The sequence below is a fragment of the Martes martes genome, assembly GCF_963455335.1.
Source record: "Martes martes genome assembly, chromosome: 11".
NCBI classification, from domain to species: domain Eukaryota; kingdom Metazoa; phylum Chordata; class Mammalia; order Carnivora; family Mustelidae; genus Martes; species Martes martes.
Window position 1 is genome coordinate 97265725 of NC_137899.1, and position 72089 is coordinate 97337813.

General features: G+C 38.5%; 2 protein-coding genes across 2 annotated transcripts; both read left to right on the forward strand.

The window, feature by feature from the left end:
* Positions 1 to 21996: 21996 nt before the first annotated feature.
* On the forward strand, positions 21997 to 22938 carry LOC308352065 (olfactory receptor-like protein OLF3; the record flags this gene model as incomplete). The annotated part of the gene is made up of 1 exon (XM_080818114.1): positions 21997 to 22938. One exon carries the CDS (start codon positions 21997 to 21999, stop codon positions 22936 to 22938), a length of 942 nt encoding a protein of 313 aa, XP_080674240.1.
* A 23099-nt stretch (positions 22939 to 46037) lies between these two features.
* On the forward strand, positions 46038 to 46973 carry OR6B1 (olfactory receptor family 6 subfamily B member 1; the record flags this gene model as incomplete). The annotated part of the gene is made up of 1 exon (XM_080818116.1): positions 46038 to 46973. One exon carries the CDS (start codon positions 46038 to 46040, stop codon positions 46971 to 46973), a length of 936 nt encoding a protein of 311 aa, XP_080674242.1.
* Between the last annotated feature and the right edge of the window lie 25116 nt (positions 46974 to 72089).

A 72089-nucleotide genomic window follows, 5' to 3' on the forward strand; every position in this document is an offset into this window, starting at 1 on the left:
AAAAAAAAATTGAATTTGTTTGTAATATGCAAAATATCTGTGGCTTCACTATAGTCTTTTTTTATTGTAATAAAATATATATAAAACATAAAATTTGCTAATTTAGCCAAGATACAATTCAGTGACATTATTTTTTCAATGTTGTGCAAGCATCACCATTATTTCCAAAATTATTCATAACTATGGTTTTTTATTTAACTAATTTTCCAAGATGATTTTCCTATAAACTGTTTACAAAATCTCCATATTCTCTGCATTCTTATTTTATTAAAACTTAAATGAAAACGTGTATATTTAGCTCTGCTAATTTTTATTATTGATTTTCATGCATCACACCAACCCACCAAGAATATTTTGAATCTTGATTCTCAAATTTATTCCGTTAGTTTGCTTTCTCTTTCTTTCTCATAGACATAATAAACAGAAAAAGTAATAAAAAAATTACCATGTAGTACATGCCAATTTTATATCACTGTGAACCTACTTTCACATTGAAAACCAATAGAGCAGATTTTGTGAATGCTTTTAAATCTACTTTAAAATATATTATTCAAACATTTTAATCATTTTATCTAGAAGGATATAATAAGACTTTGCCAAATACCTTTATAACTATTATTTTCTGATCCTTGTCTGTTTGCATAAAAGTGTGCAAAATTCACATAATAACAATTCCTGCTGCTCTGAGCTCCATCTGATTATTATCTGGAAGTGGGGTCTATTCTTGTCTTCCTATGCCCAGATCTTGAGCATCCCCAGGGATGTTAATGTGTAACATGAAGGTCTTTATATGGCACTAATCTTTGGCTCTCTAGAACCCCTGCAAGGATAGGTATCACGTGAAGTAAAAACAGATTTCGCACATCAAAACCAATGCCTGTACCTCTGTAAAATTCCTCTAGACTCATCTTTTAGTAACAGATTTTCTTCAGCTTCTCAAGAGTATGTTCTTTGAAGTATAGCTATAGGACTAATGAATCTAGTTCTCTCTTTTATGCTAGAGCTCCATACAATTATTGAGGGTGGAATAAAGGGAGAGAGGGAAGGAGGGAGGGAAAGACTGGCAAGTGGTCAGCCATTACCTGAAATGGTTGAATGTGACATTAGTACAGACTAAGTCAACTATAGTGAAATTGTTTACCAAGAGAAAATCAAAGACTAAGTCTGGGTATTTGCATCTGTGTGCTGGACATTCCATAGCAGTAAAAAAGTCCCTCTGACATTCTTTGACGCTCAGAGACTGGTCTGTCCAGCCTTCCTTGAAGACATCTAGTGAGCAATAGATGCTGTATTAGTGTGTCAGGGCTGTCTTATTAAAATATCGCAGACTGAGTGGCTTAAATAACAAAAAATTATTTTCCCACAGTTTTAGAGGCTGGAAATCCAAGATCAAAGCATTGACAGCACTGTATCCTTGGAGGCCTCTCTCCTTGGCTTTAGATGGCTGCCTTCTTGCTGTGTCCTCAGATGGTCTTTCCTTTGTGTGTGCATATCTATGTCCTGATCTCATCTTCTTATAAGGACACCAGTCATATTGCATTAGGGCCTGCACATGTGACCTCATTTTACCTTAATTACATTTTTAAAGGACTTATCTCCAAATACAGTCATATTGTGAAATACTGGGGGTTAGGACTCTAACATATGAATTTTGGTGTGACACAGTTAAGGCCATAACAAGTAGTAATCCCACATTCTGAACTACCAGTCAATCCGCTCTGGTAACCAAAACTAACCTATACACTGTGTGGTTAAAAAATATATATATATTTTTGTATCAACCTACCAACCTAATGAGATAAAAATCATAGTTAGTATGCATTATTGGTTATAACAGAACTTCAACTTGTTTCTGATGAGTACTAACAATAGGCTGCTGAATGCTCACAAACACTGCTTGATAGTTAATCCTAGAATTTTGCCATGCCAATATGCCTGTGTTTTCAAATCCAGCTTCCTGATAATTTTGAAAACCTTAAGTAAAAATACTTTGCATTTGTTTGTCCTTAACTTCCTGGTACAGATCCTCTTCTCTGTGGTTCCTCACAGATCACAATAGGAGGCAGTGAAATAGTGTATACTCATCTTCTAGAATCCGGGGATAAAACTCAGAATCCTGATGAATGCAATTAATTTAAAATAGCTAGTTTGTTCTTTTGTGCATCTTGGGAGGAAATCATTTTCTTGTGCTGCTTTTTCTTTCCTTTATTATATAAAGGTCATTTCATTTGATGAAAAGATTAGCTTAGCCTTCTGTCTTAACCCTTTTATCTGTGCATTAACATCAGATCTTCTCTAAAGGGAGGCCTGGTTTTTGTTTTGTTTTGTTTTTCTAGGTCTTTTACTTAAAATATCACAAACTTCCTAAGTTCTTCACTTTGTTTCTAGCATTTTAAGTCACATCTCGCTTAGTTTTCCTATTATTAACCGTAATTACTGAAAACTTAATTTAAATAAAGGAGGAACTGATATAAAGAGTCTCACCATATTTTTAAAAAGTCTATAGATGCATTGGTGAAATAACTGAATGTCAGGGTAATAAAAGTTTACAAAGATCTAGAACATAAACAAAAGGGTCATTTAGAAAATATTTTTTCTATTGCTATGTAACAAATTTAGCAGCTGAAAGCCACACAAATCTCTGTTTCTATTGGCTGGAAGTCCAGGCACAGCCTAAACATGCTGTCTGCTGAGGATCTCACTCAGCTCAGGTCAAGATGTCAGCCAGAGCTATTACCTCATCTGAGATTTAGGGTCCATTTCCAAGTTCACTCACTGTTGGAAGAATTCATTTTCTTGCAGCTGACCGACTGAGATGTGCATCATTTTGTTTGTCATTAGTTGGTGAGCATTTATAAGCTCCTAAAGGTCACCTTCATGGCTTGGCTACTTATGTCTGTCCTCACAACATGGCAGTTTGCTTCTTCTAGAGCTGCAGGAGAATCTCTACCATTTTGAATCTGTGACTTCTAGGAAAGCCTGGATACCTTTAAAGGGTGCACCTGATTATTATAGGCTCACTGAAGATAATTTCTCTTTTGAATAAGTAAAATTCAACTGACTAGGGATCTTAATTAATCTTCAAAATCCCCTTTTCCATGTAGTGTAACATTATCACAGAGTGAAATCCCATCATATTCACAAGTCATCTTCATACTCAAGATGAGAGAACTCTATAGTGCATACACAGTAAGAGGTGTCAATCCCTGAGGGCCAAATTAGTAGTCTGCCTATGACAGCTGGAATCAGCCTTTGCAATTTTAGATGACAGAAGACAATGGAATAATACCTATTTACAGAATCCTGAGAGTAAATGTTAGTAAAGAAAAATTCTATACTAGATCAAGTCATTATTCACTATAAATAGGCTTTATTATTTAGAGCAGTTTTAGGTTCACAATAACTATGAGCAAAAGATACGGAGATTTCCCGTATTTTCCCTGTCCCCTCCCATTCATAGCCTGCCTCATTACCAACATTCTCCACCAGAATTGCGTGTTTGTTACAACTGATGAATTTATACTGACACATTATTATCCAAAATCCATCATTTACCTTAGGGTCCACTCTTGCTGTTGTACATTATGTGGGTTTGGACAAATTTATGATGACACAAATCCAGTATTATAGGATCATACAGAGTAGTTTCACTGCTCTGGAAATCCTCTGTACTCCATCTTTTCATCCCTCTCTCCCCCCAAGTCCCTGACAACCATTGATTTTTTTAAAAGATTTTATTTATTTATCAGAGAAAGAGAGATTGAGAGAGAGAGAGAGAGAGTGAGTGCACATAAGCAGGAGGAGCAGTAGGCAGAGGGAGAAGCATAATCTCCATTGAGCAAGGATCCTGATGCAGGACTTGATCCCAGGACCCTGGGATCATGACCTGAGCTGAAGGTAGACGCTTAACCAACTGAGCCACCCAGTGTCCCTGAAAACTGTTAATTTTTTATCGTCTCCATAGTTTTGCCTTTTCCAGAATATTGTTGAGTTGGAATCATACGGTTTGTAGCCTTTTCAGATAGGCTTCTTTCCCGTAGTAATATGCATTTATGTTTTTTCCATGTTTTTTCATGGCTTGATGTTTCATTTCTTTCTAGAACTGAATAATATTCCGAATATTTTGAATAATAATTTGGAACTGTATAATTGTCTGCATGTTCCACATTTTGTTTATCCATGCATCTACTGCTTTCAGTTTTGGGCAATTATGAATAAAATTACAATAAACATTTGTGTGCAGGACATAAGTTTTTGACTTCTTCAGGTAAATACCAAGAAGGATGATTGCTGGATTGTATGGTAAGAATATTTACTTTTGTAAGAAATCTCTCAACTGTCTTCCAAAGTGACTACACCATTTTGCATTCCCACCAGCAGTGAATGAGGATTTCTGTTGCTCCATATCCTCACCAGCATTTAGTGTTGTCAGGGTTCTGGATTTTAACCATTTTAACAGGTGTATAGTGGTATCTCATTGCTGTCTCAATTTACATTTCCCTTATGATATGTGTTGCAAAGTATCTTTTTATATGCTTATTTTCCATCTGGGTATCTGCTTTGGTGAGGTATCTGTTAGGGTCTTTTATCCATTTTTTAACTGACTTCTTTGTTTTCTGATTGTTGAATTTTAAGAGTTCCTTGTACATTTTGGATAATAGTTCTTCTTCAGATGTGTCATTTGCAAAAATTTTCTCTCAGTTTGTGACTTGTTCTCTAATTCTCTTGACATCATTCACTTTTCAATAATGAGAGAAATACATGTTTATGTATGCAAGAACTCAAAATTATTATCCATTCCTCCTGAACTAAAACTATAACAATTACCCAGAAAAATGTGAAAGCAACTTCAGGCAACAAAAGATGATTTAAAATAAAACCGGGGGCATGAAAGTGAAATTGTGATGAAACAGGCAACAAGCCAGAACCTTCTAAGTATAAAATTAAGTTTCAAAAGCTGTAATTTCCTTGTGTTGAGAGTGAAGAAATAAAGACCAGAGTGGTAAGCACGGAGTGAAGCCGCTGTGCCAATGCAGAGTGAGGAGAGGGATAGAGCCCAGTGTCTGGAAAGGAGTCTTAGGTAACTCTAATTAACCACTTTCTTTTAAGAGAGGATCCCAAGCAATTCCTTCATGTGTCACCACCCTGTTCATCTGAGGCTCTGCAGGAAGCCCATGCTTCACAGGCTGTCCATCACCTGGACTTTTGTCCCAATTTGATCTACACGTCTGACCAGAATATATCCAATACCACATCCATTCCCAAGCGTCCTCTGAAACTTCTGCTCCGTTATCAGCAAAATACTCTATATTCTGAGTGTCTTTTTTGACTGTGTTCATCTCTTGCTTGATTCCAACCTGACATTTCTCATGAACTCGGATTCCCCTCTGCTCTTTCAAATACAGAGTTGTTTTCTCCCATTTTTTCTCTAATACTGGTTTCTCTCGATCCTCTGCCACTTCCAGACCATTGTTCTTTACTCTTGCCCAAATAACTCGAGCTCCTTTGAAGCATGTGCTATCAGACCATAGCACTATCACCTCATCTTTTTTTTTTCTTCATTTACTACCCAGTCTCCTTGTTTTACACTGGTTTACCACTAATTCCATTGTGCATGTGAACATTTCAATATCTGTTAGGATCGTTCAGTGTCTTGGCCTCTCAGTTGACTTCCTGTCTTCTGCTAATGTTTGGTTTCCTTACTCATGTCCAGCCATCCTCTTTTGTGATTGTATTCAATCCTTTCCATTGTCAATAATCACACTCCCACTAATACCTCCATCTGAGCACTCCACTCTCTAACCACTCACTCCTATTTCTTTTTTCCTGTTCACACCACCTAATGTAATTCCAATAAATTTTGACCCCCACTATGACCTCTATTACATAACTCTAACACATTTTCCTCATCCATTACCAATTGCCTCCACCCAGTTTGTCTTATTACCTCTCTTTCTCGGCATAGGTTCCAAGCCCTCTTGTACGATCATCCCTCACATCATACCTCACGGTCATCTCAAGGACACTGTCCTTGCAGTTAACTCTCCCCTCCTACATCCAGAAGTGCATTTGCCGTGAAGCTAAAGACGTTAAAGCTTCAGAGTTCCTTATTTGCATGGGGTTCTCCAATACGCATGGCTGTGTGACCATTTTTTGTAAAATATACTTAACGAAGTCTTTCAAAATTAAGAATTTTAACAAATTGGTTGAGCTGATGTCACTTTCCATTCTTATTTTCCATCTCTCACACTTAACCTAGGGGGCAGGAACTCAAGCAGCTGTGAGCATTTTGGGGATCCAGATAAGGGAAAATTGAGGTGAGGGTACTGTAGTCACTTCCTAAGGCTTCTGTAACAAAGGACCCAAGCTAGGTGGCTTAAAACTACAGAAACTTATTCTCTTACAGTTCCCGAGTACAGAAGTTCAAAAGCACGATCTCAGTAGGACCATGCTCCCTCTGTAGATTCTAGGAAATAAAACTTCCTTATCTCTTCCAGGTTGTGGTGGTCCCAAGTGTTGCCTGGCTTTGTCAGCATAGCTCCTTTCTACTTACGTCTGTCATCACAAGGGCAACTTCACCATGTGTCTCTTTGTGTCTTCTCTTCTTATAGAAAGAGGATTGGATTTGAAACTCACTCTAAATTCAGGATGATGCCATCTCAAGGTCTTTAACTAATTAAGTACATCTGCAAAGATGTTATTTCCAAATAAGATCACATTTTTTAAGTTTATTTATTTATTTTAATAAACATATAATGTATTTTTATCCCCAGGGGTACAGGTCTGTGAATCACCAGGTTTACACATTTCACAGCACTCATCATAGCCCATACCCTCCCCAATGTCCATATCCCCACCACCCTCTCCCGTCCCCCCTCCCCCCAGCAACCCTCAGTCTGTTTTTTGAGATTGAGTCTTTTATGGTTTGTCACCCTCCCGATCCCATCTTCTTTCATTTTTTCTTTTCCTACCTCCCCCCAATGCCCCCACATTGCATCTCCACTTCCTCATATCAGAGATCACATGATAGTTGTCTTTCTCTGATTGACTTATTTCACTAAGCATAATACCCTCTAGTTCCATCCACGTCGTCGCAAATGACAAGATTTCATTTCTTTTGATGGCTGCATAGTATTCCATTGTGTATATATACCACTTCTTCTTTATCCATTCATCTGTTGATGGACATCTAGGCTCTTTCCACAGTTTGGCTATTGTGGACATTGCTGCTATAAACAGTCCGGTGCACATGCCTCTTCGGAGCACCACGTTTGTATCTTTAGGATATACACCCAGTAGTGCAATCGCTGGGTCATAGGGTAGCTCTATTTTCAGTTTTTTGAGGAACCTCCACACTGTTTTCCAGAGTGGTTGCACCAGCTTGCATTCCCACCAGCAGTGTAGGAGGGTTCCCCTCTCTCCGCATCCTCGCCAGCATCTGTCATTTCTTGACTTGTTCATTTTAGCCATTCTGACTGGTGTGAAGTGGTATCTCATTGTGGTTTTGATTTGTATTTCCCTGATGCCGAGTGATGTGGAGCATTTTTTCACGTGTCTGTTGGCCATCTGGATGTCTTCTTTGCAGAAATGTCTGTTCATGTCCTCTGCCCATTTCTTGATTGGATTATTTGTTCTCTGGGTGTTGAGTTTGCTAAGCTCTTTATAGATTTTGGATACTAGCCCTTTATTTGATATGTCGTTTGCAAATATCTTCTCCCATTCTGTCAGTTGTCTTTTGGTTTTGTTAACTGTTTCCTTTGCTGTGCAAAAGCTTTTGATCTCGATGAAATCCCAATAGTTCATTTTTGCCCTTGCTTCCATTGCCTTTGGCGATGTTCCTAGGAAGAAGTTGCTGTGGTTGAGGTCAAAGAGGTTGCTGCCTGCATTCTCCTCAAGGATTTTGATGGATTCCTTTCTCACATTGAGGTCCTTCATCCATTTTGAGTCTATTTTTGTTTGTGGTATAAGGAAATAGTCCAGTTTCATTTTTCTGCATGTGGCTGTCCAATTTTCCCAACACCATTTGTTGAAGAGGCTGTCTTTTTTCCATTGGACATTCCTTCCTGCTTTGTTGAAGATTAGTTGACCATAGAGTTGAGAGTCTATTTCTGGGCTCTCTATTCTCTTCCATTGATTTATATGTCTGTTTTTGTGCCAGTACCATACTGTCTTGATGATGACAGCTCTGTAATAGAGCTTGAAGTCTGGAATTGTGATGCCACCGACTTTGGCTTTCTTTTTCAATATTCCTTTGGCTATTCGAGGTCTTTTCTGGTTCCATATAAGTTTTAGGGTTATTTGTTCTATTTCTTTGAAAAAAATGGATGGGATTTTGATAGGGATTGCATTAAATGTGTAGATTGCTTTAGGTAGAATAGACATTTTCACAATATTTGTTCTTCCAATCCAGGAGCATGGAACATTTTTCCATTTCTTCATGTCTTCCTCAATTTCTTTCATGAGTACTTTATAGTTTTCTGAGTATGGATTCTTTGCCTCTTTGGTTAGGTTTATTCCTAGGTGTCTTATGGTTTTGGGTGCAATTGTAAATGGGACTGACTCCTCAATTTCTCTTTCTTCTGTCTTGTTGTTAGTGTAAAGAAATGCAACTGATTTCTGTGCATTGACTTTATATCCTGACACTTTACTGAATTCCTGTACAAGTTCTAGCAGTTTTGGAGTGGAGCCTTTTGGGTTTTCCACATAGAGTATCATACCATCCACAAAGAGTGATAGTTTGACTTCTTCTTTGCCAATTTGGATGCCTTTAATTTCTTTTTGTTGTCTGATTGCTGAGACTAGGACTTCTAGTACTATGTTGAACAGCAGTGGTGATAATGGACATCCTTGCTGTGGTCCTGACCTTAGCAGAAAAGCTTTCAGTTTTTCTCCATTGAGAATGATATTTGCAGTGGGTTTTTCATAGATGGCTTTGATAATATTGAGGTATGTGCCCGCTATCCCTACACTTTGAAGAGTTTTAATCAGGAAGGGATGCTGCACTTTGTCAAATGCTTTTCAGCATCTATTGAGAGTATCCTTTGGTTCTTACTCTTTCTTTTATTAATGTATTGTATCACATTGATGGATTTGTGGATGTTGAACCAACCTTGCAGCCCTGGAATAAATCCCACTTGGTCATGGTGAATAATCCTTTTAATGTACTGTTGGATCCTATTGGCCAGGATTTTGGTGAGAATTTTCGCATCTGTGTTCATCAAGGATATGGGTCTGTAATTCTCTTTTTTGATGGGATCCTTGTCTGGTTTTGGGATCAAGGTGATGCTGGCCTCATAAAATGAGTTTGGCAGTTTTCCTTCCATTTCTATTTTTTGGAACAGTTTCAGGAGAATAGGAATTACTTCTTCTTTAAATGTTTGGTAGGATTCCCCAGGGAAGCCGTCTGGTCCTGGACTTTTGTTTGTTTGGAGATTTTTGATGACTGTTTCAATCTCCTTACTGGTTATGGGTCTGTTCAGGTTATCTATTTCTTCCTGGTTCAGTTGTGGTAGTTTATATGTCTCTAGAAATGTATCCATTTCTTCCAGTTTGTCGAATTTGTTGGCATAGAGTTGCTCATAGAATGTTCTTATAATTGTTTGTATTTCTTTGGTGTTGGTTGTGATCTCTCTCCTCTTTCATTCATGATTTTATTTATTTGCATCCTTTCTCTTTTCTTTTTGATAAGTCTGGCCAGGGGTTTGTCAATCTTATTAATTCTTTCAAAGAACCAGCTCCTAGTTTCATTGATTTGTTCTATTGTATTTTTTAGTTTCTATTTCATTGATTTCTGCTCTGATCTTTATGATTTCTCTTCTCCTGCTGGGTTTAGGCTTTCTTTGTTGTTCTTTCTCCAGCTCCTTTAGGTGTAGGGTTAGGTTGTGTATTTGAGCCCTTTCTTGTTTCTTGAGAAAGGCTTGTACCGTTATATATTTTCCTCTCAGGACTGCCTTTGTTGTATCCCACAGATTTTGAACCGTTGTGTTTTCATTATCATTTGTTTCCATGAATTTTTTCAATTCTTCTTTAATTTCCTGGTTGACCCATTCATGTTTTAGAAGGATGCTGTTTAGTCTCCATGTATTTGGGTTCTTTCCACATTTCCTCTTATGATTGAGTTCTAGCTTCAGAGCATTGTGGTCTGAAAATATGCAGGGAATGATCCCAATCTTTTGATACCGGTTGAGACCTGATTTATGACCCAGGATGTGGTCTATTCTGGAGAAGGTTCCATGTGCACTAGAGAAGAATGTATATTCTGTTGCGTTGGGATGGAATGTTCTGAAGATATCTGTGATGTCCATCTGGTCCAGTGTGTCATTTAATGCCTTTATGTCCTTGTTGATCTTTTGCTTAGATGATCTGTCCATTTCAGTGAGGGGAGTGTTAAAGTCCCCTACCATTATTGTATTACTGTCGATGTATTTCTTTGATTTTGTTGTTAATTGGTTTATATAGTTGGCTGCTCCCATGTTAGGGGCATAGATATTTAAGATTGTTAGGTCTTCTTGTTGGACAGACCCTTTGAGTATGATATAGTGTCCTTCGTCATCTCTTATTATAGTCTTCGGCTTAAAATCTAATTGATCTGATATAAGGATTGCCACCCCACCTTTCTTCTGATGTCCATTAGCATGGTACATTGTTTTCCACCCCCTCACTTTAAATCTGGAGGTGTCTTCGGGTCTAAAATGAGTTTCTTGTAGGCAGCATATTGATGGGTTTTGTTTTTTTATCCATTCTGATACCCTGTGTCTTTTGATTGGGGTATTTAGCCCATTAACATTCAGGGTAACTATGGAGAGATATGAATTTAGTGCCATTGTGTTGCCTGTAAGGTGACTGGTACTGTATATTGTCTCTGTTTCTTTCTGATCTACTACTTTTAGGGTCTCTTTGCTTAGAGGACCCCTTTCAATATTTCCTGTAGAGCTGGTTTGGTGTTTGCAAATTCTTTCAGCTTTTGTTTGTCCTGGAAGCTCTTTATCTCTCTTTCTATTTTCAGTGATAGCCTAGCCGGATATAGTATTCTTGGCTGTATGTTTTTCTCGTTTAGTGCTCTGAATATATCATGCCAGTTCTTTCTGGCCTGCCAGGTCTCTGTGGATAGGTCCACTGCCAATGTAATGTTTTTACCCTTGAATGTTACAGACTTCTTTTCCCGGGCTGCTTTCAGGATTTTTTCTTTTTCACTAAGACTTGTAAATTTTAATATCAGGTGACGAGGTGTGGACCTATTTTTATTGATTTTGAGGGGTGTTCTTAGCATCTCCTGGATTTTGCTGTTTGTTTCCTTTGCCATATTAGGGAAATTCTCTCCAATAATTCTCTCCAATATACCTTCTGCTCCCCTCTCTCTTTCTTCTTCTTCTGGAATCCCAATTATTCTAATGTTGTGTCATCTTATGGTGTTGATTATCTCCCGAATTCTCCCCTCGTGGTCCAGTATTTGTTTGTCTCTCTTTTGCTCAGCTTCTTTATTCTCTGTCATTTGGTCTTCTATGTCACTAATTCTTTCTTCTGCCTCATTTATCCTAGCAGTAAGAGCTTCCATTTTTCATTGCACCTCATTAATAGCTTTTTTTATTTCAACTCAGTTAGATTTTAGTTCTTTTATTTCTCCAGAAAGGGCTTTTATCTCTCCGGAAATGGTTTCTCTAATATCTTCTATGCCTTTTTCGAGCCCGGCTAGAACCTTGAGAATCGTCATTCTGAACTCTAGATCTGTCATGTTACCAATGTCCGTATTGATTAGGTCCCCAGCCTTCGGTACTGCCTCTTGTTCTTTTTTTTGTGGTGAGTTTTTCTGCCTTGTCATTTTGTCCAAATAAGATTTGCTTTCTCCTCCTCTAGAATTCTGCTGTTCTTGGTGAGTGGAGTTGGTCTTGGCTGGGTTTCTTGTTGATCTTCTGGGGGAGGGGCCTGTTGTGGTGATTCTCAAGTGTCTTTGCCACAGGGTGAATTGCACCGCCCTTGCCAGCGGCCGGGCTAAGTAATCTGCTCGGGTTTGTTTTCGGGAGCTTTTGTTCCCTGAGCGCTTTCCGTAGAGTTCTCGAGGACGGGAATGAAGATGGTGGCCGCCCAGTCTCCGGCCCGGAGTAGCCGAGAGCTTGGGGTCCTGCTCCTCATGAGCCCTCAGAGAAAAGCGCCCAACTGCCCTGCCTCCTTGGCCTGCGGTCACGCCTGGAGGAAAGCAGTCAATTACTGGCACTTGGAGAAAAGCGCCCAGTCACTTCCATCTCCGTGGCCTCCGGCCACGCTCCAAGCCCACCCGGCCTGCGACTGGCACAAGGTAACCCCAGGCTTAGAGCTCACTCCTCAGCTTTGTCGCTGTAGCCGGCTTCCCAGCTCTAATACCTGCGAGCTCTGCGGCACCCAGACACCCCCGGTCCTTCTGTGACCCCACGGGACCTGGGGTTACGCTGACCCCGCCTGGGTTTCCCCCCGGTTTAGCCTCTGGAGCGGTGTCTCCCAGTGGAGCAGACTTTTAAAATTCCCGATTTTGTACTCCGTTGCTCCGCCGCTTGCCGGGAGCCGCGGTCTGTCTTCCCGTTGCTTTGGATTCACTTCTCCGCAGGTTCTAGCTTTGAGAAAGTGATCAACTTTCTGTTTCTAGAATTGTTGCTCTCTTCTCTTCGATTTCCCGTTGGATTTGTAGGTGTTCTCAATGGTTAGATAAGCTATCTAGATGATCTCCTGCTACCTGATGTCGTCTCAGCCTGCTACTTCTCCGCCATCTTGACTCCTCTCTCTCTCTATTATTCTATTTTTAAAAGTCATTTTCGTTTGTAATAAGTCTTCATTTGTCATGTGTAGTCTACCAAAGAAGATGGACAAACTCATCTTCTTTTTCAAAGTTATCAAATACAAAGTCAAAGTAGTCAGCTAGTCTATTTATATTTATTGACCTATTTTATTTATAGTCAATCTATACACAGTCAGCTATTTATAGAGTGATGTATCCCATATACATTTTTGAGTAATTTTATTAAGTTCCCCCAAAAGTTCATTCTAACATTTTGATTAGGTTTGCATTGATTATATAGATACATTTTGCGGTATTGGCATCTTTATAATAAATTGTCTCATCCAAAGAATGTCTTTGGAATTATTCAGATGATCTTTAATGTGCTATTTAAAGTTTTAATATTTTCTCCATATTCATTTAACAAATATTTGTTAAACGTATTATGTGGCAGACACTCTTCAAGGTATTCAAGGTATTATGGATCCAACAGTGAAAAGCAAGCAAAAGTCTCTGCCTTCATGGAGAGTACATTCTACTTAAGGGAAATAAACAATAAATATAAGAAACAATTAATATATGTAGTATATTATAGGTATTAATTGCTACAGAGGAAAATGGGGGAAAGTAGAGGAAGAATATTAGAAGGACTTAAAGTTTTGGAAAAGAGCTCTGTAGAAATCGTGTATTCTCTATGCTGAGGAATTCCTGAATACTTTATCATTTACATTACTGTTATAAATGGCATTTTATTTTATTTTTCTCTTTGGTTATTGCTGATGTAAAGAAAATATTGATTTCTGTGAGGTGGTCTCATATGTAGTTCTTTCTTATTAAATCTAATTGATTGTTGAAAATTTTTTTCTAGATATGTAATATCATCTGTAAATAATGATAGTTTTCCTTATAATCTTTATACATCTCAATCTATTTCTTTTCTCATATCATAGCTCAGGACCTCTAATGTCAGGTCAAATAGTAGCTATCATAACAAGTATCTTCCTGGTTCCTGATCCAAGGAAAGCATCTGCAGATCCTCCATTAAGTATAATGTTTGTTGTGGACTTAGGGCATTTAACTTTTATTTAATATAGTTTTTAAGAAAGAAGTGTAATAAAGTGAGGGAGTCCCTGCCCTGGTATACATAAAAGCAAATTATATGTCAGTACGATTAAAACTCTAACATTGGGGTAGAAAAAGGCATGAATCAAAATACAGTCCCAAAAGAAACTTTTGCATATGTGAATTTAGTATATCATAAATGTATAATTTCAAAGTAATATAGGAAAATATGTACTTCTAAAAAATATGTTGGGACACGTGGCTATATTAACAGGACAAAGAAATGTCATTTTTCCTATTAATATGCCATGAAAATTTACATATATCTAAGGTGAGGAAGTAAGTGATTTTATAAATGAGTTTATATTTGCTCCCTCCTAAAAATGTATTAAATGTGGTAAAAGAACAAGAAACAAGATAATAAATCCACAAAGCAAAGAAGACAGTAACTAAAAAAAAAAGAGAGAAATGGCAGCAATGTTTTGGGAAAGCAACTTTTTCCCCTTTTCTTGTCTTTCTAAGGTCCAGAGCTAACAGGCTCTACTACACTTGCCCTTCCAACTCCAGCACTCACATAGGAAGCACTCCGCAGGCAGATCGTTTTGTTTAGAAAGTGGTGGCTCAGTCGGTTGAGCATCTGGCTCTTGATTTTGGCTCAGGTCATGATCTCAGGGTCCTGGGATGGAGCCCCATGTTGGACTCTGCACTCAGTGGGGAGTCTCTTGAAGATTCTCTCCCTCTCTCCCCCTTGGCCCCTCCCCCTGCTTTCTGTTTATCTCTAATAAGTAAATAAATCTTAAAAAAAATAGAATTACAAACCTAGAGAACAGCCCCACTATAGGCTGCATCTGTTTAGTAATTGGCATAAAGATTCTCCCTGCCCACGCTCAGAGCAGAGAATGAAGCACGAAGCATCCCACCAGCCCCTTGAGCTTCCTGGCTAGGGGCTATTACTTAAAGGAATGTGTAGACGGGTGACCTGCAACGAGGAATTTGAGGTGTAATCACATCTTCATGCTCATAAAGCGGGATAAAAATTTCCACCATGCAAAGGTGGTATCACCGAAGACTCAGACGCACCCCATCCCCTTGAGAAATTAAAGTTTGAAGAGCTCCTTCCCGTGCTCTGGGGACAAGGAAACAAAACCTGGATTTGCAAAGTTGAAATGTAGGTTAGGCTGTTTGGTTCAGAAGTGACCAGACAGAGGGGGAGGGAAAATAAAAGAAATCTAACGAACAAAGCATAATTGGCCCCTTGAGATTTCATGACAAAAGTTGGAGAAAGTTACCTGTTCCATTTGCACTTGCTTCAAATTTCACAACTTGCCCACCTCTGCCATCACACGGGATGGCCTCCTCCACTCTGCAGAGGTGAGTCACCCATTGTCAGGCTCTTACTTAGCAACATAAATTATGTGACCAGCTTCCTGTTACCTGTAGTCCCTCCTGTATGCTTCAAGCCTAAGAGCATGGTGGCTTGATGTATTTGTCCTCTCCTGGAGATTTGTCTTAAGAATGTGTGTTCTGGCTATTCAAATCAGGAAACCAGAGTTTTCAAGTCATTGAAGGGTTCCCCCACCTGTGGTTGCCTGAGGCTGCTAGCAGGCTGGCAGCAGTCCTCATATCTGCTTTTCACCCACCTACTCCTGGTCTGTGCACCAGGCACCAGATGGGCCTTTTCTTTGCTGATGCCGGTAGAAAGAGGATGCCCTCAGAGACTAGCTCTTTCCCCTCCACACAAAATTTCTGTTTGGGGAACAAGTCTTTAGAGTAACATCCTTGTCTGAAATGCTTCCAACAACTGCCCATCTGGGGCTGGTCAGGAATCTAGTGTAGCTTTCCTAGGTCCCACTGTCCACACTCGCACACCAAATAGGCTGCTTAGTGGATATATGTAGTTGAAATAGTAACTTTCAGGGTAACTTTCAGAGCCTGGGTGGCTCAGTCGGTTAAGCGGCTGCCTCCGGCTCAGGTCATGATCCCAGCGTCCTGGGATCCAGTCCCGCACTGGGCTCCTTGCTCGGTGGGGAGCCTGCTTTACCCTCTGCCTCTGCTTGCCACTCTGTCTGCCTGTGCGCTCGCTCGCTCTCTCTCTCTCTGACTAATAAACAAATAAAAAATCTTAAAAAAAAATAAAAAAAAAGAAATAGTAACTTTCAAGTTTGTTTCCATTTGTTTATTAATTTAATGAAGCATTTTTGTTATTTTTTTATTGCTGGATAATTATGTGTATACCTCTCTAGGAAAATCACTGTTTATGCTACTATCTTCATTTTTCAGATATAAAAACTGATGTGCTAGGATTTCAGAGGAATATATGCTTTTCCACAACACTTCATTCCAGTGGAAGGGGTCTTTCAAAATAAAAATCAAATGTTCAAGATGCATGAAAATGATCCAAAGATGCAGAGCTGTCGGTGACGATAGACACAGCCTCTCTAGTTGAAATAAAAAAAATTTATGTGGGCTACTCACCATACCTAGTTGTAGCTTAAACCTCCTTTTCTAAGTACTCTGGGGCAAGGCAGAGAGAACAGTGTAGCACTGGAGCAGGGTGAGATGGCAGCTGAGCAGAGGGGAGGGGAGGGGAGGGGAGGGGAGAGGAAGGCTGGGGAGGGGAGAGGAGTCCTTACCTGTAGGAGGCAGCCTGACCCAGGAGTCCCACCTTCCCCTCTTCAGACCTGTGCTATGCCCCCTCTTCCTTTCAGTTCTCTGTGCATTTTACTTCTTTCCTTTGCCCCATGTCCCTCTCTTTTCAAAACTATTTTAAAAGCTCAGAAGAAAAGGATATGGGTTTCTGATCATCTCCAGTGTGCTTTGGCAATGCAGAGATGACTCTGGTGAGGTATTTGTTCCTCTTTGCAAAGCAGATTATGATAAAGCGACTGAAGAACAGAAATAATTCAATAACGCCAATTACATGTACCTTAGCTAAGTGTTTTTGAGTCTTCCATCTTTCGGTGAGGAATTTGGGGTTTTTCAGTAATGTAACTGATGAAAAATTTGTCCTGATGATATGTGTGTGTGTGGGGGGGGGGTGTGTCCTGAAAGATCTCACTGTTCCTATTTTCTGAGAATTCATCAATTTCTCTGGTAAATCTATTTTGAGCAGGATTTCTACCACGATAGCACGAAATTCTAGAAAATTTCACTGCAAAGTACTAAAAATAACACTCTGGGATTGAACACTAAGATAAATAAAATACGGGAAGCTCTGGTATGTAAAATATTGGATAACTCTAGCAATGTGTTAATTGATTAATGTCAAGAAAAGGGCATCGATAAATATTTTAATTTTCTCTTCTCCCATTTTCATTTGATTTCATTTCATTTCTTCCTCATTTGGTTTCATTTCAACTTTTTTGGCTTCTTCAGTGTACTCTTTTTAAAATTTTGTCTTCCGGGGCACCTGAGTGGCTCAGCGGGTTAAGCCTCTGCCTTCAGCTCAGGTCAGGGTCCCAGCGTCCTGGAATCAAGCCCCGCATCGGGCTCTCCGCTCAGCGGGGAGCCTGCTTCCTCCTCTCTCTCTGCCTGCTTCTGCCTACTTGTGATCTCTGTCAAATAAATAAATTAAAAATTAAAAAAAAAAATTTTGTCTTCCTTTCTGATTCCTTTTTTCCTTTCTGACCATTAATTCTCTCTTTGACTTTTTCCCTTTGTCCCTAGAGAGCTTGTCAATGACTATGCTCATTTACTTATTCTCATTTGCATCTCAATATCCTCTCTTCTTCTGCTTACCTTCTTCATATCTTTCTCTTTCAGATATTTATTTACTACTTGTTTATTTGAGTTTGGGCTAGTTTTAATTTTTTTTAAAGAAGGTATTTAATGAAATATAATTAATGAAGGTTTTTTAAATTGGGGTATAGTTCATATCACATAAAATTAAGCATTTTATAGTGCATAGTTCAGTGTCGGTACATCCCAGAGTTGTGATTTTATGTTGCGAGTGTACAGCTAAGTAGTTAGGAAAGAACTGTGAACAGCTTCGGCATGAGTGAGTGTGTTTGTGTGTGGAACCACAGGGGGGCGCCCTGGAAACAGTCCTCGGACAAGAAGGGCATCTCTTGTGTGTAATGATTTGGGCTTTACCTACATGGCCACTCAACATTTTACCTGTCTGCCTTGGGTGTGATTACCAAGTGCCCTGCAAATATAGCCCTCTTTTTCTGTTAGTGTGACGGTAACTACTTACACAAACAGAGGGGGGGTATGTTGGCACTATTTGTAAACCCTCACCACTAAGGAGAATGGAGTCCAAGTTCCTTCTGGGAGGCAGATCAGAAGGGACAAGCCTCCCAAGCAGACAAGACTCATCCCCATAGTCCAGGATCCTTGTCGTGACTCATCTTTTCTTTGTTAGGGATAGTCTTCTGGCTAGACAAAAGTATACTTAGGTTTATTCTTCTTTTGCAAGCTGATTTTTAAAAAATAGCACTTACCTTTATCCATTTCTGAAACTAGGTCATTTTTGTTTCCATTATTGTCCATAACCATAGCCCTTCATTTTTTCTTAAGGGAGAAAGAAAGGACCCCCTGCCATGGACCCTCTTGTCGTCATCACCATAGGAGACACAAAGTAGAAGCATGATCACCTTTCTGAGTTTGTAAAAGAAGCCAGTGAATCAGGATCTACAAGAAGAAGAGAGTTTCTAAATGAAAGAGAGATGCTTTGTTTCTCCTTGTCCTGTTGTTGGCAAGGCCTGAAAGCCAGACTTCAAATTCCCAGGTAAGCAGCAGGCACTTGCTCTGCTCCACCACAACTTGGAGGTGAATGGGATCAAAAGTAGGAACTCAGTCCTCTTGGTATGTCTCCTGATTTTTTTTAAGGCTTTCTTTATTTATCGGAAAGAGAGGGAGAGAGAAAGCACAAGCAGGGGGAGTGGCAGGCAGAGGGAGAAGCAGGCTCCGTGCTGAGCAAGGAGCCCGTTGTGGGGCTCCATCCTAGAACTCTGGGATCACGACCTGAGCTGTAGGCAGAGGCTTAACCAACTGAGACACCCGCGTGCCCCACTATGTCTCCTGATTTTACATCAGGTGAATCCACAGCCCTTAAACAGTGACTATTGCTGTATGGCACACGGGTCACGCTGTGTGTAGAAGCACTAGGGATGTCCCTAGGTTTCAGGTAACCCTGTTCACCTGCTGATTCCTCTGTCCAGACTCTTCATCTCCTTTACCTCCTGCAAATAATAGGCCAGACTTCAGAGTGTTGTTGTGAAGATTTATATTATATTTATTATATATTATTAGGTATATAAGATATTTAGTATAATTTGGTACAGAATAAGAAATTAACAAAATGTTTGTTTATATCAACTTGATACAGAAACAAATGCAGTTACAGTTTTTAATTCTTCTCATAACGTTTTTCCTACCCAGTGAATTTTTGTACTCTGGGTGAGCAAGAGTGTTTCAGGAGCTTGTTTTCTTCCCACCATCTGCCCCCCAAAAAGCAGATAACTTAAGATTTTCTAAAACTGAACTTACTATTCAGTGATTCACAGGGCAATTGGTTTGGGTAAGTCATTTGAAACAATTTTACAAAGAAACAGGGTTTACTTTGACTTTAACTCATCACTTTTTTTAACACATCACTTTTTAAAAAATATTAAATATATTTTACTAAAAACAGCAAAATCACTCACACAAATTATGTATCACTTAGAGATGCACTTGTCTGACTATGCCACTGAGCAAGCATGACATGACTATAATAAGAAGGGATGTTCTTACCCTTCTTTTGGATATGTTTTTGGAGACAGGTAGGAAAGCACTACTTGTTTTGTTACTGTTTGATTTGTTAAAGCTGACATTTGAGTCCTGGTTATAGAAGTGCAAGGAGGGTAAATGAATCTACCATGACCCATCACCTTTGCATTCCCGCCACCTGTGGGCATATACACCCCTTCTGACATCACGTGGAAAAGCGGCTGCCTCACCGTTATATCTGAGCCCTCGGCAGACAGGACTGAAGAGAGGTTATGTGGAGTAAGTCTTACGTACAATGTGACACAAGCCACTGGCATTGCTTTAAAGAACAGGTTAGAAACAATTCATCCCACTTTGGTATATTTCAGGTTTATTAGGTATATTTCAGGTGATTTATACAGTTGTTTGGTTTATTTCATGAAATCCTAACACGAAGCAGTGAACACAAAATAATTTTTTCAACATCTACCTTTTCAGCAATTCTTGAAATATATATGTGTATGTATATGCACGCACATGTAGAAAGAGAGAGATATAATTCTCTTCTAAAACTGTAGATTTGTGGATGTCAGAGAGAAACCTGTGTTTTCTAGTGTGGTCTCTTTAGTTATTGGTGAATCTATAAAAAGCATTAGAGTGTTAATAATACATTTATGTAAGGATAGGAAAGCACTGTAAATGTATCAGTCCATATTTTTATCAGGGTTTTCATGACTAGGAAATTTTCTAACCAGTATAATGACAATATTTTTTTATTTCAATGTCAAATAATGGCAAAATGAAAAGAAGCTGATGTACAAATAGATACAGTGCAACAGAAATTTCAAGCAAGGGAACACAAAAGAATTAAGCCTATGCTATTGGTTTCTAGCCATGACGTTAAACAACCTGTTAATTTTGAATATTCCAGAAAAATATAACTCTTGATTACGAACTACCTATTTGTCATGAATATTTTGAATCCTGTATCTTATTACACAGTGAAAAACTTTACTTATACTTTAAGCATTGTGAATCTCTTTGCCAAACTCGTTCCAGTTAATTCTGGTGTGCTTGACTGGAAGGTTCCACTGCAAGGCCTTGAATGGGTTTCTGATGTTGTTTGATCACTTCCACTACTTTATGTGTAGCACCCAGTTCTGAAAGCTCAGTTTTTAATAAATTCTTTGGCATTTTGGATATTATTCAAAACAATACTAAATCCTGAATATTTAGTGACTAATGTTCTGAAAATTGCTCTTTTCATGAGAATGAATTTCAATCTTAAGTCCCCCAAACACCTGTTAGAAGAAGCATGATCTCTTATAATTATTCTAAGTTTTTAGGCGGAAAGTGGAAGTTTTTGATAAATGCAGTTATAGTCTTGCTGCCCATCAATAATTATAGCATGAATAACATAGGAGCCAGTGAAGTAATAATTTTTTTAAGTTTTTATTTAAATTCCAGTTAGTTAACATACAGTGTAATAGTAATAATCTTTTACATAGACCTTTCCCATACCATCACTAAAATGGTCTCTAAGACTTTAGACTCCTATCTGTATACTTGAGTTATGGATCACTTTTTTCTTTTTGTAAGTGAGCAGAAGAAAAAAAACAAAGATTTGTTTTGGGGTCAAAGAATTACTGCTTATGTCATCATGTTCTATAATTAAGACCTGATCTTCTATCCTGTCTTCACTGGTGAGGACTGATCAATGTTGTATTGAGAAATGAATGAGCCGTTCCTTCCTTGAGAAAGCATCATTGTAAAGTGATAACCTCACATCATTAAACACTTTATTAAACTCCCCTTGAAGGGCACAGGAGATGAATTTTAGCAGCTATGTATACTTTCTCTTCATGCAACATCCAATTCTTGAAGTTGGCCATCTTGGGTTGATCTCGCCCAGTGTGGCCACTGGTGTGACATAGGTAGAGAGGACGCCTTCCACCTGACACTCTTGAGATGACAAGTTCTAGCAAATATAGTAAAAATCATTTGTTAATAAAAATATAAGAATATTATTTAAAACATCCAGTGGAATGCATCCATCCATTCATGGATGCATTCCACTGAGGACGGGTAAGTAGGGTTGTGTCTGAGATATCTAGAGGGGAAATCCAATAAACAAAATGAAATTAAATGGGACTGGGCATCATTCAGGATTCATAAAAATATATCTTTCATGTGACCCAAAAACTTTATTACCATGAAGAAGACATTAATTCTCTCTAATAACTACTAAATTGAGTAGGATTTTAAGTCTAAATACTTCTTTACTCCTTGATTTCCAGCTTCACATCTCAGTTGTATTGTGTTCCTCATCTATGGATGCATTCAAGCAGAATTTGGATGATGATTTGGCTGAGATGTTCTAGAAGAACTTTGGTTCAGATGGGTAGACTCGCTCTATATATTCTAAAAGCCACCCTTCTAATCCCGAGTTTTCATGATCTGTTTTTTCAACATCTTTAGAGTTTGGTTCTCAGAAGCTCATGGGCCAGGAAAATAAAACCCAGACATGGGTGAGTGAGTTCATTCTGCTGGGTTTGTCCAGTGACCCAAAGATTCAAGTCCTCCTCTTTGTTCTGGTCCTGACTATGTACTTTGTGATTCTTGTGGGAAATGCCCTCATTCTTCTTCTGATCAGACTGGACAGCAGACTTCATAACCCCATGTACTTCTTCCTTAGTGTTTTATCCTTTGTGGACCTTTGTTATGCAAACAGTTTTGCCCCACAAATGCTGGCCCACATGCTCTCGGCCCAGAAGTCCATCCCATTTTATAGCTGTGTGTTCCAGCTCTACATCTCCCTGGGATTGGGTGGATCTGAGTTCTTCCTGCTGGGAGCCATGGCCTATGACCGCTATGTGGCGGTGTGCCATCCGCTGCACTACACGGTCATCATGCATGAAGGGCTGTGCCTGGGGCTGGCTGCTGGTTGCTTGGTGGCTGGTTTCACAAATTCACTAATGGAAACAATCATTACCTTCCGGCTTCCCCTGTGTCACAATGTTATTAATCACTTTGCCTGTGAGATTCTCACAGTGGTAAGGTTAGCCTGTGTGGACATCTCCTTCAACATGGTCATGATGGCCATCTCAGGATTTCTGGTGATCATGCTTCCCTGTTTCCTTGTTCTGTTCTCCTATGGTCGTATAGTTACTGCCATTCTGCAAGTTCGTTCTGCTCAGGGACGTAGCAAAGCCTTCAGGACTTGTGCCTCCCACCTCACTGTGGTTTGCATGTGCTTTGGGGCTACCATGTTCACCTACCTGGTTCCACGGTCAGCCTCCTCCGTGGAAGTGGAGAAAATTGTTGCTCTATTCTATGCTGTGGTGGCACCTATGTTGAACCCCTTGATCTACAGCTTGAGGAATAAGGAAGTTATGGCTGCTTTTCGAAAGTTTCTAGAGAATTTCAGAGATAAAGAATAAAGACTGTTAGCTATAATCAAAACCAAAAAGGAGATGGGCTGAAGGTATACAGGACTCCGACATTACACTAAAGAAGACTAATATGGCCTTGCGTTTGGATAAAGCATCCCTCCACCTGATTAATGAATTTCCTCATATAGGCCAATGCAAGATAAATCACATGTCAGTGATCCATGAGAGGGCCTTTCTTAGATCATCTTCTCTTAGATATCCAGTGGTATTTAGACTTCATCTGCCCATTTTAAAAATTTTATTAGCCTATCAGTGCATAAAGAAATGATCTGAAGCTTTGTCCAACAGAGAATGAATAGATAAATTCCACCAATTAGGTCTGCTTTTACCCGGTGGAGCAGAATGGAGAATGTCTGTTCCTCTTTCCATATGACAATGCTCCTTCTAGTTGTAGAACAACCTTATTTCCTCCAGGATGATCACAATAGTTTCTTTAACTCTTTCTCAAATGATGACAGTTTTAGAACTTTCAACACCATTTGTGACTTAGTCTAGAGTATGATATGATATTCTGAAATAAATAATATATGATGCAATATTTGTTCACCCCAGTATGTTAGTTCTCATTTGCTTTTTAAGAAACAAATTTGCTTGTGATATGCAAAATATCTGTGGCTTCATTATAGTCTTTTTTTATTGTAGCAAAATATATGTAAAACCTAAAATTTGCCAGTTTAGCCAGGGTACAATTCAGTGACATTATTTTCTCAATGTTGTGCAAGCATCACCATTGTTTCCAAAATTATTCATAACTATAGTTTTTTATTTAACTAATTTTACAAGACCATTTTCCTATAAACTGATTACAAAATCTCCGCATTCTTATTTTGTTAAAACTTAAATGAAGACATATATATTTAGTTCCACTAATTTTTATTATTGGTTTTCATGCATCTCACCAACCTACCAAGAATATTTTGAATCTTGATTCTCAAATTTATTCCAGTAGTTCACTTTCTCTTTCTTTCTCACAGACGTAAAAAACAGAAAAAGTCATAAAAAAATTACCATGTAGTTCTTGCCAATTTTATATCACTGTGAACCTTTCACATTGAATACCTTTACTGAGCAGATTTTTTTAATGCTTTTAAATCTACTTTAAAATAGATTATTCAAACATTTTAATCATTTTATCTAGAAGGATATAAGACTTTGCCAAATACCTTTTTAACTGTTATTTTCTGATCCTTGCCTGCTCGCATATAAGTGTGCTAAATTTACATAATAACAATTCCTGATGCTCTGAGCTCCATCTGATTATTATCTGGAAGTGGAGTCTATTCTTATCTTCCTATGCCCAGATCTTGAGCATCCCCAGGGATGTTAATGCATAAATTATATTGCACTAATTGTTTGTTCTCTAGAACCCCTGCAAGAATAGGTGTCAGGTGAAGTAAAAACTGATCTCACATAGCAAAACTAATGCCTGTACCTCTGTAAAATTCCTCTAGACTCATTAACAGATTTTCTTCGCTTTCTCAAGAGCATGTTCTTTAAAGCATAGCTATAGGACTAATAAATTGATAGTTTTCTCTTTTATGCTAGAGCTTCATACATTTATTGAGGGTGGAATAAAAGGAGAGACGGAAGGAGGGAGGGAAAGACTGGCAAGTGATAAGCCATTACCTGAAATGCTTGAATGTGACGTTAGTACAGACTAAGTCAACTATAGTGAAATTGTTTACCAAGGGAAAATCAAAGACTAAGTCTGGGTATTTGCGTCTGTGTGCTGGACATTCCACAGCAGTAAAAAAGTCCCTCTGACATTCTTTGATGCTCAGAGACTGGTCTGTCCAGCCTTCCTTGAAGATATCTGTGAGCAATAGATGCTGTATTAGTTTTCCAGGGCTGTCTTATTAAAATATCACAGACTGAGTGGCTTAAACAACAGAAATTTATTTTCCCACAGTTTTAGAGGCTGGAAGTCCAAGATCAAGGCATTGACAGCACTGTATCCTTGGAGGCCTCTCTCCTTGGCTTTAGATGGCTGCCTTCTTGCTGTGTCCTCAGATGGCCTTTCCTTTGTGTGTGCATATCTATGTCCTGATCTCCTCTTCTTATAAGGACACAAGTCGTATTGTATTAGGGCCTCCACATGTGACCTCATTTTACCTTAATTACATTTTTAAAGGACTTATCTCCAAATACAGTCATATTCTGAGGTACTGGGGGTTAGGACTCTAACATATGAATTTTGGTGGGACAGTTAAGGCTGTAACAAATAGTAACCCCACATTCTGAACTATCAGTCAATCTGCTCTGGTAACCAAAACTAACCTATACACTGTGTGGTTAAAAAAAAATTTTTTTTGTATCAACCTACCAACCTAATGATATAAAAATCATAGTTAGTATGCATTATTGGTCATAACCGAACTTTAACTTATTCCTGGTGAGTACTAACAATGGGCTGCTGAATGCTCACAAGCACTGCTTGATGGTTAGTCCTAGAATTTTGCCAAGCCAATATACCTCTGTTTTCAAATCCAACCTCCTGATAATTTTGAAGACTTTAAGTAAAAATACTTTACATTTGTTTGTCCTTAACTTCCTGGTACAGATCCTATTCTCAATAGGGGGCAGTGAAATAGTGTATACTCATCTTCTAGAATCCTGAGATAAAACTCAGAATCTGGATGAATGCAATTAATTTAAAATAGCTAGTTTGTTCTTTTGTGCATCTTGGGAGGAAATCATTTTCTTGTGCTGTTTTTTCTTTTTTTTATTATATAAAGGTCATTTCATTTGATGAAAAGATTAGCTTAGCCTTCTGTCTTACCCCTTTTATCTGTGCATTAACATCGGATCTTCTCTAAAGGGGGGCCTGTTTTTTTTTTTCCCCCCAGGTCTTTTACATAAAATATCACAAACTTCTTAAGTTCTTCACTTTGTTTTTAGCATTTTTAAGTCACACCTTGCTTAATTTTCTGTTATTAACTGTAATTACTGAAAACTTCATTTAAATAAAGGAGGAACTGATAAAAAGAGTCTCACCATATTAAAAAAAAAAGTCTATAGATACATTGGTGAAATAACTGAATGTCAAGGGTAATGAAAGTTTACAAAGATCTAGAACATAAACAAAACAAAAGGGTCACTTAGAAAATGTTTTTTCTATTGCTGTGTAACAACTTACCACAAATCTAGCAGCTGAAAGCCGCACAAATCTGTTTCTGTTGGTTGGAAGTCCAGGCACAGCCTAAACATGTTGTCTGCTGAGGATCTCACTCAGCTCAGGTCAAGATGTCAGCCAGAGCTACGACCTCATCTGAAATTTAGGCTCAATTTCCAAGTTCACTCACTGTTGGAAGAATTCATTTTCTTGCAGCTGACCGACTGAGATGTGCATCATTCTGTTTGTCATTAGTTGGTGAGCATTTATAAGCTCCTAAAGGTCACCTTCATGGCTTGGCTACTTATGTCTGTCCTCACAACATGGCAGTTTGCTTCTTCTAGAGCTGCAGGAGTATCTCTACCATTCTGAATCTCTGACTTCTAGGAAAGCCTGGATACCTTTAAAGGGTGCACCTGATTATGATAGGCTCACTGAAGATAATTTCTCTTTTGAATAAATAAAATTCAACTGATTAGGGATCTTTTTTTTTTTAAAGATTTTTTATTTATTTATTTGACAGACAGAGATCACAAGTAGGCAGAGAGGCAGGCAGAGAGAGAAGAGGAAGCAGGCTCCCTGTCGAGCAGAGAGCCTGATGCGGGACTCGATCCCAGGACCCTGGGATCACGACCTGAGCCGAAAGCAGAGGCTTTAGCCCACTGAGCCACCCAGGTTCCCTAGGGATCTTAATTAATCTTCAAAATCCCCTTTTCCATGAAGTGTAACATTATCACAGAGTGAAATCCCATCATATTCACAAGTCATCTTCATACTCAAGATGAGAGAACTCTATAGTGCATGGACAGGAAGAGGTGGCAATCCCCAAGGACCAAATTAGAAGTCTGCCTATGATAACTGGAATCAGCCTTTGCAATCTTAGATGACAGAAGACAATGAAGACAATGGAATAATACCTATTTACAGAATCCTGAGAATAAATGTTAGTAAAGAAAAATTCTATACTAGATCAAGTCATTATTCACTATTTTAAAATAGGCTTTATTATTTAGAGCAGTTTTAGGTTCACAATAACTACAAGCAACAAATACAGAGATTTCCCATATTTTCCCTGTCCCCTCCCATTCATAGCCTGCCTCATTACCAACCTCCTCCACCAGAAGGGTGCATTTGTTACAACTGATGAACTTATGTTGACACATTATTATCCAAAATCCATCATTTACCTTAGGGTCCACTCTTGCTGTTGTACATTATGTGGGTTTGGACAAATTTATGATGACACAAATCTAGTATTATAGGATCATACAGATAGTTTCACTGCTCTGGAAATCCTCTGTACTCCGTCTTTTCATTCCTCTCTCCCCCCAAGTCCCTGACAACCACTGATTTTTTTTTAAAGATTTTATTTATTTATCAGAGAAAGAGAGATATGGGGGAGAGAGAGCACGCACACAAGCGCATAAGCAGGGGGAGCAGTAGGCAGAGGGAGAAGCATAATCTCCATTGAGCAAGGATCCTGATGCAGGACTTGATCCCAGGACTCTGGAATCATGACTTGAGCTGAAGGTAGACGCTTAACCAACTGAGCCACCCAGGTGTCCCTGAAAACCATTGATTTTTTATTGTCTCCATAGTTTTGCCTTTTCCAGAATATTATCGAGTTAGAATCATACAGTTTGTAGCCTTTTCAGATAGGCTTCTTTCATGTAGTAATACGCATTTATGTTTTTTCATGGCTTGATGTTTCATTTCTTTCTAGAACTGAATAATATTCCAAATATTTTTGAATAATAATTTGGAACTGTATAATTGTCTGCATGTTCCACATTTTGTTTATCCATGCATCTACTGCTTTCAGTTTTGGGCAATTATGAATAAAGTTACAATAAACATTTGTGTGCAGGACATAAGTTTTTGACTCCTTCAGGTAAATACCAAGAAGGATGATTGCTGGATTCTATGGTAAGAATATTTACTTTTGTAAGAAATCTCCCAACTGTATTCCAAAGTGACTACACCATTTTGCATTCCCACCAACAGTGAATGAGGATTTCTGTTGCTCCATATCCTCACCAGCATTTAGTGTTGTCAGGGTTCTGGATTTTAACCATCTTAATAGGTGTATAGTGGTATCTCATTGCTGTCTCAATTTACATTTCCCTTATGATATGTGTTGCAAAGTATCTTTTCATATGCTTATTTTCCATCTGGGTATCTGCTTTGGTGAGGTATCTGTTAGGGCCTTTTATCCATTTTTTAACTGACTTCTTTGTTTTCTGATTGTTGAATTTTAAGAGTTCCTTGTACATTTTGGATAATAGTTCTTCATCAGATGTGTCATTTGCAAAAATTTTCTCTCAGTTTGTGACTTGTTCTCTAATTCTCTTGACATCATTCACTTTTCAATAATGAGAGAAATACATGTTTATGTATGCAAGAACTCAAAATTTTTACCCATTCCTCCTGAATTAAAACTATAACAATTACCCAGAAAAATGTGAAAGCAACTTCAGGCAATAAAAGATGATTTAAAATAAAACCGGGGGCATGAAAGTGAAATTGTGATGAAACAGGCAACAAGCCAGAACCTTCTAAGTATAAAATTAAGTTTCAAAAGCTGTAATTTCCTTGTGTTGAGAGTGAAGAAATAAAGACCAGAGTGGTAAGCACGGAGTGAAGCCGCTGTGCCAATGCAGAGTGAGGAGAGGGATAGAGCCCAGTGTCTGGAAAGGAGTCTTAGGTAACTCTAATTAACCACTTTCCTTTAAGAGAGGATCCCAAGCAATTCCTTCATGTGTCACCACCCTGTTCATCTGAGGCTCTGCAGGAAGCCCATGCTTCACAGGCTGTCCATCACCTGGACTTTTGTCCCAATTTGATCTACACGTCTGACCAGAATATATCCAATACCACATCCATTCCCAAGTGTCCTCTGAAACTTCTGCTCCGTTATCAGCAAAATACTCTATATTCTGAGTGTCTTTTTTGACTGTGTTCATCTCTTGCTTGATTCCAACCTGACATTTCTCATGAACTCGGATTCCCCTCTGCTCTTTCAAATACAGAGTTGTTTTCTCCCATTTTTTCTCTAATACTGGTTTCTCTCGATCCTCTGCCACTTCCAGACCATTGTTCTTTACTCTTGCCCAAATAACTCGAGCTCCTTTGAAGCATGTGCTATCAGACCATAGCACTATCACCTCATCTTTTTTTTTTCTTCATTTACTACCCAGTCTCCTTGTTTTACACTGGTTTACCACTAATTCCATTGTGCATGTGAACATTTCAATATCTGTTAGGATCGTTCAGTGTCTTGGCCTCTCAGTTGACTTCCTGTCTTCTGCTAATGTTTGGTTTCCTTACTCATGTCCAGCCATCCTCTTTTGTGATTGTATTCAATCCTTTCCATTGTCAATAATCACACTCCCACTAATACCTCCATCTGAGCACTCCACTCTCTAACCACTCACTCCTATTTCTTTTTTCCTGTTCACACCACCTAATGTAATTCCAATAAATTTTGACCCCCACTATGACCTCTATTACATAACTCTAACACATTTTCCTCATCCATTACCAATTGCCTCCACCCAGTTTGTCTTATTACCTCTCTTTCTCGGCATAGGTTCCAAGTCCTCTTATACGATCATCCCTCACATCATACCTCACGGTCATCTCAAGGACACTGTCCTTGCAGTTAACTCTCCCCTCCTACATCCAGAAGTGCATTTGCCATGAAGCTAAAGATGTTTAAGCTTCAGAGTTCCTTATTTGCATGGGGTTCTCCAATACGCATGGCCGTGTGACCGTTTCTTGTAAAATATACTTAATGAAGTCTTTCAAAATTAAGAATTTTAACAAATTGGTTGAGCTGATGTCACTTTCCATTCTTATTTTCCATCTCTCACACTTAACCTAGGGGGCAGGAACTCAAGCAGCTGTGAGCATTTTGGGGATCCAGATAAGGGAAAATTGAGGTGAGGGTACTGTAGTCACTTCCTAAGGCTTCTGTAACAGAGGACCCAAACTAGGTGGTTTAAAACTACAGAAACTTATTCTCTTACAGTTCCCGAGTACAGAAGTTCAAAAGCACGATCTCAGTAGGACCATGCTCCCTCTGCAGATTCTAGGAAATAAAACTTCCTTATCTCTTCCAGGTTGTGGTGGTCCCAAGTGTTGCCTGGCTGTGTCAGCATAGCTCCTTTCTACTTATGTCTGTCATTGCAAGGGCAACTTCTCCATGTGTCTCTTTGTGTCTTCTCTTCTTATAGAAAGAGGATTGGATTTGAAACTCACTCTAAATTCAGGATGATGCCATCTCAAGATCTTTAACTCATTAATTACATCTGCAAAGATGTTATTTCCAAATAAGATCACATTTTGAGGCTCTGGGTGGACATGTATTTTGGGGGGAGGGTGTATACTAATCAAACCAGTATAGGTATATTTAGTGTGCATTCAGTGGAACACATTTTATTGTCATTCGTAGTCACTCCAATGTATAGTTTAGTTAATCCTAGTCACACTGGTTAGCTTTCAGGAGTGGCTTTCAAGAATACCCCTACTCTCCACTATGCTAACTCACCCAGAGTCATTTGTAGAAACAGGAATTAGTCTGTGGAAACTTCTTCTAAAACTTATTGCTCACTTGAAAGAGGTTTAACCAATAAGCCAATACATGTAAATAACTAAGATAATTAATATGAGAAAGCAGAGAGGCAGAAAAGAGAGACCAAAAAAATGAGACAAAAATAGAAAGCAAATAGAAAATCAATAGATCTAAATGTATGTTTACTCATAATAATATAAAATTAAAATGGCCTAAACACAGTTATTAAAAGACAAGGACATCATGTAGGATAACGTAGAAAGACCCAAGTATGTGCCTTCTAAAATCAATCCATTTTTAGTATAAAGACATAAATGGATTCAAAGTAAAAAGATGAAAAGTATATACCTTGCAACACTAAAATCAGAAAGCTAGAGTGACAATATTAATATCAAGTGAAGTAATCAACAATTAAATATTACCAGGGGAAAAGTATGATATTATTTAATGGTAAGAGTATTGATTCACCAAGAGCACATAAATATTCTAATAATCTAATAACAGAGCTACAGCTACATAAAAAATAGACAAATCCACCACTACTATTGGAAGTGTTAACATCATTCTTTCAGTATTTGATAGATCGGTTAGACAAAAACCAATAAATATATGCAGACTCGAACCAACCTGTCCTAAATGACATGTTTAGGATACTCCATCCAGAATACAAACGTCAACACATTTAAATAATTGAAATAATACAGAGTATTTTCTTTAAACATAATGGAATTAAATCAGGAACAAGTAACAGAAAGATCAGAGGAAAAACTCGAAATATGTGAAAATTAAACTCCTTTCTTCTAAATAACCCATAAGTCAAAGAAATCACAAAAAAATAGAAAAATATTTTGAACTGAATAAAAAGAAAATGCAATGTGTAAGAACTTTAATCTGGCAGCTGAAAAAGAGGAAAAGTTTAAACATTAAATCCTTGTTAGAAATGTCTCAAATCAATGACTCAAGCTATCACTTTAAGAAACTAGACGGAAAAGATCAAATTAAGCACATAGAATGCAGAGGGAAGAAAAACAAAAAAAAAAAAACTATTTAAGAAATTCTCAGAAAAAAACAACTGGTAAAGTCAATGAAACTAAATAAACATAGTTTCTTTGAAAAGTTTAATTACATTGAAAAACCTCAAGCCATATCAATCAAGAAACAAAGAGGAAAAACACAAATAACCATATTAAGAATTAAAGAGAGCATATTTCTAAAGACCCATTAGACATTGAAAAAATATTATGGCAATATTTTTAATAGATTTATATCAATCATTTGAAGAAGACTGTTTCTCACATGAAATAGATAAATTTCTGGAAAATAAAATAACTACCAAAACCCTCATAAGAAAAAAATATGTGACCTCCAAACTTTCTATCTATGAAAGAAATTGAACATAGAGTTAAAAAATCTTTCCACATTGAAAACTTCAAGCCAACTAACAAATTTTATGAAACATATAAGGAACACATAGTATTAGTGCTATACAAACTCTTCCAGAAAATAGAAAAGAAGGAAATACACTTTTGGCAAATGCCACCATTGAAGCCAGGGTTAACTTCACACCAAGACCAAACCAATACACTACAAGAAAAGAAACCTACAGAATGATAACCTTCATAAACAAACACACAAACATTCTAATAAAATATTATCAAATTCAGTAACTTTACAAAAATATAATAGATCATGACCTTGGGGGAGTTTAAGCAAGCAATGAAAGTTTGGTTCAACAATCAAAAATAAACCAGTGTCTTTCATTATATTAATAGACAAAAAGGAGACACCCAGTTAATCATCTTAAAAGAAGCAAAAAAAAATAGTATAATTACAAATTAATCATAGTAAAGTTCTTTAAAAACTAGGTATAGATGGGAGCTTTTAAAACCCTAATAAAGTTATTCAAATAACTTACAGCCAACATCCTACTTAATGGTGGAAGACTGAATGACTTCCCCCTCAGAGACTGAAAACAAGACCTGGCTGTCCATATTCTTCATTTTCCTTCAACTAGAGATACTAGTCAAAATGATAAGGTCAGAAAAAAAAAAAAAGATGCAAATTAGAAAGAAACAAATAGAATCATTTCTATTCTTAGGCAGCATTATCATCTACATAGAAAATCCCCAAGAATCTACAATAACTATATTAGTAAGGGAGCTTGGCAAGGTTGAAAAATGCATTCAATATATAAAGTATATGTATATCAATATACTTAAGTATAAATTTTTACTTTAAGGGGCGCCTGGGTGGCTCAGTGGTTTGGGCCTCTGCCTTCGGCTCAGGTCATGATCTCAGGGTCCTGGGATCGAGCCCCGCATCGGGCTCTCTGCTCGGCGGGAGCCTGCTTCCCCCTCTCTCTGTCTGCCTCTCTGCCTAGCTCTGATTTCTCTCTGTCAAAAAAAAAAAAAAATTTTACTTTAAGGTAGTGATGTTTCAGTAAACATCACTGAAAATGGTGGAGCAGGGAATCCCAGGACCCTATCCCTCTATAAAAATAGCTAATAAGTTGTCAAAAACTTTCAGAATTGCCTTTTGTAGGACTCTGGGATCTAGTATAAAAATCGCAATGATGGGAAAGTTTACGAAGTTGTTGCATTGTGGTGCCATGGGACTGGGACATTCAAATTGCCCATCTATCATCTCCCAACTGTCTGACCATGGACTGGTTACAGCCATGAAGGTGACAGCCCACACTCTTGGTGCAGGTTAGTAGGCAGAAACAGTAATATGGACCTCATTTTCAGAGAATTTTGGTTGAATAGTTCACCCCATATGGCAGCTAGCGGAAGGATTGACATAAAGGCTTACCTTTGCTTCACTGACTCAGCATTTTCAGGGCCGAGGTGCTTCCCAGGTAGCCTTTGCCAGAAGTATTTAAAGGCAGAAGAATTGGTTACAGCAGCTTGAGGCTAGGGATAACCGTTGAGATGAGCAAGAGGCTGACAGATTGGGAAAGAAGAGGTTGGGAAAGGACATACATGGCAGAGAAAGGGCTTTTAAAACCTTGGGTCTATACCAGGGAACTGAGAGGAACCATGCAGACCCAGGGCTGAACATATGCTTAGAAAAAGCCTGCAAAGACCCTAAGATTTTAACTCTGGGTGACCTTCAGTCTCTGTACACAAGGGAATGAAAGTTGACGCAGAGTTGTACATGGCCTGAGTAAGGGTTAAAGGAGTGTTCCAAACAGAAGAGTCTATCAGGAGGTGAATAGATAACATGCTGTGGAAATATCCATATATTGGGATGTTACTCAATAGTTTAAAAAAAATGAATAGCCTCTTACTGTTACAAAACCTGGATATAACACAACAGACAAGACTGACCAAAAAAAAAAAAAAAAAGGCAGCTAGCCAACCAGATCTGGGAACCTGAAGAACAACACAACAGTCAGTGTCTTGGATTTCCGTATTGCTTCCCAGCACATCCTAGACTGGAGTCTGCAGGATTCTCCAACCTAGACCTGCCAACGATACAAATGAAAAAAAAAAAAAAAAAAAAAAAAGAACCCACAAAACTCCAAAAAAAGCCTGTATAACTGAATTCTAGGATAAGATAGTGCCAGCATGTTGTAGAATATACCATTTGTATCAGCTGAACATCTCCAAACTATTTGGGGGATTATTTGTAGGAAATTCAGACCCAAAACTCTTGTATGAGGGATCACGGTCACAGTGGTTCATAGAACCTGCTCATTATAGATGTGCATTCCCTGTCTTTGAGGGAAAAGTATGCCTCCCCACCCCCATTCAGCCTGCCTAGCGCACAGACAGCACAACAGGTGACCAGAACAATTAATGCAACTGTTGTTTGGTGGGCACTCTGTCATTTCTATTTCTATCACAATATCTTTAAAATCCTATTGGAAAATTGTGGATAATATCAAATTATACATTTTAGGGGACATCAGGGTTTTTACAGAACTTAGAGTTAAATTGAGGCTAGTGATTTGAAAGGACTGGCTTAGTTTTATTAGTTTTATTTGCTCCAGCAATTTTGTTTTGCGCTTCAGTCCTATAGGAAAACTATACTAAACAGTGCTTATGAGTCTTTTAGCGGAGAGTTCTGAATTCTAAAATAAGAAAATTTATCATTTCCTTTTTAAAAAAAGTAATTACCATAACCTCATGTTGCGCAATGAATTGCTTTTTTTAACTGTATTTTAAAATTTTATTTTATTTTATTTTTATTTATTTATTTTAAATTAATTTATTTATTTATATTAATAAACATATAATGTATTTTTATCCCCAGGGGCCCAGGTCTGTGAATCACCAGGTTTACACATTTCACAGCACTCATCATAGCCCGTACCTTCCCCAGTGTCCATATCCCCACCACCCTCTCCCATCCCCCCTCCCCCCAAGCAACCCTCAGTCTGTTTTTTGAGATTGAATCTTTTATGGTTTGTCGCCCTCCCGATCCCATCTTCTTTCATTTTTTCTTTTCCTACCAACCCCCAACCCCCACACATCGCATCTCCACTTCCTCATATCAAAGAGATCATATGATAGTTGTCTTTCTCCGATTGACTTATTTCGCTAAGCATAATACCCTCTAGTTCCATCTACGTCATCGCAAATGGCAAGATTTCATTTCTTTTGATGGCTGCATAGTATTCCATTGTGTATATATACCACTTCTTCTTTATCCATTCATCTGTTGATGGACATCTAGGTTCTTTCCACAGTTTGGCTATTGTGGACATTGCTGCTATAAACATTCTGGTGCACGTGCCCCCTCAGAGCACCACGTTTGTATCTTTAGGATATATACCCAGGAGTGCAATTGATGGGTCATAGAGTAGCTCTATTTGCAGTTTTTTGAGGAACCTCCACACTGTTTTCCAGAGTGGATGCACCAGCTTGCATTCCCACCAGCAGTGTAGGAGGGTTCCCCTCTCTCCGCATCCTCACCAGCATTTGTCATTTCTTGACTTGTTAATTTTAGCCATTCTGACTGGTGTGAAGTGGTATCTCATTGTGGTTTTGATTTGTATTTCCCTGATGCCGAGTGATGTGGAGCATTTTTTCATGTGTCTGTTGGCCATCTGGATGTCTTCTTTGCAGAAATGTCTGTTCATGTCCTCTGCCCATTTCTTGATTGGATTATTTGTTCTCTGGGTGTTGAGTTTGCTAAGCTCTTTATAGATTTTGGATACTAGCCCTTTATCTGATATGTCGTTTGCAAATATCTTCTCCCATTCTGTCAGTTGTCTTTTGGTTTTGTTAACTGTTTCCTTTGCTGTGCAAAAGCTTTTGATCTTGATGAAATCCCAATAGTTCATTTTTGCCCTTGCTTCTGTTGCCTTTGGCGATGTTCCTAGGAAGAAGTTGCTGCGGTTGAGGTCAAAGAGGTTGCTGCCTGCATTCTCCTCAAGGATTTTGATGGATTCCTTTCTCACATTGAGGTCCTTCATCCATTTTGAGTCTATTTTTGTTTGTGGTATAAGGAAATAGTCCAGTTTCATTTTTCTGCATGTGGCTGTCCAATTTTCCCAACACCATTTGTTGAAGAGGCTGTCTTTTTTCCATTGGACATTCCTTCCTGCTTTGTTGAAGATTAGTTGACCATAGAGTTGAGAGTCTATTTCTGGGCTCTCTATTCTCTTCCATTGATTTATATGTCTGTTTTTGTGCCAGTACCATACTGTCTTGATGATGACAGCTCTGTAATAGAGCTTGAAGTCTGGAATTGTGATGCCACCGACTTTGGCTTTCTTTTTCAATATTCCTTTGGCTATTCGAGGTCTTTTCTGGTTCCATATAAGTTTTAGGATTATTTGTTCTATTTCTTTGAAAAAAATGGATGGGATTTTGATAGGGATTGCATTAAATGTGTAGATTGCTTTAGGTAGAATAGACATTTTCACAATATTTGTTCTTCCAATCCAGGAGCATGGAACATTTTTCCATTTCTTCATGTCTTCCTCAATTTCTTTCATGAGTACTTTATAGTTTTCTGAGTATGGATTCTTTGCCTCTTTGGTTAGGTTTATTCCTAGGTGTCTTATGGTTTTGGGTGCAATTGTAAATGGGACTGACTCCTCAATTTCTCTTTCTTCTGTCTTGTTGTTAGTGTAAAGAAATGCAACTGATTTCTGTGCATTGACTTTATATCCTGACACTTTACTGAATTCCTGTACAAGTTCTAGCAGTTTTGGAGTGGAGCCTTTTGGGTTTTCCACATATAGTATCATATCATCCACAAAGAGTGATAGTTGACTTCTTCTTTGCCAATTTGGATGCCTTTAATTTCTTTTTGTTGTCTGAATGCTGAGGGTAGGACTTCTAGTACTATGTTGAACAGCAGTGGTGATAACGGACATCCCTTCCATGTTCCTGACCTTAGTGGAAAATCTTTCAGTTTTTCTCCATTGAGAATGATATTTTCAGTGGGTTTTTCATAGATGGCTTTGATAATATTGAGGTATGTGCCTTCTATCCCTACACTTTGAAGAGTTTTAATCACGAAGGGATGCTGCACTTTGTCAAATGCTTTTTCAGCATCTATTGAGAGTATCCTTTGGTTCTTACTCTTTCTTTTATTAATGTATTGTATCACATTGATGGATTTGTGGATGTTGAACCAACCTTGCAGCCCTGGAATATATCCCACTTGGTCATGGTGAATAATCCTTTTAATGTACTGTTGGATCCTATTGGCCAGGATTTTGGTGAGAATTTTCGCATCTGTGTTCATCAAGGATATGGGCCTGTAATACTCTTTTTTGATGGGATCCTTGTCTGGTTTTGGGATCAAGGTGATGCTGGCCTCATAAAATGAGTTTGGCAGTTTTCCTTCCATTTCTATTTTTTGGAACAGTTTCAGGAGAATAGGAATTACTTCTTCTTTAAATGTTTGGTAGGATTCCCCAGGGAAGCCGTCTGGTCCTGGACTTTTGTTTGTTTGGAGATTTTTGATGACTGTTTCAATCTCCTTACTGGTTATGGGTCTGTTCAGGTTATCTATTTCTTCCTGGTTCAGTTGTGGTAGTTTATATGTCTCTAGAAATGTATCCATTTCTTCCAGATTGTCGAATTTGTTGGCATAGAGTTGCTCATAGAATGTTCTTATAATTGTTTGTATTTCTTTGGTGTTGGTTGTGATGTCTCCTCTTTCATTCATGATTTTATTTATTTGCGTCCTTTCTCTTTTCTTTTTGATAAGTCTGGCCAGGGGTTTGTCAATCTTATTAATTCTTTCAAAGAACCAGCTCCTAGTTTTGTTGGTTTGTTCTATTGTTTTTTTTAAGTTTCTATTTCATTGATTTCTGCTCTGATCTTTATGATTTCTCTTCTCCTGCTGGGTTTAGGCTTTCTTTGTTGTTCTTTCTCCAGCTCCTTTAGGTGTAGGGTAAAGTTGTGTATTTGAGCCCTTTCTTGTTTCTTGAGAAAGGCTTGTACCACTATATATTTTCTTCTCAGGACTGCCTTTGTTGTGTCCCACAGATTTTGAACCATTGTGTTTTCATTATCATTTGTTTCCATGAATTTTTTCAATTCTTCTTTAATTTCCTGGTTGACCCATTCATGTTTTAGAAGGATGCTGTTTAGTCTCCATGTATTTGGGTTCTTCCCACATTTCCTCTTATGATTGAGTTCTAGCTTCAGAGCATTGTGGTCTGAAAATATGCAGGGAATGATCCCAATCTTTTGATACCAGTTGAGACCTGATTTATGACCCAGGATGTGGTCTATTCTGGAGAATGTTCCATGTGCACTAGAGAAGAATGTATATTCTGTTGCTTTGGGATGGAGTGTTCTGAAGATATCTGTGATGTCTATCTGGTCCAGTGTGTCATTTAATGCCTTTATGTCCTTGTTGATCTTTTGCTTAGATGATCTGTCCATTTCAGTGAGGGGAGTGTTAAAGTCTCCTACCATTATTGTATTACTTGTCGATGTATTTCTTTGATTTTGTTATTAATTGGTTTATATAGTTGGCTGCTCCCATGTTAGGGGCATAGATATTTAAGATTGTTAGGTCTTCTTGTTGGACAGACCCTTTGAGTATGATATAGTGTCCTTCGTCATCTCTTATTATAGTCTTTGGCTTAAAATCTAATTGATCTGATATAAGGATTGCCACCCCACCTTTCTTCTGATGTCCATTAGCATGGTACATTGTTTTCCACCCCCTCACTTTAAATCTGGAGGTGTCTTCGGGTCTAAAATGAGTTTCTTGTAGGCAGCATATTGATGGGTTTTGTTTTTTTATCCATTCTGATACCCTGTGTCTTTTGATTGGGGCATTTAGCCCATTAACATTCAGGGTAACTATGGAGAGATATGAATTTAGTGCCATTGTGTTGCCTATAAGGTGACTGTTACTGTATATTGTCTCTGTTTCTTTCTGATCTACTACTTTTAGGGTCTCTCTTTGCTTAGAGGACCCCTTTCAATATTTCCTGTAGAGCTGGTTTGGTGTTTGCAAATTCTTTCAGCTTTTGTTTGTCCTGGAAGCTCTTTATCTCTCCTTCTATTTTCAATGATAGCCTAGCCGGATATAGTATTCTTGGCTGCATGTTTTTCTCGTTTAGTGCTCTGAATATATCATGCCAGTTCTTTCTGGCCTGCCAGGTCTCTGTGGATAGGTCCACTGCCAATGTAATGTTTTTACCCTTGTATGTTACAGACTTCTTTTCCCGGGCTGCTTTCAGGATTTTTTCTTTGTCGCTAAGACTTGTAAATTTTACTATCAGGTGACGAGGTGTGGACCTATTTTTATTGATTTTGAGGGGCGTTCTTAGCATCTCCTGGATTTTGCTGTTTGTTCCCTTTGCCATATTAGGGGAATTCTCTACAATAATTCTCTCTAATATACCTTCTGCTCCCCTCTCTCTTTCTTCTTCTTCTGGAATCCCAGTTATTCTAATGTTGTGTCGTCTGATGGTGTCGCTTATCTCTCGAATTCTCTCCTTGTGGTCCAGTATTTGTTTGTCTCTCTTTTGCTCAGCTTCTTTGTTCTCTCTCATTTGGTCTTCTATGTCACTAATTCTTTCTTCTGCCTCATTTATCCTAGTAGTAAGAGCTTCCATTTTTCATTGCACCTCATTAATAGCTTTTTTGATTTCAACTCGGTTAGATTTTAGTTCTTTTATTTCTCCAGAAAGGGCTTTTATCTCTCCAGAGATGGTTTCTCTAATATCTTCTATGCCTTTTCGAGCCCGGCTAGAACCTTGAGAATCGTCATTCTGAACTCTAGATCTGTCATATTACCATGTCCGTATTGATTAGGTCCCCAGCCTTCGGTACTGCCTCTTGTTCTTTTTTTTGTAGTGAGTTTTTCCGCCTTGTCATTTTGTCCAGATAAGATTTGCTTTCTCCTCCTCTAGAGTTCCGCTGTTCTTGGTGAGTGAAGTTGGTCTTGGCTGGGTTTCTTGTTGATCTTCTGGGGGAGGGGCCTGTTGTGGTGATTCTCAAGTGTCTTTGCCACAGGGTGAATTGTACCGCCCTTGCCAGCGGCCTGGCTAAGTAATCCGCTCAGGTTCACTTTTGGCAGCTTTTGTTCCCTGAGCACTTTCCGTAGAGTTCCGGAGGATGGGAATGAAGATGGCGGCCTCCCAATCTCTCCGCCCGGAGGAGCCGAGAGCTTGGGGTTCCGCTCCTCAGTGCGCCCTCAGAGAGAAGCGCCCAACCGCCCCGCCTCCCTGGCCTGCGGTTGCGCCTTGAGGAAAGCAGTCAATCGCTGGAACCTGGAAAAAAGCGCCCGGATGCTTCCGTCTCTGTGGCCTCCGGCCGTGCTCTGAGCCCACCCAGCCTGCGACTGGCACAAGGTAACCCCAGGCTGAGAGCTCACTCCTCGGCTTTGTAGCTGTGGCCAGCTTCCCCGCTCTAATACCTGCGAGCTCTGCGGCACTCAGACACCCGTGGTCCTTCTGTGACCCCGCGGGACCTGGGGTTATGCTGACCCCGCCTGGGTTTTCCCCAGTTTAGCCTCTGGAGCAATGTCTCCCAGTGGAGCCGACTTTTAAAAGTCCCGATTTTGTGCTCCGTTGCTCCGCCGCTTGCCGGGAGCCGTCCCCTCCCCCTGGGGTCTATCTTCCCGTCGCTTTGGATTCACTTCTCTGCAGGTCCTACCTTTCAGAAAGTGATCGATTTTCTGTTTCTAGAATTGTTGCTCTTCTTCTCTTCGATTTCCCGTTGGATTTGTAGGTGTTCACAATGGTTAGATAAGCTATCTAGCTGATCTCCTGCTACCCGATGTCGTCTCAGCCTGCTACTTCTCTGCCATCTTGACTCCTCCCCACTGAATTGCTTTTAACTGTCAATATCTTCATTTACCATTTCCTCAAGGCACAGTGAAATTGATAACTTTTCTTTATGTGAGAGCTACTTTAGAGTTCAGTAGACTGCAGAGAAGTGATGTTTAGTAAACAGTTTTGTTTCAGAAAGTGAAATATTGGTCAAGGAGTTCCCAAAGGCAGCTGACAAAGTAAGGATGATCACATCATGATAAACGTATTTGGCACACAATTATGGTATAAACACTTAAAACAAAAACTTTTATTTAAGATTTTCCTGAAGAGGAGGAACACCTGGATGGCTCAGTTGGTTAAGTGACCAGCTTGATTTCGGCTTAGGTCATGATCTAAGGGTTGTGAGATCAATCCCTTTGTTGAGCTCCATGCTCAGCCCACGGAGTCTGCTTAGGGGTCTCTCCTTCTCCCTTAGCCCCTCCCCCCACCACTCTCTAAAATAAACAAATAAAATCTTTTTTAAAAATTTTACTGAAGTGTAGTAATGTAAGTCTACTTTGGGTACTAATGTCTCCCTTGAAGCACTGATCAATCGTCTTGTTTCAAGTAACCTAAAGACTGAATAATAATTGAAAATCTGCAAAGAGATTTTAAAGTAGTAACTTTTTTCCTTCATGTTTCAGCAAAGAATAAACTCAAATCTGATTCTTTTCAAAGCATGTGACCATAAGTGGATATTTCCCCCTATGGAACTACTATTACATAAAACAAATAAGACTGCCACAATAGGCAAATAGGAATTTCTCATGGTTCCCACAAGAGACCCAAACTGGCATCATCAAGGTAGTTTTCTCCTGGGTCTTGGCAGAGATGTAGAGAAAGTCTTGATACCATTTAAAGCCCTCAGAATCCAAAGCTCTTCATAGGTTGGTGAGCCTAAGACTAAGACCACTGCAGCTTCCCCTGGACAGGCAATGGGTGCTGTGGCCCTGGGGTGCCAGGAGAGCCACCCTGGTCACGCATCAGGCACAGATGTGATCCTAGAGCCTGGGGTTCACCTCTCATTTAGTCCTGGCTCTCAGTCTGAAGACATTTGGGTAATCTGTGCCCATTTACCTGTAGGTTTGGAGAATGGGTTCCTCACATCTATTCAGTACCTGAATCTTTCTTTTGTACTTCTTCCTATTTTAGAATCGGTGAAGAATTTCTTTTCCTATTCCATCCCAGCAGAGGCTGCTGAGCCAAGGTAAGTTTCTCCTCTTGGAGCATCACTTTCTAACTATGCAGGCAGCTCCCTTTCAGATTCCCATGGCAGAGTAATGTTTAAATCCCAAATATTTAATATTACTGTTGTGTCCCTCTCCCAGTTCCCGTCAGTTGGTCAGGGTGATACTCACACATCTGTCACACTGTAAGTATATCCATGCGTGCAGTGAGCAGAGAACACACACACTCCCCCTGCTGCTTTTGAGGGACATCTCTTGGTGTTGGGTCAGAAATAGGCACCCCAGACTCTGACCCCAACCTGCAGATCCTGACCAGGGCTCCTGGGGCCCCTATGCTGCTGCCTCCCCGCAATAGTTCATTTATGAAGGAGGTTACAAAATCCCTGGACTCTTGGAGGGGACAGAGGTTATGTGTTGATCAAATTTTAATTACTGAAACCTATGGTTTTACAGAATCCAAACAAAATTAAGGGAAAGTGCATACACAGCAGGCACAAGAATGGAGAAAGAAGCTCAGATGTTTGATTCTAAATCTATGGTAAAAATCTATGAGGGATCATTCTCATGGAGTAGGAACTATTATGAATGGGAGCTCACAAATCTTATGGTGAAATAATACAGTGACAATAAATATGACCAGCTCCACCTACTAGTATGCAATAATGAGTGCCTATATATTCTTCCTTAGTTAATGAGAAATAGGGCAATCCTTTTTCTTCCTTTTTGGCAGTTTGGGTTTGGTTTGGCGGTTTCAAGCTTCCTCTAGGAAAACAAAATTACTTGTGTAATTTGTGAACAGGTATGTCTAAACGTTAACTTTGTTTCTATAACAAACACTGTAAGTAGTGTTACAAGTGTCTGTTATGCCGGTGTCTACTGAGTAGCCTCTTGATCTCTGGTTTACCAGTTCTGTCCCACGCAAATCCATCTCCCTGCATCAAAAGCCAGGGTGAAATATAAGAGTGTTAACAGCTACTGAAAACATTCAGCAATTATTTACTGTTTATACATCAGGACAACTTTTAAATGCCTTAGTATTTCACATGGAGGTTGCCATGACTGGTCCTTGAAACCATTTCTGTCTCTGTTTCTCTCTCTCTCTCCGAAACCCCTTTTCTACTCATTCATTTTCTCATAATTTCCCCACCCAACAGCAAATAGCTTTTAATCAGCTGCTTCCCTGAAAATGACAGGCTGTTTCATACTCCAGTGTCTTTATTCACTCTGATTCACCTCCTTAAAATGTCTGATCCTTTCACTTATTTATATTTCAGGTCTTAGTCCAATGATTGCCTCTTCTCTTACCTACTAAGCATTTCTGTATGTTTCTTTCTGGTCTTGTGTTTATGTGACTGAATATGTATTTATGTCATATTATCATTATTTTTAAGTTTGGATTCATGTCTAATAGCCAGCGTCTATAATGAAATGTCAGTAGAATTAGAGACTATTTCCTAAAATAAACACTTTAAGTATAACAAGGTGGTGATGAGCCTCAAATCGGATATTGTCGTATGTGAGTTGGCCTAGGGGACATGCCTCTCCTGTCAGACAGGCCTCAGCTTGGCTGTCAGGCAGATCTCATCACTCTCTAACTTGGAAATCTTCCTTACTCTGTCTAAACTGGTGTCTTCTGGAGAATTAGAATAACAATACATCATTAGTATTGTTTTGTGGATTAAATGGGATATTTTATGAAAAGTACTTAGAACTGAGGAAACTTCTCAGCAGGTAGTAAGTGCTCAATAAATTATTGTTATAATTTATAATAAATTATGATAATTTATTATAATTATATTATAATATTAAATTAAAATATTATATAATTATAATTTATAATAAATATTCTGGACTGATTGCTTAAGCTTCACATTAAAGTGAATCAAAACACAACCCTACCTCATTTTTGCTCTTTGCCATTTCTTCAACTCTGAGGAAAATGGCTGTAAACATCCCAAGTTTCCCCTATCATTGTAAATGGCATCCCTTCCATGTAACCCAGCCATGTACCTGAGATTCCTCCTATATTCCCCTCTTTCCTTTTTCTTCCGTATTCAACCCATTGATTACCATTAAAGAGTCTTCTAAAATGCATCTGAAATCTGCCTACCTCTCTGAAACCACTGTATTCAGGGCTACCAGCACCTTCTCTGAATAGCCTGCAGCCAGGCTCCCCACCATTCTTGCTTCCAGAGACTTGGCCACTGACAGAGTTATCTTTGCCCTCATAAATCATAAACCATACCGTGCCCCTCCGGGGCTTTCGTGCTGCTTGTTTTTCTCATTGTATTGAGATCACCACTCAGAGCCTTTATCAAGACCTCCAGGGCCCTGCCTACCCTTCCCACCTCTTGTGTTCCTTCCCTCACTGACCACAGTGCTTGATGGTGGCCCCATTTCAGCCAGTGGTGTCCCTCCTCAGCAACTCAAAGGACTGGGGTCATGGAACCGTTCTCTGCGGGTCACCTCCGCAGAGGTCTAAGTGAACTTCCCTAATGACGTTCGTACCACTTTCTGTTTTGTAATCTTCATAAAAAAGGTCTCAAGTTTTATTATGCATTTCCTTTTGCTTTCTTATTTTAAAGATTCCTCCCAGAGACCCCCGACCCATCTGTGAGGACTTACAGCTCCTTGAGAGCAAAACCCATGTTTGTGTTGTCTCCACTCTGCTTGGCTCACCGCAGCTCCTCTCCTTCCTCCTGTTAGCCCAGGTTCCCTGCCTAATGCCCTAATAATAGGGGGTCAGAGCCCCTTTCACACTTTTTGTCATTTCAGTTCATATAAGCTTTCGTTCATATTTTTTCACTTGGGTTTTGATCCATGGCAACATAAGCTGAATGACTATTAATATTCACCTACAGAAGAGAAAACTGGGTTTCAGAGAGGATAAGATGTCAAGGTCATATAGCAAACCAGGACAAACCCAGTACTTGACTAAGATCCAGGTCTTTGACATGGAAAGCCTAACTCTCCTGATCTCAGCACTCACATATCTCACATGATCGTCATCATGAGCTCATGACAGCTACAATCCATCTCCCTGGATGGTGAAGGGAAAGGATGTAATGGTATATATAAGGGATAAGTGAGTTGTAAGGAAGAACTTCCAAAGCACTGCATAGACATGGGCCAGGAGCACCAGGCATATCCTTTGGAATTGGCAATGGTAACATGGAACATGGAGACTGGGTATTGTTTAACTTGGAGGTGGCTGTGAAGGCAGTGTAGGATATTAGAGCCTGGGCTTTGGTCGTAGACTTCAATGTGATTCTTGCCCTGTTACCTGTTACCTGTGGGAAGTTGATAAATTGCTTAATGTCTTTCTGAGACTCAGTTTCTGTATCATTAAAATGGGTATAATAACATGTAAAGAGGCTATGTAAGAGTTAAATTACATTACTGGGTGCCTGGGTGGCTCACTGGTGGCTTAACCAGTGGGTTAAGCCTCTGCCTTTGGCTCAGATCATGATCTCAGGGTCCTGGGATCAGGTCCCACATCAGGCTCTGCTCGGTGGGGAGCCTGCTTCCTCCTCTCTCTCTCTCTGCCTTCCTACTTCTCTGCCTACTTGTGATCTCTGTCAAATAAATAAATAAATATTTTATTTATTTACTTGACAGACAGAGATCACAAGTAGGCAGAGAGGCAGGCAGAGAGAGAGGGAGAAGCAGGCTCCCCGCGGAGCAGAGAGCCCGATGCGGGGCTCGATCCCAGGACCCTGGGAATCATGACCTGAGCCGAAGGCAGAGGCTTTAACAAATAAATAAATAAATAAAATCTTTTTTAAAAAAAGAATTAAATTACATTACAGTATACTGTACCCTGTTTATGGTCTAGTCTATAAAATGTTACGTTATGATTAAATGATATGTTATTATTATTGCTAGGCAAAGGATGGAAGATTCTAACTGAACCATGGACTCTGACCAAGTGACATTTTTCTCCCCAGGAGAGTTAAGTGCTGTATCTCCAGTATGGAAGTGGAGAACCAGACCCAGGTCACCAAGTTCATGCTGGTGGGGTTCCCTGGGAACTGGGGCATGCGCTTAGCAGTGTTCCTGATGTTCCTCATGGCCTATATTCTGACAGTGACTGAAAATGTGGTCATCATCCTGCTGGTGCAGCAGAATCGGCCACTGCACAAGCCTATGTACTTCTTTCTGGCCAACCTGTCTTTCTTGGAGACCTGGTATATCTCTGTGACTGTGCCTAAGTTGCTATGCAGTTTTTGGTCTGTGAACAACAGTATCTCCTTCACTCACTGCATGATACAACTTTACTTCTTCATTGCCCTCATGTGCACAGAATGTGTGCTCCTGGCTGCCATGGCCTATGACCGTTATGTGGCTATCTGCCGTCCACTTCACTACCCCACCATTATGAGCCACGGGCTTTGCTTGCGTTTGGCTCTTGGATCCTGGGCCATTGGCTTTGGCATCTCTTTGGCTAAGATCTACTTTATCTCTCGCCTCAGCTTCTGTGGCCCCAATGTCATCAATCACTTCTTCTGTGACATCTCTCCAGTCCTTAACCTCTCCTGCACAGACATGTCTGTAGCTGAGCTGGTGGACTTCGTCCTGGCACTGGTCATCTTTCTCTTGCCCCTCTCTATCACTGTCCTCTCCTATGGATGCATCCTGGCCACCGTTCTGCGCATGCCCACCGGAAAGCAGAAAGCATTCTCTACTTGTGCCTCCCACCTCGTGGTGGTCACCATCTTCTATTCAGCCACAATTTTCATGTATGCCAGGCCCCGAGCCATCCATGCCTTCAACATGAACAAAGTGATTTCCATCTTCTATGCCATTGTCACCCCTGCTCTCAACCCTTTCATTTATTGCCTCAGGAACAGAGAGGTCAAAGAGGCTCTGAAGAAACTGGCCTATTGCCAAGCTATCCGATTGGACTAGGACTTACAAATTATTAGGAAGACATGGTTTGATTTGGTGCCTGCTCTTCCGTCCTTGGTCCTTTCTCCTTTAATTCCTGATCTCATAGTACTCATGTTGATATCCTATCACCACATCCACATCAACCACAGGCTCTTGGCTGTGTGGTGAGGTCTGCATCGGCGCACATGGTCTGTGCTCTAAGGACATACCCCTTGTAGAGAGAACTCTCTTTGGCTGAGACCCAAGATAAGGTTTCTGACACTGTGAGTAAATCCCTAATGGAGTAGAGTGGGTGAGCGGGTTGGTGGCATCTGAGTTAGCTTTTTTGGGGATCTAGCAAACATTAAGGGTTGTGGGCCAACAGATCTGAGATAGCTTCCTGAATGAGACAGAAGTAGCAGTGTCCTCAACAGTCCCATCCTGATTATTGTACTGGCTGTCAATCTTGGTGGCAGAGACTAGAGTTTGCTCTTCTAGTCCCCCTCAACATTTTTCATAAGTAGCTGGTTCCCTGCATTATAAACATTTCTGCTTCAGATAGCTAGAGTGTTTTCTGTTATCTGTACATGAACTATACATAAAATAATTGTAATTTGTCTTCTGATATAACTTATACTGTTGTTTTGTACTGAATTTCATATTTCCCTTCTAGATGTTACAATATGTTTGTTTGTATCCTCTAGTGGCTGAGCACAAAATAAATGATAAATAAATAAATATCAGCAAATATATTATTTGCTGAAGGAAACTTTGCCCTTATTAAGCATCTTTTCTTTTGAACTCAATGTTTCCCTTCCTCTTTAATCTACTTTTACTCCCCCTGGCCTTCATCTCTCAGCAGATCATCTCAAATACAAGCAAGTTGTCCAAGTTTAGGATTTGACAGATTTCCATCCTATACCACAGTGACTCTCAGCTCTCCTACTTGTTTATCTGACACTCTACCAATGAACACTAGACTTGCTGATCAAACATGTCACACCCACAGAAGGTAAAGATGTACCCACTCTTGGTTCACAGTTTTGTCAATGGCAAAGAGAGCCATACTTTAAGCTACATTCAACATAATATGCCAATATCAATATGCAGGAATTTAAATCTTCCATTAAAACAATTGAAAATAGAATGACTTTTAGCATTTTCAACATCTTTTACCTAAAAAAAATAACATTTTCAAAAATGTTTTCTGGTTTGTTTGTTTTTTTTTTTTTAAATAAGAGGCATTAGGAAAGATTCTTTGCTGCATTTTATAGACTTGTGGAATAGAAGCTTAGGAAGTAAATAATGTACCATCAGAGGGGGGAGCCGAAGTCAAAAGCCCAGATCTCCTGACTCTGAGCCCTGGGTCTGTCCTTGGCTCGTGGCATCTTTCTAGAGAGAAAACATGCTTCTTCAGCAGACTAAGTGTGTAGGGCTTTGGTTAGAATCGTTAAATGCTATACCTGGAGAAACTGTTAATAAAATAAAAATGGACAAAGGTGGAATATGTTCCTCAGGAAAGCAAAGAAACAAAGACAAAATGCAAGCCTGCCTTACTTTCGAGAATAACATTCAAAAGAAAATGACTTCATAATGGAAATGATTTAATGTTTGTTCCTGGAACTTGATGTAATAAAGAAGTGATTTTATATATATGTCCATTTCAAACCAAACATATAAGGAAAAATTATTATTTTCTGAGCTAATTCAGATGAACCAATCCTAATGTTCCAGTCTAATAGGGCCTATGAAATGCATGTGCTGAAAAAAACAAGAAGTAGTGAACGGGTGATAAAAATTACCAACTGGCTGCTGACAATCTGAGTTCTGGTCCTGGATGTCTTTGTCATGTGACATGGAACACATCATCTAAACTCTCTGAAACACTGATTCTTCATATGTAATACAAAAATAATAATGCCTTCTTTGCCTCCCTTCCACAATGGTTAAGAGGATAAGCTGACATGATTCCAAAGACTGATTGTTTAAGATCTGGGCCAGTATAAGAGCTAAGCAGGCCAAAACTTGGTTACAGTTTATTGGGGAAAACTAACGGAAGTCTCTGTAGACCTCCAAAACTGTCCTGTACTGGCTGAATTCCACATCCCAGAGTCTGGGAGACTCTTAATATAAGGGTTGTTTGTTTCTTTATTATTTCTACTAAGTGTCTGGGTGAGAGAGAATGTGGAAGTAGTTCTATTCAGTTGTGTTTCAAAGAGCAGTTGGGAATCAGTTATGTAATCTTGAACTCATGAGAGGAACACCTAAATGCATGAACTAAGCAAATGAGAGAGTACAGAACAGACCAATGTAGGAATCAGCCTCAACAGAGGGAAGATGATGTACAGCAGTATAATGGATAAATGCACCCAAAGGAGCATTATTTGTAAAGTGAGCAACATAAAGCAATGCAGATATTTTGAACAAGTCGTCTTGGGGGTAGGTAATGACCTTGTAGACTCTGGTAGTCAGTTTTAGCAATTTACTTGGAGACCAAGCCTCAGGATTCATTTAGACCAATCAGCCCATAATGAAGTTCATCAAATCAATGGAAAAATATTTTTATAACAAAATATAAAAACTTGTATTTAGGAACAGATGGCAGACAATATCATTGTACATATGAAATTCATATATAATATACATAATGTAGTGGGTCGAATGGCAGCTCCCAGAAAGATTTGTCCCATCCTCAAGCTGGAATTTGTGATTGTGAACTTATTTGGAAAAGAAGCCTTGGAAATGTAATTAAGTTAAGGTTCTCAGAGTGCCTGGGTGGCTTAGTTAATTAAGCATCTGCCTTCAGCTCAGGTCATGATCCCAGGGTCCTGGGGCTTGTCGGGCTTCCTGGTCAGCAGGGAGCCTGCTTCTCCCTCTGCCTGCTGCTTGCCCTGCTTGTGTTCTCTCTCTCTGTGTCAAACTTCAAAGTCAAGGATCTCAAAATGAGGCCATCTTTTATTATCTATATGGGCCGTAAATCCAATGACAAATTTGTTGTAAGACAGAGAAGGGGAGAAGGCAGAGGTGAAGACCATGTGAAGATGGATGTAGAAAGCACTTAAACTTCCACGAGCCAAGGGACGCTTGCAGCCCCCAGAAACTGTCAGAGCAAGGACTGATTCTCCCCTAGGGCTTTTGAAGGAAGTGTGCATGGGAGGAAGATGGTGCATGGGAGGAAACAGGGCAGAGTGATGATAAGTGCTGGTGGAGATAAATCGGGCAGTTACAAAAGCCCTCATTGAAAAAGTGAAGTCTGAGCAAACAAAATGTTGCCAAATGTTTGACTAACCATTTACAACAGACAGAGGTACAGAGTTTAGATCCCCATATGGTTAGAGGTCAACTTGCAGACATTGATGGGATGTTATAATCTGGCAGCCTAGTTAGAGAAATCGAACCAAAGCTAACATGTAAAAAAAGTTCACCAGGCTTATATCTAACTTAGAGATTATTTAGCTATTTTTTTTACTGACAGACTATATATATTCCTGTTCTTCAGTGTTGGTGGAACAGACTCATTTGTCCTCTCTCTGCTGTTTCTCTCGCTAACAGGTTAAATGAATACTTGCACATGTTTGTTATTTGTCAGAGACTGGATTTGGGGTTGCGGGTGTGGCAAATTCTGAATGAGTAGTGGTGGTAGTGTGTGACTGGGGAGTAGAGTAGAATCAGCCGTCTGGGAAGGTCTAGGAGGAGGTAGCATTTTGCACAAAGCCTGAATGACAGAGGGAGCCAGTTATGACAAATAAAGCATGGTGACTGAAGAGCACAGGTTCTGGGGCCAAACGACCTGGCTTGAAGTTAGTTCCTGTTGCATAAACTTGGGCAAGATAATTGTACATATTTCATTGTCTCATTTAGAAAATTAAATAAATAAATATAGGGAAAGTACTGAGAAGAGTGCTTGGCACAGAGTAACTGCTCTATAAACCACTAATTTTATTTTATTTAGGGTGGAAGTTTTACAGGCAGAATGAACATTGAATGCAAAAGCTTGTAGTGAGAGCCAGAGTGGCATGTTCTGTGAAGAAGGCCAAAGCTGGCAATCGTTCAATTAGACAATTAGAATTGGAACTGGAATTCCAGTGTGGACATCTATGCATTTACATGGGAATGATTAACGAGATGTTTATTGTAATGTTGTTTATAACAGAAAAAATTGAAAAAAAGAAACCCCAGCATGTTAAAAAATAGAATTAGATGGAATGAAATATGGCCTACCCTTATGATGGAAAATGTTGAAGCTAAAAAAAAAAATGACATGGAAAGTGGCTCATAAAGTATAGAGGGGAAAAAAATCATTTAGCATTAACTGATTACAAAAATGATGTGCATAAGGATCCCATAAAAATACATGCGTATATGGTATATGGGTACTTCCGTGAGAAGACAGAAAAGAAATTAGAATTAATAAGATTTAGGATGCAGAGGAGAAAGTTGATGGTCAAATATTCATCAATTGAAGGTTTAAGAGTCTCAGAGTGTTTGAGAGAACCGAGGCGGCTGCTACCTCTTAGCACCTGGGTGGTCGAGTCAGTTAAATTCCGACTCTTGATTTCGGCTCAGGTCATGATCTCGGGGTCTTGGGATTGAGCCCCAAGTTGGGATCTGCAGTCAGCAGGGAGTCTGCTTGGGGATTATCTTGCTCTTTCTCTCTAAAATAAATAAATAAATCTTAAAAAAAAAAAAAGATAAATGAGTGGTAGATATATACAGAGTGATTTCACTCTTTTACTTTTATTCACTGCTAGATTCTTCCGTGGTCCGGAAGTATCAATCAATTGAGCCAGTTATGATCCCGTAAGTCTATACGTAGGGAAACGTTACACTGCTTCATCAACCTCACCTTTTGCTGGGAAGGTTGTCATGGTAACAGTAGGGCTCAGAAGCAGTAACAGGCTGATGCAGCTATTACAACTCTACACAAAATGTGTTAACGCTTGGAGCATTTCTGTTTTGATTCATGGTTAGCCCGGGCCATTGGAAGATTCCATGTGTGCTGAGACCATGTGGTCAATAATAATTTAATAAGAAAAAAATCTGGAATTCCAGACAAAAAATTGAAGAAGTCTTTGTTTAGGAGTGGATGGATTGCACATGTTTGTCTTTCTTCCTCCTCACCTGGTCTTAGTTCTCCTTTTTCACTTACTTCATGTTTTCTACTTTTTTTCCTGCATAAAAATGCTATATTGCTAGTTTCTAAGATAAAATAATTCCTCCAAATTAAAATGCCGCTATGCTCCTGTCATACTCTTTAAATCAGTGTTTCCCTCCACAGTCTGCAAAGACATGGTCCTTAACGTGGTCAGAGGCTCTTGTGCTCCTGCTTCTGCTTCTAGCCTCAGCACCTGCTTCTCCAGCATCTTTGCCTGGTTCTCCCACCTAACACTTGGCATTCTCAAACTTCTTGTAGTTTCTACAATACAAATGCTATCTCAGGCACCCCATCTTTGCTCCAGCAATTTCCTGGGCTTACAACATCTTTCTCTGACTCCAAGATTAATGTGTGCTTGTTTGGTTTTCCCTTTCTTCTAATTCAGCTGTCCTCTATTCTCTTCTCTGAGCTCAAAGGAGCAGGAATCATGTCTTATTCATCTCTGTGTCTCTAGAGTCTGCACCTGGGATGTAGTTGGTGTTTCTAAGAAAAATGAAAGGAAACAAATTTCCTAGGACCATGCATGGTATTTCTTTCCAACTACTCTAAATGTCTTGAAAGGTTTCCTTAAGAATTCCAAAGATCAGGGCAATTCTGGGTGACTCAGTCAATTGAGCATCTGACTCTTGGTTTTGGCTTGGGTCATGATTTCATGGGTCATGATATAATGGATAGTGGGATCCAGCCCCACATTGGGCTCCTCTCAGTGGGCAGTCTACTTGAGGTTCTCTCCGTCTGACCATCCCGTCACTTATACGCACTCTCTCTCTCTGTCAAAATTAAATAAATTTTTTTAAAAAAGAATTCCGAGGATCTACACATTCTTTTTAAATTAACATATAATGTATTATTTGTTTCAGGGGAGACCTACACATTCTGTGGCTATTACTAACAGTCCCAACAAATACCAGGCTATGAGATATCTGCATTAGATGGTGCTGCAGCCGTAACACTTACTCACCAAATCCCAGAGCTTTTTAAATCCTCAGCCATCGCGTACCATGTTACTCTACCAGAAATTGGGAACTGCCGCTGTTGCCGAGCAGAACCTGGGTTTACTGAAAGAGAAACTGTAGTGTCTGCTTCTAAAACTCAAGATGTTCATATTAATCCTTTTCAAATTCCTTCAGAACCCACATGAACAAAACTGACTCCGCTTTTCTCCAGTTGTTATCCGGTTACTACAATTGCTCTTATTTTTCTTGTCCTCCTTGTCCTCCACTCCATCCTCCGCCATGTTCCCTGCCCGAAAAGCTTCCTCACTGTGGCTGCCCCTCACCATTCAGCTGTCATGACCCCTCATGTAAACGTACTGGCATAGCTCTTCGCCCTTTTCCGTCCTCCTCTTTTCACAAACAGCTACACCCCAAGCAGATGTATTTTTTAGACCACTTTATTGAGGAATAATTGACATGTGAAGAGCTGTATAGTGTTAACATACACAGCTCGATGAGTTGGGGATAAATATACACCTAAAAGGATACCACCATCGTGGCCATAGACATGTCCATCACCTCCCAAAGTTCCCTCCCACCCACCCCATTTGTTACTGCTATTATTGTTAATTGTTGTTATTTTTGTAACAATATAAAAGCATTTAACATAAGATCTATCCTCTCAAAAACTAAGTATACAATGCAGTATTGTTAGCTATGGGCACTGTGCTGTGTACTAGATGTCCAGAATTTATTTATTTATTTTTTGACTAATTGAAATTTTGAACCCTCTATCACTTCCCCATGTCCCCTGTCAATCACCACTCTACTCTCTGCTTCTGTGAGTTTGTCTATTCTAGATTTCATGTACAGGTGAGATTGTACAGACTTCCTGTGAGCACACATAACTTTAAAAAACTCTGATCATGAAACTGTGGAAAAGACTTCAATTTTGTTTCATTTTCTGCCAAATGAAGGTCACAGACCTTAGTTTGAAATTCAATATCCTCCACTATCTGCTTCAACGTGTTTTTTATTTTATGTGACACAACAAATCGAACCCATAACCCAAAATTAATCTAAAATACCCCAATTTCTTTGAAGACCATTGCTGATTTCTGTAGCTGAAAGTATATTTGCACCCTCTGAATGTTTTCATTTTTTACTTTTATTATGGTTTTTAAAAAAACATATTTATTTCTCATTTTCCTTTATAAGAGCATCCCACATGGTTTGTTTTTGTGTGGCCACAAACAGCTCTCATACTGCACTCAGTAAATATTTGTGTAATAAGGTATTTGGGGTTGATTTAATAAGCATTACTTCAAATAATATTTCCTTGGGGATATGTGTTAAGCTGTTTACTAGCAAGTATCTGTCCAGTTTTTAAAGTGGGGAAAAATCTATGATTTTCTATCATTTATTTCACAAATTATAACTGTTATACTTAATAGGCTACCTGTTCTGATTATTAATTTCTCCAACTCACTTTAAAAAATGGTCAGTGTTTTCCAGAAGTGTTTATTTGGTGTTGATACCATCTAGTGGGAAGTCTGAGTAATGCTCAATGATTAAATTGGCTTTGGAGAGCCCATTCTGAGCTGAACTTGAAGATAATCTGGTCTAACACTCCTCATTATACAAATGATAAACTGAGATTTTGAAGATTTAAGAAGTTTCTCACAGTCTGCATATGGCTGAGCATCTATTATGTGAAATAAACTTACCTGGGATACTAAGAATCATAAAGCATTCTTCCTAGCTCACATAATTAACCAGCAACACAGTGACATAAGATATTGATCTGTAAAAGGTGGCAATAAAAATTATTTAAATTATTCAATACAAGTAAAAACTTGGTAAAAAGTTTATTGCTTGGTAAAACATACAGACAAAAATATCTGTAAGAAAAATGTGCTAAGAGCACAGTCCATTAAACAATAAAGTTTCTAGAAGAGGTGGGGTTTGTGCTGAATCCTGAAAGTTGTGTACACAAAGATTTGGACAACGAGGGGAGCAAGGAAGGAGCATTTAAGATTTTACTTATTTATTTATTTGTCAGAGAGAGAGAGAGAGAGAGAACACAAGCAGGCAGAGCGGCAGGCAGTGGCAGAGAGAAGCAGGCTCCCCGCTGAGCAAGGAGCCCAATGCAGGACTCGACCCCAGGACGCTGGGATCATGACCTGAGCTGAAGGCAGCGGCTTAACCAACTGAGCCACCCAGGCATCCCAGGAAGGAGCATTTAGTGTGATGGAAAGGATAGAACAAAGGCATATTTAGGGGACACTGAGCATGAGAATAGAGGAGGTAATAACAGAGCATTAACTGCTTTAAGTTGAGTGGAGGCTGGTGGAAATAAGATATAAAGAACTGCATTGGGGGTGCCTGGGTGGCTCAGTTGGTTAAGCAACTGCCTTCGGCTCGGGTCATGATCCTAGGGTCCTGGGATCGAGTCCCGTGTCAGGCTCCTTATTCAGCAGGGAGCCTGCTTCTCCCTCTCCCTCTGCCTGCTACTCTGCCTGCTTGTGCTCGCGCTCTCTCTCTGTCAAATAAATAAATAAAAATTAAAAAAAAAAAAAAAAAGAACTGCATTGAATCAATTTGGGATGAGAAAGTAAACAATAAACTGGTAACTTAGGTCACAAATGGAGTCAATCTTGTGAATGCACTCCAAGGGAAAATCTTGGAGTTTGGAATTTATTTTAAGTGACAGTGGTGAGATTCAAAAATTATGATTGTATGAAGAATAAATTAAAAGGGCACCTAGGTAGCTCAGTTGATTGAGTGTCTGACTCTTGATCTCAGCTCAGGTCTTGATCTCTGGTGGTGAGTTCAGGCCCCACATTGGGCTCCATGCTGAGTGGAACCTACTTTAAAAAAAAAAAAAAGAATTAATTAAAAAGATAAATATCCTAATGTTATATGAAAGAGCACTTGTAGCACTACGGTATAATACATTAATTCGAAGACATTATATTTTAAATAACTCAAAAGAAGGTAAAATTGGTGTGCTTTAGAAAAATCATTAGAGTATTCATAGAGTAGCCCTGATGATGGATGCTGATGTTAAAGAAGGTGGAGAGTTGGAATTAAATTGGGTATGAATGTGACAACATAGATGGATCTAGAAGGTTTTATGCTAAGTGAAATGCATCAGACTGAGAAAGACAAATACCATATAACTTCACTCATATGTGGGATGTAAAAACAAGTGAATAAATAAGCAAACAAAAAGCAGAATCAGATCTTTAAATACCGAGAACAAACTGATGTTTGCTAGAGGACAAGGAAGTGGGGGATGGGCAAAATGGATGAAGGGGAGGGGAGAGCACAGGTTTCCAGTTATGGAATGACCGAGTCAGAGGAATGAGAAGCACAGCATCAGGAATATAGTCAACACCATTGTAATAGTGTTGCTTGGTGACAGATGGTAGCTACACTTGTAGAGAATGTAACGTAATGTATAACCTTGAACCACTGTGTTGTACATCTGAAAGTAATGTAACGTTGCATGTCCACTGTACTCAAATACAAAAATTTTTAAAACTTGGGGCATGAAATTTAGTTGAAGAAGTATTATGTCTAAAATATTATATAAGACTTAAGTAAGTATAATTAGTAAGTTAATATCATACAAAGAAAGGAAAAGATAACTAAGCTGTTTGCTTTCTTTTTGCATTGAGATTATTTTTTATTTTGTTTTGACACTTTCCTATATGTTCTATATTCCTCATGTTTCTACAACATATGTTCCTTTTATAATCAGAAAAATACATGATTCAAAACTGAATATAGCAAAAGGCTCTTTGCATTTCATTTTTAAAAAACATTTATGCATTAATCATGGTTTAAAATTTCATGAAGAGTATATGGTGAAAATGCTTCCTTTGTTTCCCCATGTCTTGGGAATGAATTTGGCTTTCTGGGAGATAAAATGGTAGTACAAAGTGACAGACATAAATCTAATTTTATTATTTTTCTCATAATTTTAGTGGGTTCAGTACTTCATTGTGTAATCCATCTTTGCATCACTGATTTGAGATACCATTCTCATCATGAACACAATCCTATATATATATATATATTTGTTTATTTCCAGATTTTTATGGTTTCAGGTCTCACATTTAGGTCCTTAAGCCATTTAAGTTTCTTTTTGTGTACAGTGAAAGAAAATGGTCCAATTTCACTCTTTTACATGTGGCTGTCCAGTTTTCCCAACACCATTTGTTGAAGAGACTTTTTCCCATTTATATTCATTCCTCATTCATCAAAAATTAATTGACCATATAATTGTGGATTTATTTCTGGATTTTATGCCTATGTATCTATTTTTATACTAGTACCATACTGTCTTAATTACTACCACTTATAATATAACTTGAAATCTGGAATTGTGATACTTCCAGTTTTATTTTTCTTTTTCAAGATTGCTTTGGCTATTCAAGGTCTTTTCTGGTTCCATACAAATTTTAGAATTGTTTGGTTTCTGTGAAAAATGCTGTTCGTATTTTGATAGGGATTGCATTAAGTGTGTAGATTGATTTGGATAGTATAGGCATTTTGACAGTATTTGTTCTTCCAATCCTTGAGTATGGAATGTTTTTCCATTTCTTTGTGTCGTCTTGAATTTCTTTCATCCGTATTTTATACTTTTCAGAGTACAGGTCTTTCACCTTCTTTAGTTAAGTTTATTCCTAGGTATCTTATTATTTTTGGTGCAGTTGTAAATGAGATTGTTTTCTTAATTTCACTTTCTCCTGCTTCATTATTAGCGTAGAGGAATGCAAAAGATTTCTGTACATTGACTTTGTATCCTGTGACTTTACTGAACCCATTTTTCAGGTCTAACAGGTTTTGGCAGGGTCTTTAGGATTTTCTGTAGATAGTATCATGTCATCTGCAAATAGTGAAAATTTCACTTCTTCCTTACCAATTTGGATGCCTTTTTTTCTTTATGTTGTTGAATTGAATTGCTGTGGCTAGGACTTCTAGTACTATGTTGAATAAAAGTGAAAATAAAAAGACATCCTTGTCTTGTCCTTGACCTTAAGGGAAAAGCTCTCATCTTTTCACCATTGAATATGATGCTGTCTGTGGGTTTTTCATATATGGACTTTATTATATTGAGTTATGTTCCCTCTAAACCTACTTTGTTGAGTGTTTTTTTTTTTTATGATGAATGGATGTTGTACTTTGTCAAATGCTTCTTAAGCATCTGCTGAAATGATCATATGAATCTTATCCTTTCTCTTATTGATGTGATGTGTTATGTTGTTTTGTGAATATTGAACCACTTTTGCATTGGAGAATATATCCCAGATGATCATGGTGAATTATTTTTTTAATGTATTGTTGGATTCCATTTGCTAATGTTTTATTGAGGATATTTGTGTGTATGTTCATCAGAGGTATTTGCTTGCCTGTAGTTCTCTCTCTCTCTCTCCTTTTTTTTTTTTTTTTTTTGGTGACATCTTTAGCTGGTGTTGGTATGAGGGTGATACTGGCCCTCAAAACTCTTCTTTTATAGAATTTTTCTGGTGACTCATGCTTTTTACTTTTCCGTATGATTGTAGCATCATCCTTTCCAGTTGGGGATTGCACTATATTTATTGATTTGGTTAGGGGATTGGCGAATTTCTGATGCTCAGTTTTCCTATTCAAGAATATTGTAAGTTCTTCCATTTGATTAAATTTATTGCACTAGGAAGTGCTTTGAAGTTTTTTTTCACAGAGTGTTTACACATTTTGTTACGTTTTTAAGATACTATGGAATTTTAATTTTCCTATTTTATTAGTATTTTCTATTTTTTGAATTGTTTAGAAAATATCTATATTAGTTCTACTTTTTAAAATTATTTTCTTTGAGGTTTGATATATGGCTTCCCCCACACACACACTTTTTTTTTTTTTTTTTTTTTTTTTTTGGAGAATGTCTATTGGCATTTGAAAATGCCAAATCCTAACCATTAGACCACCAGGGAGGATCTTGTCTATTGGCATTTGAAAGAAGGTTCATTTTTTCAGGGTTCAGAATCTGTGAAATGTTAATTAGATCTACTTTATTAGTTATGCTATTTTTAGTCCTGTATATCTTAAATTTTTCAGTGATCTGGTATGAACTGAGAAAGATGAATTAATGTCTCCCACTGCATTTGTTTTCCTTGTTTCCTTGTTTCTTTTCCCAATTTTCCTTGTATATCTTGTAGTTTTTGTGTTATGAAGGTTGACCTTATTTCATTTGGAATTACATAGTTATAACTATTTTACCTTCTGTGTTAATCATAGTATTTAGTGTTATTAGTACCCTTGTATGATTTATTAATGCTTCTTTTTGGTCTGAATTAAATCTTGTCTGATATTAATATTGCTTTACTTTTGTCTGTGTTTGCCATTTGCCTTTACCTACACTTTTTTTCCTAAATATTCTGAATCCCTTTGCTTTATCTATGTTTCTAGTGAACAGCATAGAATTAAGCCTTTTTTAAAAAAATTCAGTCTCTAAGTTCTTTAATATGTCAGTTTAAGTCTATTTGTATTTATTGTTATAACTAAAATGGTCTGGTTTCTTTTTTTTTTTTTTTAAAGATTTTATTTATTTGCCAGAGAGAGAGAGAGAGAGAGAACACACACAAGCAGGCAGAGAGGCAGGCAGAGGCAGCGAGAGAAGTAGGCTCCCTGCCGAGCAAGGAGCCCAATGCGGGACTCGATCCCAGGACCCTGGGATCACGACCTGAGCCGAAGGCAGCGGCTTAACCAACTGAGCCACCCAGGCATCCCATAAAATGGTCTGGTTTCTATCATCTGATTTTATGTTGGGCTTGGTGTATTTATAACTTTGTATAACTCTGTTGTATATTTTATATTTTGTATACTTTTCTATTAAAAATTAGGAGAATTGTGGTTTCATCCTGGAGGTTATATTTGATATCTATTATTTTCTATAGCATTCTTAATCTTCTACTTCTTTATATTGAATTTAATATACTGCCATATGTAAGTAATAACCTGGTATAGGCAATAATGAAATTTATCTATGTACTCTTTATCCTACCTTCTTTCTCCCTCCTCACTACCTGTTTTTACTTAATCATATTATCATTCTTGGTAATTACTTTCATCAGTTAAATGTACTTATATCTCTTTCACTTGAATTGTCAGATTTAAGTAAAATACTTTGTTGCCAGATATTAAAATGAGGAAGTCAACATTACACAATCACTGTCTTTTTTTCCTCTCAACTTTTGTTACTTATAATATGTTTCTACAGGGCATGTTTTAAGCATTCGAATTCTGCTCTACGACCTTAATCCTCATATTTATATTCATTGTATATCTATAATGAAAAACGATCCAATGCTCATTGCCACTTCTTTTACCACGGATTTTCCAGGACCAATATTCTTTAAATTCCTTCTATTTCTACAGTATTTGTGCCTTTGCATTTGTATAACTGGCTGGGTATGAAATTGGATGATACTTTCTTTCCTCAAGAACTCTGTGCAAGTGACTTCACAAACTTTAGCATTGAATATTGCTGTGGAAATGTATAAGTCCAGAATGATTCTTTTTGATTTATAAATGGCTCTTTTTGGACTTAGCTAACCACATGATCCTTTATCTTTTTAATCTAATAACATTACTAGACTACTTCCGCATATGACCACTTTGTATCAGTTTCTCAGGGACATAGTTTGCCTTTTCAATCCCTAGATTCCTGTCTTTTTACTTCAGGAAATTTTTTAAATTATATTTTAAAAATGTGTATTTTATTATTTAGATTTCCTAGAAAATGAATGTATTAGGTCATCTATGCCTATCTTCCATATCTATCATTTTACTACTAATTCATTTTAATCCTGTATTTCAATTTAATTATATTTGCTTTCATTATTTATATGCTCAATTTTTCTTTATGTGTTTCCAGCTGTATCTCTATTTTCTTTTCCCCCTTATACTCTCAAATTCATTTCTGGGATATTTTTCAAAGTTTTTCATTTCTACTTTAAGCCTTGTTTTTTCATACTTTATTTCCTTCTACTATATCAACATACCAGTCCTAAATTCTGGATTCTCTGGGAAGACTTAAGTCTCTACAAAGTCTTCTTGTTTTTTAAAGAAAAGAGTTTCATTAGTTTAAAAAAAATTATTGAGAAATGTTTAGTTACTACTGTCACCTGTTATGTGGGAAAATATCTTTTGTGTATTCTCTATCAGCCATTAAGTTTCTAGTTTCTTTCCCTTTTTCTTGCAGAATATTTTCAAAGATACAGTCAATTCTCATTATTTGCTAGATTCTGTATTTGTGTTTGTCTACTGGGTAAAATTTATTTGTAACTCCCAATCAGTACAGGGGATGCTTTCATGGTCGTTCATGAGTATGTGCAGGATGGGGAAAATTGCAAGTCTCCCAACGTGCGTATTTCCAGCTGAGGCTGAACAAGCTGGTATTCTGTCTTCTTGTTTCAGCTCTCCTGTTGTAAACTAATGTCCTTTTCATTGTCCAGTCGATGCCACATTTTTCCATTTTGGTGGTTTTTGTTGATAATTGCTGTTTCAAATGGTACCCAAGTGTAATGTAGTGCTGAAGAACTGTCTAGTGTTTCTAAACACAAAGAGACTGTGATGGACTTTATGGAGAAAATAACCATAAATCTGGTAGATGAAGGCTAGCCAACCTTCTTTAGGCATGATTTATAGTGCTGTTGGCCATGAATCCAATATTAATGAATCAACAATACAATACATCCTGAAGAAGGAAAAGGAAATATGCCAGTCCATACATGAGCGCTCCCCAGAAAGTGCTAACCTAACAGCGATAGTGCATGATAAAGCTATGGGAGAGATAGAAAAATGACTAAATTTGTGCATTCATGAGATGACAACTGATTTTTAAAAAGTGTAATGGACAGCATTATTGTGAGGCCAACAGCAAAATAAATTTATGATCATGTTACCCCCAAATCAGGAAAATGTTAAATACTTCTTAAACCCTTCTCAGCTAGGCTGGCTGGCTGACATTTTTAAAAAGGCAGTATACCACGGGAAATGTTAAGCTTGCAGGCAAGATGTCCTGCAGTTAGGATGGCTGCAGAAGAATTTTAAAAATACTTGCTAAGTGTTATACAGGAAAAGAGTTAGTTGTAAGAACGGGTTTTCAATGCTGATGAGGTGGGCTTGTTTTGCAAGGATGTCGGTAAAGTACCCCCATATAATGCAAATGGCATTTTGGTTAATTAAAATGCTGTGACCAAAGATTTGCATATATCTAACTCTGTATATCCCCTAGGAGCAATAGTTCAGTATTTGTTAATTCAGTGCTCAAAGCAACTTTATAGAACATAACCACTGCAAATAACAAGAATCCGCTGTGCTATTATGGTTCCCTTTGACTATCTTTGAAGCAGATGAATTTTCTTAGACAAGCAAAGGAAGAGGCAAACCCGGTATGAAATTTCCTTATGAACCAGAGTAATAGAGTTGATTCCTGTTATTTTTGGTAGTTACACTCTATAAAGTTGCTGCGAAGACTGAATTAACACATACTGAACCATTGCTCCTGTGGGAAAAACAGAATTAAGTATTTTTTGGACTTGTTTAAAATTTTTTTTAAGTTTTATAGCAGTTTTAGGTTCACTGCAAAATTGAGCAGAAGCTGCAGAGATTTCCCATATATTCCCCGCCTCGATATAGGCATTTATCCCTCATTATCAAATTCCCCAGCAGAGTGATATATTTGTTATAACTGATAAGCCCACACTGACATATGGTAATCATCCAAAATCCATAGTTTATATTAGGGTTCACACTTGGTGGTGTACATTCTATGAGTTTGGACAAATTTTTGACATCTTGTACCCACAGTTATGGTATCATACAGAGTATTTTGACTGCCTTGCAAATCCTCTTTTCTCCACCTGTTCATCCCTCCCTTCTCAACCTCTGGCAACCACTGATCTTTTTCCTGTCTGGACAGTTTTGCCATTTCTAGAATGTCATAAAGTTGGAACCATACCATACATAGCATTTTCAGATTGGCTCCTTTCATTTAGTAACACACATTTAAGGTTTATCCATGGCTAGATACCTCATTTCTTTTTAGCACCAAATAATATTCCACTGTCTAGGTATAATACCAGTTTGTTGGTCCATGCACCTACTGAGGGACGTCTCAGTTGCTTTTAGATTTGTGCAATTTTGCATAAAGCTGCTCTGAATATCCACATGCAGATTTTTGCATGATGTAGGTTTCCAGCTACTTCTGGTAAATACCAGGGAGCATGACTGTTTGATAGTGTGATATGACTGTTTGTTTTGTAAGAAAACATAACACTGTCTTCCAGGATGGTCATAACATTTTGCATTCTTACCAGCAATGAATGAGAGTTCCTGATCATCCTTACCTGTATTTGTGTTGTCAGTGTTCCAGATTTTGGCCATTCTAATAGTCACATAGTGACATCTCACTATTATTTTAATTTACATTTCCCTGATGATATATGTTGTGTTTTTATATGCTTATTTGTCATCTATTTGTCTTCTTTGGTGAGGTGTCTTTTGAAATCTTTGGCTCATTTTAAAATTTCATTTCTTGTTTTCTGATTTTTTAGTTTTAAGAGTTCTTTGAGTATTTTGCATAAGAGTTCTTTATCAGGTGTGTCTTTGCAAATTATTTTCTTCCAGTCTGTGGCTTGTTTTCTAATTCTCTTGATATTGTCTTTTGCAGGAGAAACTTTTCAATTTCAATTAAGTCCAGCCTATCAATTATTTTTTTGATGCATCATGTCTTTGGTGTTTTACCTAAAAAGTAAGGGAAACTCCTATGATCATCTTAATAGATGTCAAAGGAAGTTTTTAAGATCCACTTATTTATGGGGTACCTGAGTGGCTCAATTCATTGTCTGTCTTCAGCTCAGACCATGATCCAGGGAGTCCCAGGATCGAGCCCTGCATTAGGTTCCTTGCTCGGCGGTGAGTCTGCTTCTCCTTCTGTTCCTCCTCATGCTCAAACACTCTCTCTCCCTCTATCTCTCTCTCTGTCTCAAATAAATAAATAAATACAATCTTTTTTTTTTTAAATCCGCTTATTTAGGAATAGATAGGAACTTTTTCAACCTGATCATGGGTAATTATAAATACCTACAACTAACATAATGGTGAAAGACTAAATGATTTTGCTAAACAACAAGAGTGAGGCAAAAATGACTACTCTCACCACTTTCATTCAGTTTTGTACTGGAGGTTCTAGGGTGTGTGATGAGGCAGGAAAAAAAATTAAAATGTGTATAGGTTGGAAATGAAGAAAAATGTCATTATCCTCAAATAACATGAGTGTGTGTGTGTGTGTGTGTGTGTGTGTGTGTGTGTGTGCAGAAGGAGGGACTATAAATAAAGCTACTGGACTAACACATTGCTTCAGCAAAGTCACAGAACACTAGGTCAATATACAAGATTAATTATATTTCTAAGGGCTAAGCAATAAAAATTGAACTTGAAAACTAAAACAATTTATAGTAGCAACACAACTATGAAACACTGGAGGATAAATTTGACAAAGGATGTACAAGACCTCTATTCTGAAAACTTTGAAATATTTTTGAGATAACTTAAATAAAACCTTAATTGGTGGAGCATAACAAATAATATAGAGGACAAGGGTAGATGGAGAGGAGAAGGGAGTTGAGGGAAATTGGAAGGGGAGGTGAACCATGAGAGACTATGGACTCTGAAAAACAACCTGAGGGTTTTGAAGGGGCGGGGTGGGAGGGTGGGGGAACCAGGTGGTGGGTATTAGGGAGGGCACAGATTGCATGGAGCACTGGGTGTGGTGAAAAAACAATGAATACTGTTACGCTGAAAATAAATAAAAAATTTAAAAAAAATAAATATATGCATATGAAAGGAAAAAATAAATTTTCATAGCTGCAAAAAAAAAAATAGAGATATGATATGCTCATGTGAAGGGAAGATTCAGTATTGTTAAAATGCTAATTGATTTTTTTACAAATTTGATATATTAAAATTCTAGGTCCCAGTGTGATGATGTTAAGAGATGGGACCTTTGGGAGGCGGTCAGGTCACGAAGGGATAGTCTTATGATTGGAATTAGTGGTGCTGTAAAAGCGGCTCCACAGGGATCCCTGGTCCCTTCCAGGATGTACAGACACTGCTAGAAGGTACCTGTCTCTGAACCAGAAACTGGGCCTCGCTCCATGCTGAATCTGCTGGGACCATAACCCTGGACTTACTAACCTTCAGAACTGTGGGAAATAAATATTTGTTGTTTATGAACCAGCCAGTCTATGGTATTTGTTACAGCAGCCTGAACAGACGGTGACAAATGTAAACCTCAATGTTAAAACTGGAAGTCCCCCTTTTTACTTCTGAGATTTGGGGATTGAAAAAAATCTAAGAACTAAGGTGACATCTAAAACATTTAAGGCTTTAAATGATGTGAAATTCGCTAGTAACTTATTAAAATAATTTTAGTGGTGTTTTGGTGAAAAGTTGGGTTTAGGATACATCGAAGGAAGGAGAGGGAGGGTTGAAGAGTTCTTCCACATTTCTGGCAGTGCAGGAAAGGACAGGCCAGGAGCTGGTGAGACAGGCTTGCTGGTTTGTGCTCTTTGGGAAGGATGGCATCAAGAGCCAATAAGGAGGAAAAGTGGAAAACTGAATTCATTCATTTCTTGAGAAAAAGAAAGAGATGGGGTCAAGAGCACCTGTGTAGAAAATGGGCTTTCATATGAAGGGAGGAGTTTCTCCACTGGTTAGAAAGCATGAGGAAAGCATGGCATCGATCCAGGGACACTTGAATGTTTTGTGTTGGGAAGTCAAAAGGTATCTGTGTAATGTCCTCTGTTTTGCTCTGTGAAAAGGAGATAAAGTCACCTGTCATGTGTGACAGGGGATGTTGGTGAGTTGGGTGGGTGGTCTAAGGTTTGAATAGAGTGAACATGTTTAAGATATCAGTGTGGAGAATGATAGAGATGATTGCTGGTGGCCCAGAAGAGACTGGATTTTATGGATTTTATTGGAAACCACTTCTCCAGCAATGTCATTTTTTGTTTGTTTGTTCACTTGCTTGTTTGTTTTTCCAACAGTGCTCAGCCTGAGCGCCATGGAGAAGATGGTAAGATAGCGGGATTGATCCCAGGATGGTGTATTTTTCCTGTCAGTTTCAGTGAAACGGCAGTGAGGTTGAACTTATTTATTAAGAATATTCTCTATTGATGGAGCATGGACTTCAGCAGGGTAAGAAAAGAAGTGAAAACTAGAAAAAGAAAATTTAGACTAGAGGTTGCTATGAGGTCAAAGAACCATGACAAGTGGACTTAAATGAACAGGAAAGCTGATGAGTGGATTTAATATTCAGAGGTTATGGCTGGCCCCAGGGCTCAGGATAGCATCCCTAAAAATAAAATAGCCTGTTACTTTGCTAGCAAAATGAATTTATTTGGGAATAAGAGGAATTGGAACTGGGGACAAGTAAACTATGCCAAGTCTGAAGATAAAGGGAAGGTCAACTTTTATTAGGCTTTGGGGGAAACTGGAGAGGGTTGCTTTGCACAGAAGTTCATTGGAGAAGAACAAGAGTTTGGGGTTGTGACAGTTTCTCGTTGGCTGTAGGAGATGGTTAGTGCCTTGTTGTTGGGATGGGGAGAGGTCTTCCTTCCTTTCCTTACAGAGGAGATAAAGTTCCTGTTCATAAAGGACCCCCCCCCCCTTTGCTGGTGAGGCAGGGTACAAGGAGTGGTACATGTGTGAGTGTCCCCTCCAGGGATCCCTGCTTCCTTTTCAGTGAGGTTTCTTTCCCTCATGTCATGGCAGCCGGTTAAAAGAGGGGAAATAAAGGCAATTAAGTGATCCATATGGTGCTGCTTCTTTTTCTTTTCTTTTTTTGTCACATTGTTCTGATTCTAAAATACAAGCTTGGCAAAATTATTAAGCTTTAGTTTAAGCAACTGAATTAAAATTAGCTGAAGCTGAATGACCTGAGTTTCATTAAACTCAGGAGTTCCATGCGAGAGGAGAGACTGGAAGGGGAGGCAGAGAAGGATAAAGGTTAGTGTGAGGGCACCAAGCAGGCTGGCTGGGACGGGTGGGCTCATTTATCCAACTGACACTTCAGGGTAGGGCTCCTTTGTTTGCATATTAGTTTGATTATTTTTCATAAATAAGACACTGGGTTCTAAACCCTGGAGTCGAATATGACTAGGGATGGCGCTGACCCTTGATGGCTGCCTCGATGCCAAGTAACTAGCCTGTGTTGGGCAATTTAAAAGAATAAGAGAAAGAAAATGTATATGGACAGATTCTTTGTGAGCTTTTGCCTATCAAAAATAAATCAACGTTAGTAATGAGAGAAGGAAAGTGGGTCAAATTTAGACTGTCCTATAGTATTCTAAAATGGTGTGGTTTCCCTGGTCTTATTTTTGTGTTACATTTGTTTGCCAATTCAGTTGATGCATCATTTGATTAGGGTTTTTTCCTACATTTTTTATTGTGAAATTTTTGTAACTAGAATTTTGGAAAAAATAATATAATGAATATCCATAACTCCTCTTTTTTTTTTTTAAAGATTTCATTTATTTATTTGACAGAGAGAGACACGCTGAGAGAGGGAACACAAGCAGGGGGAGTGGGAGAGGGAAAAGCAGGCTCTCCACTGAGCAGGGAGCCCAACACAGGGCTCCATCCCAGGACTCTGGGATCACGACCAGAGCCGAAGGCGGATGTTTAATAACTGAGCCACCCAGGAGCCCCCATAACTCCTCTTATTATTTACTAACTGCTAATAGTATTTTGAAATATTTTCTATCAGTCTGTCTACCTACCTACCCAACTACTTATCTACCTACCTACCTATGTTGCTTTCTGTTGGTTGCTAGCTAGCTAGGTATACACACACAGGTATACTCAGAGATAGATGAGTAGAGATTTTTACTAGTTCCTCAGGAGACATATAACAATTCTGGAGATATTTTTTATTATTATTTAAGGAAGGGAAGTGCTACAGGTGACTAGTGGGTAGGGACCAGGGTGCTGCTAAACATCCTACAATGTAGAGGACAGTTGGTCACAGCAAAGAATTAGTTTCCCGTCTAAAATGTCAGTAATGCTGTTTTAATGTATTTTATTTTGGCATTATTATGAGATATGATATAGTCAAAAAAATTCATATGATTTACAAATATATATTTCGACTGAATCATTTAAAAGTGTGTTTTAGACAGTATGAATGAACTTTAGTAGAATATATGTACACAAACACCCATTCACTCCTGAATAATTTAGCATGAATCTCCTAAAAACAAATATTAAACACAATACCATTATCACACTCACAAAATTTAACATTGATACAATAATATTACATATTAATGGCCCTTTGTTTTTTCTTGTTTTTTTTTTTCAATTGGAGATCCAATAAAGATCGTGCATTGTATTTACTTTCTTATTTCCTCAGCCTCATTTAATCTCTAAGTGTTCCCTCTCCCTTTGTCTTTCATGTCATTGATATTTCTAAAGAGTCCAGTTAGTTGTAGAATGTTCTGAAATCTGGATTCAACATATCTACATCCAGATGAAACTTTCTGGGGAGGAAGCCTACATAGATGATGTTTTATTCTTCCCAATGTGTTGTATCATGAGACACATGATGTCAATCTGTCCCATTATTGCTAATGTTAAGTTTGATGATCTGATTAGGTGATTTCCACCAGATTTCTCCATTGTAAAGGAACATTTTCCTCCATTGAAATTAATTAGTATTCTGCATCATGAATCTTGGAGACTATATAAGGATTCTGTTTCCTAATAATATTTTCAGCCAATTATTTTAGAATTCATTGGCTGCCTGAATCAATTATTAAGTTGGCTACAAAATAATGTTTTTTTAAATTCTGTCATTACTTTTTATAATTATTAGTTGACAATCTTTTCTAAAGAGGAACTTTCTCTCCCTCTTTTCACTATTAAATCCTGTATTTTTATTACTAATTCCTTGAGATTTCTGATTTATGGAGTCTAAAATCATGACCAGTTCTGATGAACATACCAATCAAGTTATGTATGGACATCTTACCTTATGCCCCTTCCATATCCATGCTTCACCTTTCTCTGTCATTCTCTGTGCCGGGTAAAACTGATCTGTGTATACTACACCGTAGGGCTTTACTGCCCTCTGGCTTCTTACTGGGTTTGGCTCATTTGAAACAAAGATAGGAGACTGGAGAAAGGGAGGAGAATGAGGTCTAGTATTTATTCATTTCCTACAGGATTAGCATGGACTGGTCAATTGACTTAAGATTCCCGCTTCTATCAGCCGCCCTTTTTACACATTCCTCTTTGTCTCCAGTTTCTAGTAACAGCAATCTCCTCTTCTTTAGGCCTAGAGTTTGTAAAGAAGTTTTATTACCAACCCAAGATCCTGCATTATCCTGGGATCTTGTTCTTTCCCTTCTGGTTCCCATACCCTACACATAGCTTTATGCATGTATATATGTCCCTCCCTTTCTTCTCTCTCTCTCTCCTTCCCAGGAATCAGACCTAGATTAAATGGCTCTCCAAACCTTCCCTAGATCCCTCCTCATTTTCTCTTACGGTGTTTCCGCAGTAAATACCATGGATCCAATCATGCCATGGCATCAGCTCTTGGAGGACCCAGATAAACATTGTAACATTGTTACAAACATTGTAACAAACATTGTAACTCATTAACCCCAAGCATTCCTCCATGCCTTGGGCCTTAGTTAAGTCTTACAGAAAAACTGAGAGCGTTGAATAATTTGGTATCAGTTTGGTATCTATCTATTGAGAAATATTCCATTGTATTAGTGGACCTATAAAGGTTTCTAAATGGGCCATGCGGCAAGGAGATGATGGAATCAGATCTGGGGTTAACAGCAACTGGGACAGGTGTGCTAGCAGCAGGAAATGTTAAAACTGGAATAATGTTACTTTGTGGAAGTTTAAGTTTATATCCTTTCTCATCATCTTTATGTTCTTGCTATTGCCAAGGAAAAAATATACAGGGTGGTTGTTTGGGCGGCTGAACTGGGCACTATGATTTGGTGTAGGGAGACTATGCTTGAGTTCATGCTAGACTCTCTCAGCAGAAAAATAGAAAAGGCTTTGGAATCACTTTGAAATTGTGGACCTCACACTTATATGACCTTGGATGAGTTATTTAACTTGACTGAACTTGCTTCACCTTTTATAAATAAAAGGGCAATAAATATTCACTTGTAAAAATTATTTTGATGATTACAATAATTCATATAAAGATCTTAGTACTGTGCCTGGAATACATTGGCAGTTATTTGGTTTATTATTTTATTTAAATGTGTGACTAGGAAAAGGAGCTTAATCCATTGATAAGATGCTTGGAACTCCATTCTCCAAGGAGTGTGTGTCCACATTCCTCTTCACCTTAACTGTGGAGTCCCACAGTGTAGCAACTACAACATTTTCTCAAAAAGCATTGTGCCCCATGGTCTCTTGAGCAGTTGCCTGCAGAGAGCACTGCTCTGTAATTAATAGAGGCAGGGTTTAATGAACTCCACAAGAAGATTTTTCCTGACACTTATTTTTTAGATCCTGAAATAGTTTCTATTCCTTCGAGATCAATTAAAAAAGTTTTTTTTTTCATCTTTGCCAAAATACCTGAGGCAATTTTCCAGCTGTGTCTTTTTAATGAGTTCTCTAAATGGCTCCACGAGGTTCTTTAGTGAACTAACTGAAGTTGTAAGAGCTCTCTGGGAGCAAGAACAAGAAAACTTCTGAGAAATCCCTGGGCAGACTCAGAGGTGCACATACCTTTCAACTTAAAAACTTTCAGGATTCTTCACAGGTACTCAGGGAGGGGGAAGGAAGCAAGGGAGAATATGCCAGAAGCCTTTAATAAGTCCCTAATGGGTGAGGTTCTTCCACTTAGGTTCATATTTGAATACAGCCTTTGAGATTCTCAGCTTTGTCCTACTGGCTAACAACTAAAGCCAGAACAGCGACCATTCTTAGTGAGGAAGATAAATACACTCTTACCAACCCCATCGCCAGACTCAGGCTACCTCTGGCCTTTAATTAACCTGATGGATATGTCAGGTGACTCCCTCATCTCCAGGAAAGCAGTACACAAAGAGTGTGTGTGTGTGTGTGTGTGTGTGTGTGTGTGTGTGTGTGTGTGTTTATACAAACCAGATTGGATATTCATTTGAACTAACGGATCCGTTCATGATGAAAAAGATTTAATTCAAATTCTTGTAGAAGTAAATTTGGGCCCATGAAGCCAAGTAATGAAATAGACCGATATTTATTGTTGAAGTGACCAATTTTGAGTTCTTTAATCTTGCATTTATATGAGTTTTTATACTTCTCATCTATCAAACATACCACTGGAGGAGGCTTAGGACTAAGGTAAATGGAACCCAGGCGGATTCAACTCATTATACACAATCCAGACAGGGAGATACTGACAGGGTATCTATGATGGAATTTAATAATCTTCACATCACATTTAAAGGTAAACATTTCCCCCATTTATTAAATAACTCCTGAAAAAAAATAAGCCAGCAATCTACTAATAGTCAAATATTTTCCTGAATATGCTAGGGTAATTTTCTTAGTAAAAAATTAGATAAATTCATTTTAGAGAGAATTCTTAGAGTGAAGCATTAGTGGGAGAAATAAATGATTTTAAGTGATAATAAATGGTCTTCTAGAACAAGGAAGATATATCATACATATTTATCACATCTTCCCAGATACCCCTGAAATAGATAGAGCACAATGTGTAAAGCACAGGAGAAAATAGAATGGCAGAGGAGACATCCTGAATAAGAGGAATTGCAACATTTTTAAAAATATAGATAGAAAGCAGAGGGAGGGGTTATAACTAACTTATCAGACACGAAGCTACCAACTAATGAGCAGGGAGAAGGGAAAACCAATAAGAGGTAAGACACATTACCTCCAAGAGCCCCTGAGAAGCTGCAGACTTGAATCCATCAGCAGTAGTGGACCCTGGGAGTGCACAAAGGGGAGAAAACAGGGGAACAAGTTGAGAGT